At 37.8% G+C, this 72,089-nt stretch overlaps 1 protein-coding gene and 1 long non-coding RNA gene across 4 annotated transcripts; both read left to right on the forward strand.

The window, feature by feature from the left end:
* Positions 1-926: 926 nt before the first annotated feature.
* Positions 927-12,241, forward strand: LOC118764682. Of its 2 annotated transcripts, none has more exons than XR_005000489.1 (3): positions 927-939; positions 5,216-5,220; positions 12,134-12,241. It is a non-coding gene; the product is annotated as an uncharacterized LOC118764682 (long non-coding RNA). The 2 variants fall into 2 exon arrangements; XR_005000490.1 differs by lacking the exon at positions 5,216-5,220 and adding an exon at positions 1,039-1,040 and having other exon boundaries at positions 12,134-12,223.
* Positions 12,242-28,220: 15,979 nt separating this feature from the next.
* Positions 28,221-53,014, forward strand: LOC115215629 (MOB-like protein phocein). 2 transcript variants are annotated; one of them, XM_036505797.1, is made up of 9 exons: positions 28,243-28,381; positions 34,863-34,984; positions 36,124-36,186; positions 38,143-38,243; positions 41,078-41,120; positions 41,491-41,577; positions 45,595-45,674; positions 47,671-47,782; positions 52,880-53,014. In XM_036505797.1, exons 2-9 carry the CDS (start codon positions 34,925-34,927, stop codon positions 53,003-53,005), a joined length of 672 nt encoding a protein of 223 aa, XP_036361690.1. In that variant the 5' UTR covers positions 28,243-28,381; positions 34,863-34,924; the 3' UTR covers positions 53,006-53,014. The 2 variants fall into 2 exon arrangements, with proteins under 2 accessions (XP_029640739.1, XP_036361690.1); XM_029784879.2 differs by lacking the exon at positions 34,863-34,984 and having other exon boundaries at positions 28,221-28,381.
* Positions 53,015-72,089: the final 19,075 nt, after the last annotated feature.

Below are 72,089 nucleotides of genomic sequence, written 5' to 3' on the forward strand. Positions count from 1 at the left end.
GGCACCCATGCCAGTGGCACATAAAAAGCATTCGAGCGTGGTCGATGCCAGTGCTGCCTGAGTGAACCCGTGCTGATGGCATGTAAAAAGCACCCACTACAATCTTGGAGTGGTTGGCGTTAGGAAGAGCATCCAGCTGTAGAAACACTGCCAGATCAGATTGGAGCCTGGTGCAGCCTTCTGAATTGCCAGCCCTCAGTCAAACCGTTCAACCCATGCCAACATGGTAAGGGGACGTTAAACGACGATGATGATAATGATGATCTTTGTAGTATATCTTTTATCTTTTACTTGTTTCAGCCATTGGACTGCAACCATGCTGGGGTAATGCCTTGAAGGATTTTAGTCAAACATATTGACCCTATCAAATTTTTAAAGTCTAGTACTATTTCTGTTGGTTTCTTTTACCAAACTTCTAAGTTATAGAGATGTAAACAAACCAACATTGATCATCAAGCAGTTAGGGGAAGGGGACAAGCACACACACACACAATGGACTTTCACACAGTTTCCATTTATCAAATTTACTCACAAAGCATTGGTTGGTCTGAGGTTATGGTAAAGGCGGCGAGCTGGCTGAAATGTTAGTGCGCCGGGCGAAATGCTTAGCGATATTTCGTCTGCCTTTACGTTCTGAGTTCAAATTCCGCCGAGGTCGACTTTGCCTTTCATTCCTTGGGGGTCGATAAATTAAGTACCAGCTACGCACTGGGGTCGATGTAATCGACTTAATCACTTTACCTGTCCTTGTTTGTCCCCTCTGTGTTTAGCCCCTTGTGGGCAATAAAGAAATATGGTAAATGACACTTACCCAATGTAGCATGCACTGTGTCTGAACCAAAAACCATGTGGTTGCAAAACGAGCGTCTTATCTACGTAGCTACATACAATTTTTATATCAACACCACATTTTAACCAGTTTTGTCTCTGATTCATTAGGTTCTTGTTTATGGAACATGTACATTGTAACAGACTGAGTTCAAACTAGGGAGTTTTATTTCTATAGCAATCATTTTCTAATATGACTGTATGGTTTAGAAGTTCTCTTTGCAAAGATATGATTTTTGGTTCAACCCCACTGCAGCATACTTTGGGCAAATGTCTTCTACTGTAACCTCAGGTCAACCAAAATACCTTGTAACTGAAAGTAAGTGGAAACCACGAGGAAGCCTATCTAAGGGACCATTCTTGTGTTGGGGTGGTGACTTAGTCTGAAACCCCTACTCCATCCATTTTATCATCACCAGCTGACCCTTAAATGTGTTTAGCAGGGTTCACTCTGCTATGAATATCCAAGTCAGCTCTCTAGTCTATTGATAACTTCCTATCCAACCCCCACGCTAATATTGGAGCCCTGAAAATGTTCATGGATACAGCATTTATTCTTCTTAGTAAAAAAAAAACAAAAAAAGAAAACCTAAAACCCTCTATCATACTAACCTGGATGGACTCAAACTAGGAAGTTTATTTCTTAATTAAAGATAATTATGTTCACATTGTCCAGTAAATTACAGGTGCATAGAGGATTAGATTAGGTTAGGATTCACATAAATAAATGAATACTTGTAATTTAACGAGTGATCATCTCAGTGGCTGAAACTGAAGTACTATAAATGCTTAAAGTTCTTTAACCCTTTAGTGCTCAGATTACTCCGTCAAATGTAATGCCTATTTATACACATTGTTTTAAAATAATTATATATTAGCTTATAACTTTGAGGTTTCAACTATGTAATTTCTTATTTTTAGAACGACTTTGTAGGATAATTGTGAGGGGGCTGGACCTAGCTAGTGTAAACATAAAGCAAGTAAAATATTTGGGCCTAGTGACTGGTTGAAATGCTAAAAGATTAAAGAACTTTACAGCACACTGTTAACTGAACCAATTGGATAATAAAGGCAACAAAAGATGAGTGACAAATGAGAAGTGAAATTTGTTGTAGTTTAGACAAGATGACTATATTCACTTCCTACATACAGCTTTATACATCTAAACACAACCACACTCCCACACATACACACACATACACACACATTCACACACACACACACACACACACACTCACATGCATACACAGACACACACACACTCACACATGCACATACACTCAGATATACACACATACCCAAACACATACATATACACACACATAAATGTACACTCTCACTCTCTTACTCCTTTGTTTCTCTATGCCTCTCTTTCTCTCATTCATTCACACACACACACACACACAAAGTTTCTCTGTCTCATGTAAAACCAGCAGTATTGCCCGGCGTTGCTCGGGTTTGTAAGGGAAATAACTGTATAAGCATTTTTAGAGAGTTATAGCCAAAAAATAGCAAGAAAATGGAAAAAAAATTATAGGCAAGAAAATGGAAATTATGGTAAATTTTTTTTAAATCGTTGACTCATCGTAGACATTTTTAGAGAGTTACTTCCCTTATATAATAGCGAAAAAAATGCATTAAAATGGAAAAAAATGATGGTAATTTTTTTTTAAATCGTAGACTCATCGTAGACGTGCGCTAATACCCAGAAGGGCTCGATATGAATCACGACTATAAGATAGCCGGTTTTGGTTAAACTGCACCGCAAAATGTGGGAGTAGTTAGGAATCTAAATCGTAGGAGACAGACAGCACACAACTTCACTTTTATATATAAAGATTATTTGGGAACCACCTGTGGAACTGGATTACAGATTGTTGGATCTGAGAATGTTGACCTGTATTTACATAGGAATTATTAGTTCAAGTACTTTTACAACAACCTTATATTTTTTCCCCATTTTTTCCTAGTTTTAATCACTCAACCATGAAGTAGCCTCAAAAATATTGAAAAGAAAAAAATTGGATTAGCATAATGTACATTGTTATGTAAGAAAATATGAGATCAACATTTTATGAATGGGCCTTTCCTTAGAAAAGAAATGAAAACTGTAATAACTAATGGTGTCATTGTAGGTCAGTTCTGATGGAGCAGGTCTATGATCAAAAGCATTCCATATATGACCAACCTAACTTTTTATATGTTTAGAGCTATTGTCCAATATGCCTTTTATCCATTTACACATTATCTCTTTCTGTCAATCCTCTTCACCTTATACTGTCAAATTAGCACCTGCTCCCCAAATCATATGTATCTGTTGTATGAGGAACAAAGTGCGATTCACCTACCTCTCAGGTTTCCTTACAGTGTTGACTAATCCAGCTGGGTTACATCCAAAAAGCAGTCTACCTGCCTAACCTATCCCCAGAACCTAACAGCAAATTCCCTCTCTAGCTCATATGTCCACATGTGTCTGTCGGCCACGACTGCCCTGAAGCAAAGAGGTCCACTCTGGTTCTACTTCTACCCATGTGGCCTCCTTCACTCATGCTTTTCTGGTAGGGCCCCTCAAGCATTGAGTCACTGACCCTTTTCTCTTGGTTCACCTCATCCCCACAGTATCATTGACTACCCCTCCATCATTTACTACATTCACTCCTTTCCAATCTTTAGTCATCAGCTACTCTCTCCTACCTTCCATCCAACTCATATTTTATCATCAAAATCCACCCTGCCTCTGTCCCACTTTACCATTCAATATATTTGCACCCTTACATCATAACTTACCATTCCTCATTCTTACTTCCTCTATCCATCCTCCTTTTCTGTCCTTCCCTTAGGGCCCAACCTAACACCTTATCATCATCATCTTTATTTCTCTTTCCATCTCCACAGTGATTAATGCCACTCACTCTTGTATAATATGAACAGCCATGTATCTCCTCTACAGCAAGAAACCTCTTTTGGTTCCATCTATCAAACCCTGATAACACTGCCTCCCTCTCTACTGTAGCCTCATTCAAATGATGGAGATCATAATACTGTGAGCTACACGGAAACCTCACTAGTGATAGTGCCATAAAGAAAGTAAAAAAACAAAAATCAAAGAAAAACACTCTGTATACTGTAGGGTGTTTGGCATTAGGAAGGGTATCAAGCTGTAGAAACCAAGTCAAAGAAGACATAGGAGTATGATACAGTCCTTCAACTCATCAGATCTGGTCAAATCATCTAACCAATGTCAGCATGGAAGATAAACATTAAATGATGATGATGACATCAGTACAATATGATTTGAGGGAATTTTCAGCTGATATAGTGTGTAATTTGAGGGAATTTGGTTGCTATTCCTAGCGTGGTGTGATCATGTAGGTGTGCCTTCTTTGATTAATTTAAGTGCTAACTATATATATATATATCATCATCATCATCATCATCGTTTAACGTCCGCTTTCCATGCTGACATGGGTTGGACGATTTGACTGAGGACTGGTGAACCAGATGGCCTGCACCAGGCTCCAATCTGATCTGGCAGAGTTTCTACAGCTGGATGCCCTTCCTAATGCCAACCACTCTAAGAGTGTAGTGGGTGCTTTTATGTGCATATATATACACACACACTATATTAAATCTCTGAGTAAGATATAAACAGTAGCAGTATGGAACTGTAACATATAATTGCCAAGTGTGGCGTCCTATACAGGACAATGCTACTGACGTTTATAGCCCCAGGAAGATATCTCCTCCAGCTGCCTAACGACACACATTCTGTGTCCGATTAGTATTTGTGAAGGGAGTGATGACCTCTCCTTGTAAATACTAGTCGGACACAGAATGTGTGTTGTTAGCCAGCAGGAGGAGATGTCTTCCTGGGGTTATAAACGTCAGTAGCACTGTCCTGTATAGGATGCCACTTGTTTGGCAATTATATATATATATATCCATTTTATATTCTTAATTTCCCGCATGCACATTGTTTTTGATTTTGTCGACAACACAGTATAGTAGGATCAGTTGGGCACTGTCTGTGAAAAAAACAGCACCATGATGCCAGAAATTTGGAAATGACATGTTGTACTGCTTGGCATTTGCACTACAGACTCCAATACGAACATTTCAGAGTGTTTGGGTGTCAATCTGAGGACAGTGCAGAGGATTCAGAAAAAGTTGGATGAGTCTAATGGTAATTACAAAGGTACGGCAGCTCAGAAAACTCCCTCTGATTATTCTGATAAGAAAAGAACTCCTGAATTGGTGAGATCCAGGCCATGATTAATAATAATCCCACCAAGTCAATCAGGTCCATCGCTAATGACATGATAGTGTCTGAGTTTCTTATCAGGCAAGTTGTGCATGGAGACATTCAGTATTCCTCATACAAAATGAGAAAGGGTCAATTTTTATCCCAAGCCATCAAGGACAAGAAGAAAGACTGTGCTACAAAGCTTTTGAACAAACTCAAGCATCCCCTCCAACCAAACATGCTTTGTTTTCTCAAACAAGAAAAATTTCTGCCAGGATCAGATGGTGAACACTCAGAACAAATGTTGATTTGCTGTGTCCCCAAAACATGTGCTGAGAATGATAAAAATCAAACATCCAGTCAACATCCTGTGATCACTGATGATGGTGACGTTAAGCCTCCATTCATCTTCCCACATGGTCTCAGACTCAACACGGAAGCCTTTGTCAAGAGCCTAGAGAGGTAGTGTTGCCCTGGGTCAAGAGGGTGGCTGCTGGAAGACCCTATATCTGGCAACAAGACTCTGCACCATGCTACACACGTAGGAGAACTCAGTCATTGCTGTCAGGCAATTTCTGCGACCACATCACCCTTAACATCTGGCCACTTAACTCCCCAGACTGCAACCCCTTAATTATTATGTATGGGATACAACAAAACTCTTTGTAACACCAAAGATGAACTGTAGAGTGTTTTAATGGAGGTAAGATAACTGAAGGCACGGATTATCGCAATATCCAGAAGAGTTGCAGAAGATTCCGAACTTGTCTAGAGGCTATGGTTGAAGCCAATGGCGATTTTATTGAATAAATTTACTCTTTAGTATTTTAAGATATTTTTATGTAATTTTGGTAAATATATCTGTTAAAATGAGACATCAGTGTTATTTTCATTTTTGTAACTTAGGTGGTTAGGGAGCTTGCTTCCTAGCTACATGGTTCCGGGTTCAGTCCCACTGCGTGGCACTTTGGGCTTGTGTCTTCTACTATAGCCCCAAGTCGACCGAAGCTTTGTGATTGAATTCTGTAGGTGGAAGTTACTGCCGTGTGTGTAGGTGCTCAGTGCCTCTCCGAAAGAGAGAAAGAGAGGGATAACAATCAATAAATTGCAGGCTTCACTTGAAGTTTGGGAATTAATAAATTGTTGTCTAAATTATGCAAAATGAAAATAACACTGACATCACATTTTAACGGATATATTTACCAAAAACTACATAGAAATATCTTAAAATACTAAAGAGTAAATTTATTCAATAAAATTGCCACTGGATTCAACCACAGCTTCCAGACAATTTTGGAATCTACTGCAACTCTTTTGGACAGTCTCCTTGTTTAAGTTGGTGAATGCTGCTGTAATCCTTGCCTTCAGTTCATCTTTGGTGTTACAAGGAGTTTTGTTGGTCTCTCACTCAACAGCACCCCACACATAATAATCAAGGGAGTTGCAGATGTTAGGGGTAATGTGGTCACAGAAATTGTCTGACACCCACGACTGGGTTCTCTTGCTTGTGTGGCATGGTGCAGAGTCCTGTTGTGACAAGAGATTGGATTAAAAGAGTTAGATCCTTTTGATTGAATAATTCAACACATTGTTGCCTTGAAAGGCATGGTATGATTTGTTGTAAAAATACTAGCAGTATCGCCCGGTGTTGCTCGGGTTTGTAAGGGAAATAACTATATAAGCATTTTTAGAGAGTTATAACCAAAAAATAGCAAAAAAATGCATTAAAAATGGAAAAAAAATTATGGTAAATTTTTTTTTAAATCGTTGACTCATCATAGACATTTTTAGAGAGTTACTTCCCTTATATAATAGCGAAAAAAATGCATTAAAATGGAAAAAAATGATGGTAAATTTTTTTTTAAATCGTAGACTCATCGTAGACGCGCGCTAATACCCAGAAGGGCTCGATATGAATCACGACTATAAGATACCCGGTTTTGGTTACACTGCACCGCAAAATGTGGGAGTAGTTAGGAATCTAAATTGTAGGAGACAGACACACAACCTTACTTTTATATATAAAGATTATCAGAGTCAAAACAATGTTTCATCATTTCATTTTTTATGTTTATTAATTTTTTCATTTTTTTGTCTTATTGAGGGTTAAACAGTTTTTTTTAGTTGAAGGAGATAACCAAAAGTACTGATATTTTTCATAAAACATGGGGAAATAACCCAATTTTTTAATGGAGGTAAGATAACCAAAAAGTACCCAAATGCCAAGCAGTACAACATGACATTTCCAAATTTCTGGCAGAGTGAATTGCGTCATGGTACTATTTCTCTCACAGACAGTGCCCAACTGACCCTACTATACTGTGTAGCTAACAAAAAAAAACAAAAAAACAATGCGCATGCACGAAATCAAAAGTATAAAATGGCAACAATTCACCCATCTCACCATGTATATATATATATATATCTTAAGTAGTTTGAGGGTTGTTCTGTACAATGGCTATAATTGTACTTGACCTCATGACCTTGCTGTCAGTTTTCTACTAGCCTTAAACTCACAGCAAAGCTATTGTACTTCCAATTAAAGCGAATTATTTTTCTATTGTCTCTCAGCACAAAAACCAGTTTGTTTTTTGTTTTTGTTTGTTCGGTTTTTTACTTGTGGACCAGTAGGAATAATTGATCAGATTGATCTTGGTATATAATCTTCTTTCATATGACACCTCACTACCCTGAGTGTGTGTTTGTGTGTGTGTGTGTGTGTGTGTGTGTGTGTGTGTGTGTTTGTACACTTGCATGCGTATTTGAATATCCGTTGGGTGGTTGTTCCAGACAAACAAGGTCACTCAGATGGAGAATACCTGTCTGAAAAAGGATTACATAACGGCTGTAAGTATCTGAGGAACAAAAACATACAACGGCGGTGCATCAGCATGGCCACAGCTCTGAGCTGAAACTAGAAAAAAAACAAAAAAAAATACAAACTCACACACACACACACACACACACACGCACACACAAATCTGCAAACATGCATGCGCACACACATCCATAAACATGTACACACACACACATCCTCACACAGTCATATACTCACATATGCATGTATGCACGCATACACACACACACATCCACAAACATGCATGCACACACACATCCATAAACATGCATGCACACACACATCCATAAACATGCATGCACACACACATCCATAAACATGCATGCACACACACATCCATAAACATGTACACACACACACACACCCTCACACAGTCATATACTCACATATGCATGTATGCACGCATACACACACACACATCCACAAACATGCATGCACATACACACACACATCCATAAACATGTAGACACACACACACACACACCCTCACACAGTCATATACTCACATATGCATGTATGCACGCATACACACACACACATCCACAAACATGCATGCACACACACACACACATCCATAAACATGCATGCACACACACACACACACACACTCACACAGAGTCCCATTCTCACATGTTCATGTCGCCTTGGGCATGTGTCTTCTACTATAGCCATGAGCCAACTAAAGCCTTGTGAGTGGATTTGGTAGACGGAAACTGAAAGAAGCCCAACGTATATATGTATATATGTACGTGTGCGTATATGTTTGTGTGTCTGCGTTTGTCCCCCCTCCCCAAACATCGCTTGACAACTGATGCTAGTGTGTTTACATCCCCGTAACTTAGCAGTTCGGCAAGAAGAGACCGATAGAATAAGTACTAGGCTTACAAAGAATAAGTCCTGGGGTCGATGTGCTCAACTAAAGGTGGTGCTACAGCATGGCCACAGTTAAATGACTGAAACAAGTAAGAGAGTAAAAGAGTAAAGAGTATAAAAATAAGGTCCCAGTACTTTGGGTCTTGTTACCTTTATAGATGCAGTGAAAAGTAAAATAAAGAAAAAAACGTCATTGTAACGATTTGCTCGACTAAGGGCAGTGCTCCAGCATGGCCACAGTCAAATGACTGAAACAAGTAAAAGAGAAAGAGTAATAAAAACCATTTCATTCATAAAATCCTGAAAATATTTTGCTTATTGCTACCATTTATAGAAGAACCACACAAAAGATGACTGCCAAATAGAACAAAATAAACACAGAGATTAAAATCTATGCAGTTGAAATATCTTTATATATAAAAGTGAGGTTGTGTGCTGTCTGTCTCCTACGATTTAGATTCCTAACTACTCCCACATTTTGCGATGCAGTTTAACCAAAAGCAGGTATCTTATAGTCGTGATTCATATCGAGCCCTTCTGGGTATTAGAGTGCGTCTACGATGAGTCTACGATTTAAAAAAAAATTTACCATCAATTTTTCCCATTTTTAATGCATTTTTGGCATATATAAGGGAAGTAACTCTCTAAAAATTTATTATTAAATCTCAGAACGTAAAAAGCTACAGTAACACCCCCTTCCTTTGTGGTTAGCCATATTGAGATGTCTATTATACTTTACATCTCTAAAAATGCTTATATAGTTATTTCCCTTACAAACCCCGAGCAACGCCGGGCGATACTGCTAGTTACAAATAAGAAAACATATTTTAATCTTCAAATACTGAAAATATTTCATGTTATTACCATTTGTAAAAATTTCACATGGACACGACAAAAAAAATATTGCAATTAAATTACAATGGTAAAAGATTAAAAAGTGTGCAAATATTCTTTTCTACTCTAGGCACAAGGCCTGAAATTTTGGGGGAGTAGGGCCAGTTGATTAGATCGACTCCAGTATGCAACTGGTACTTAATTTATTAAACCCCTAAAGGATGAAAGGCAAAGTCGACCTCGGTGAAATTTGAACTCAGAACGTGAAGACAGATGAAATACCTATTTCTTTACTACCCACAAGGGGCTAAGCACAGAGAAGACAAACAAGGACAGACAAACAGATTAAGTCGATTATATCGCCCCCAGAGCGTAACTGGTACTAATTTAATCGATCCTGAAAGGATGAAAGGCAACGTCAACCTTGGTGGAATTTGAACTCAGAACATGAAGACAGATGAAATACCACTAAGCATTTCGCCTGGCGTGCTAATGTTTCTTAATTCTTTATTGCCCACAAGGGGCTAAACATAGAGGGGACAAACAAGGACAGACAAATGGATTAAGTCGACCCCAGTGCATAACTGGTACTTAATTTATCGACCCCGAAAGGATGAAAGGCAAAGTTGACCTTGGCAGAATTTGAACTCTGAACATAACGGCGTGCTAATGTTTCTGCCAGCTCGCCGCCTTAAAGTTTGCAAATATTAAACATGCAGGTATAAGAAAAATATTTCACTCTTCAAATCCTGAAAACTGACTGCAGTCATCCATAGCGCCCAAACCAGAAAAATCATCTGGATCATCAATACTATCTGAAGTGTTACTATCTTCAAACAAAATGTCATCTTCTGTCCTACCTTATGCATTACTGATACCACATTTTTAAAAAGATTTCACTACTACTTCAATTTTCAGTGTTCCATGATTTCAGGACTCACTCACACACCTGAGCAATTGTTGGCCTTTTCAAACAACCTGTTGGTGTTAGGTCATGATCCTTGGCTCTTATCCACTGATTCCACTCTTCTTTCATAAATGCCTTAAAAGGCTTGTTGATTGATACGCCCAGTAGTTGTAATTGGCTTGTTAAACCACCAGGGATCACTGCCATTTTTGCTTTCAGTTTCTGCACCCTTTCTTTAATAGCCTTCGTTTTGTGGGTACGAAACTTGTCCCACACAAGAAGGGATGGTTTTTAAGGAGGCCACCAGAACACCTTGACCAGACCTTATCTAGCCATAACTTCACTCCCTCTTCTTCCATCCACCTGTTAGAGTGGATGTGAACAAAAATTCCATGTGGAATTTTGTCTTTTGGTAAAGTTTTCCTCTTGAAAATAAGCAGCGGTGGCAGTTTTGTTCCATCAGCACAACATGATAGTACCACAGTATAATGGGTTTTCTAATGTCCAGATGTCATCATCATCATCATCGTTTAACATCCGCTTTCCATGTTAGTATGGGTTGGACGATTTGACTGAGCACTGGTGAACCAGATGGCTGCACCAGGCTCCAATCTGATCTGGCAGAGTTTCTACAGCTGGATGACCTTCCTAACGCCAACCACTCCGAGAGTGTAATGGGTGCTTTTACATGCCACCAGCACGCGGGCCAGTCAGGCGGTACTGGCAATGGCCATGCTCAAATGGTGTTTTTTACATGCCACCTGCACAGGAGCCAGTCCAGCAGCACATGCAACAACCTCACTTGAATGTTTTTTCATGTGCCACAGGCACAAGTGCCAGTAAACGCTGGTAACGATCACGCTTGAATGTTGCTTTTTATGTGCCACCATAACAGAAGCCAGTTAGCTGCTCTGGCAACGATCATGCTCGGATGTCTTTACACATATGGTTTTGGACCATTTAGCATCCATTGTTCTATTTGATACCACATCAAACGTTAGTGACACCTCATCCATGTTTCTGATCTGACCCAGTTCATAGTCAGTCTCTTTTCTTTCACTGATTATGAACCTGTGAAATTTGATATTTTGTTATAATCTTCAGGCATTTTTGGTGCTATTCATGTTTTCATTTTCATTGCCAGTCTATGCCTCTTCATAAATCTGTAATACCAGCTTGATGTGCCACAAAAATCATCCAGGCCTCGTGCTCCTGCCCTCTCTTTTGATTCATTAATAATCATTTTTATTGATACAGTAAGACACGAATTTCACCCTGTAACTATCCACTCCTTCATCTCTTGCTCCAGTTCTGGCCACTTAGCTGCAGTTTGATGCAGGTTACATTTAAGTCTTGATGCAAGCTTCAACAGGTCCTCATGTTCCTTCCAGTTGCGGATCATTTTTATCAGTTGGTGTTACTCTAAAATGCCTCTCTGCAGCCCTGTTGTCATGCTGTTTGGCATATTCAATCACTTGTAGCTTGTAGCCAATTGTGCAAGAGTATCTTATGCTTGAGGTTGCCATAATAACAGTTATGCTAAAAATTTTAAGTAAAATCTTCTGAAGTTGCAGATCACTCCTAATGTCAGCAGGTCCAGGTTTAAACTGGTTAAGACCATAGCTTTCAGAGATCAAGGAGGAAGCCTATGTTGCTGTTTAAACACAACAGGTTTCATCACAGAGAGTGAGTTAGTGATTATGATAGTATTCATCATCATCGTTTAACGTCCGTTTTCAGCGCTAGCACGGGTTGGATGGTTCGACCGGGGTCTGGGAAGCCAGGAGGCTGCACCAGGCTCCAGTCTGATCTGGCAGTGTTTCTACAGCTGGATACCCTTCCTAACGCCAACCACTCCGCGAGTGTAGTGGGTGCTTTTTACGTGCCACCTGCACAGGTGCCAGGGGGGTCTGACATAGGCCACGATCAGTTGGTGTTTTTAACGTGCCACCGGCACGGAAGTCAGCCAATGGAAGTCAGCCAACGGAAGTTGGCATTGAGTATTGTTATTAATATTTGCTTGTAAACCTTTTTAACATACTGCAGTTTTACTTCTTTCATCACTTAATAATGTTCCATTAAAGTCAGGTTGTTTGAAGAGAGTGACAATACAGGAAATATAGATACACATGTAAAATATCACTCGTCAGTCGCCTCATCTAACATACATTACCCATACAGGAACGAATTTTTGTGATTACTCTTACTCTTTTACTTGTTTCAGTCATTTGACTGTGGCCATGCTGGAGCACCACCTTTAGTCGAGCACATTGACCCCAGGACTTATTCTTTGTAAGCCTAGTACTTATTCTATTGGTCTCATTTGCCGAACTGCTAAGTTACGGGGACATAAACACACCAGCATCGGTTGTCAAGTTATGTTGGGGGGGACAAACACAGACACACAAACACACATATATACATATACATATATACGGCAGGCTTCTTTCAGTTTCCATCTACCAAATCCACTCACAAGGCTTTGGTCGGCCCAAGGTTATAGTAGAAGACACTTGCCCAAGGTGTCATGCAGTGGGATTGAACCCAGAACCATGTGGTTGGTAAGCAAGCTACTTACCACACAGCCACTCCTACGCCTATTGTGTATATTTAAAAAAATTTATGATACTTTTGTTTATTTACTACTTCAAAGTATAAATTATACACTTCACTGAGTGGTCATATATAGGGGTTCAGATTACTGTCTAACATAGATAATTTTCCTCTGGGGTTAGGATATGCCTATGAAAAATGTAACTTTCAACCTCCAAGACGTATGGTAGAATTTTTGAGACTTGTTGGGTTGGCAAAAATGTAATTTCGGTTTTTCAGTGCAAAATAAAAGTCATTTTTTTTTCATACAAAGAATAAACTTTAATCAATTATATATTTTATGTTTCGTTTGATGACCTTTTGCTGTCTTTCTGGCAACTTCATGATTCCGCACTCATAGAAATTGAAATCTGGCAAAAAGGGCAGGTGCAGAAGTGATGCCATGTTGTTTTCGGCGAGTAACTCACAAGTGAAGAGAGCTCAGTGATGGGGGGGGGGGGCATTGTCATGAAGAATCCAATTCTTTGTGCTCCACAGACCTGGTCACTTTTGCCGAATGTCCTCCTTCAAACACTTTGAAACATCACAGTAAAACACTTGATTTATAGCCTGGTCCTGGTGATGGGGTGAATTCTCAATGCACAATACCACATTTCCTGGGGTGATGCTCATGGAAGGTCTTCCAGATTGTTCATTTTCCAGAGACCTTTCTCTGCTTTTGAAGCACCTGTGCCACTCGAGACATTGCACATGACCCTTTGTCTTGTCACCGTAAGCTTGCTGAAGCATGCTCAATGTCTCTGTAGCAGACCTCACAAGTTTAACGCAAAATTTCATGTTGGCTCTTTGTTCCTGTCCATGACAAAATCACAGACTACAGCAGACACATGATTACAAAAACACAAATTTCACAACTTCTGAAGTAAACCCAATGATGTCACTTGGCATACTGCCCCATGAAGATAACTGCTAGCTCTCACTGCACACACAACTGTGTGATGCCATCTAATGGTACACTACAGAACTAGTCTGGGAACTTTTTGATACCATTTTGTATTGTCTCTACTCATTCACCAATCACTTTACAGAATGTTTTGGGTGCATTTATTCAGGGCACCAGCACAAGTGAGGTTGCCTGAAACTGAGCATGACTATAGAGCTCCCATTATGTTATATATCTGGCAACATGCTTAAGTAAGTGAATAGAGGAGAGGGTAATGACAAATGCTGCACTAGAAAAACTGTGAGAGCATGATGGGAGAAACAGAGTTGTTGGGGTGAGAGGAAGGAAGAGAAGAGGAGTAATATAATGTAAGAGATAGTGTTAGAGGGAGTAATAGAAGAGAGTCAGTAGTGACAGTTGTTAAAAAGAAAGAGTAGTTGTGATGACATATTTTGTGATAAAATAGAGGGGAAAAGAGAGAAATAGGAGAGAAAGAGAAAGAGAGAGAGAGAGGTGATGGATAGTTACGGAGATGAGTAATGGTAAGAGAAAGTGATGTGTGCCAATCATGAATTACCTGGGGAGCGAGGAAGTATTGAGTAGCATGGTGATGGTGGGGTGTGTCTGAGGCAAACAGATCTGAAAGAATCCATAATGAAAGGAATGAAGGAGAGTGAGTGAGTGAATGAGAGGGAGAGAGAGAGAGAGAGAGAGAGGGGAAGAGAGGGGGACAGAAGAAGAGTGATAAGGATGGTGGAAGGAGTTGAATATGGAAAGATGCGTTGCTATCCTATGTTATATAGGCAGCATGGTACAGTGAGTAGTTGATTGGGGAGAAGGTGAGTGACAAAGAGGTGTTGTAGAGACAGGTGGTCGTGCAGAGAGTGAAACTGAAGATGGGTGAACGATAGAGGGCCTTCATAGCATGCTACATATGAAGTCTATCTTCTCTGTCATCCTTCTTGTGATCCCTCTACAGCTCTCGTCTGAACAAATATATTTGGAGTATAGAAACTGGTGACTGAGTACTCAATACATTATGTAGAGCGTATTTATTCAAAGCTTATGATTCACTCTTATTTTCACTCTGTCTTTTTTAAAGTGTCTGTGGAATACTTGGCCACTTGTACAATATAATAGAAGAATCCATCAATATATAACAGTAATGATAAAGTAATGAGTGACCTTTGAGGAGAGAGAGAGAGTGATAGCTAGCAGTATGAAAAAGTGATGGTGAGGTGTATAAGATATGAGAAAATCTGAAGGAGTCTTTCATATTAAAGTCATTATGATAGGAGGGAGAGAGGCAGAATGGTAAGGAACATTGTTGCCTCATGCCTTTTTTGGGGGGTTGACACCCACCCCGGCACTCAACATTTCACCCACCACCACCTCAACCACCACTGCGGTTCGGCAAAAGAGACCGATATGATAGGTACTGGGCTTACAAAGAATAAGTCCCAGGGTCGATTTGCTCGACTAAAGGCGGTGCTCTATCATGGCTGCAGTCAAATGACTGAAACAAGTAAAAGAGAGAAAAAGAGTAATACAAGAAAAATCAAACCCAGGACATCTGCAAAGGCAGAATTACGCAACAAATGAAATATGAATAGAAAATAAATAGGAAGGAAATAGAATTTTGGATACAAGAATAGGCGAAGGTAAAGAATACACACACCCAGTGTTAGGGGTTAGGCTTAGGGTTACGCTGAAAACGGGTGGTGTGCGTATTCTTTACCCCCGCCATGATAATAATCCAAAGGTGGAAATATTTAAAGAATTTAAATAGATATTTCTATTGACCAACAAAAGATTGTCACACAGTCAAAGATAAGACTTATTGATAAGAGAGCTACAACAATGAAAAAACAAACACAAAACAAGTGCGAGTACCATTAATGTCAAAGATAAAATGATATATGCAACAACAAATGTAGTGCCCAAAGGAAAATGGATATTCACAGAAAACTTCATATGGGAGTATCAAAACCCAAGCTAATAATGTGGAAAACACGCACGCACGCACACACACATATACATCCCCGACCCCGCACACACACACACACATTCCAGATATCTCTGCTTAATCTTTATATATAAAAGTAAGGTTGTGTGCTGTCTGTCGCCTACGAGTTAGATTCCTAACTACTCCCACATTTTGCGGTGCAGTTTAACCAAAACCGGGTATCTTATAGACGTGATTCATATTGAGCCCTTCTGGGTATTAGCGCGCGTCTACGATGAGTCAACGATTAAAAAAAAAATTACCATCAATTTTTCCCATTTTTAATGCATTTTGGCATATATAAGGGAAGTAACTCTCTAAAAATTTATTATTAAATCTCAGAACGTAAAAAGCTACAGTAACCCCCCCACTTTGTGGTTAGCCATATTGAGATGTCTATTATACTTTACATCTCTAAAAATGCTTATATAGTTATTTCCCTTACAAACCCGAGCAACGCCGGGCGATACTGCTAGTGAAATAATAGAAAGAGACGTAAATGAAAAACTGAAGACAACTGCAAAATAATATGATAACAAAAAGAAGCACCCGAAATAAAAGAACACTCCAAACAAGATACTCTCATTAAATCGTACAAATCTGCAATTATTCCTATGAAGCAACCTGTATGTGTGACTTGTATGTGTGACTCGATACGGGACCATTCAATCTGTGGTAGAAAAATAACGATTACTCTTTTACTTGTTTCAGTCATTTGACTGCGGCCATGCTGGAGCACCGACTTTAATCGAGCAAATCGACCCCAGGACTTATTCTTTGTAAGCCTAGTACTTATTCTATCGGTCTCTTCTTGCCGAACCGCTAAGTTACGGGGACGTAGACACACCAGCATCGGTTGTCAAGCGATGTTGCGGGGACAAACACAGACAAACACATACATATACGACGGGCTTCTTTCAGTTTCCGTCTACCGAATCCACTCACAAGGCTTTGGTCAGCCCGAGGCTATAGTAGAAGACAGTTGCTCAAGATGCCATACAGTGGGACTGAACCCGGAACCATGTGGTTGGTAAGCAAGCTACTTACCACACAGCCACTTTGAATACAACATTCCATTTATATTCTTTGACAAGTATTTAGAATACGACAGAAATTGTTTGGTCTAAAAGAAAGTATTGGTAGTAATTTAGATGTTTGAAGATATTGCTTTCTACTAATTTAGATACTTTAAGCCCGTATCTTGTCCACGGTCACGGTTGTACTATTATGATCATTCTTCAGGTGGCGAGCTGGCACATTCATTAGCGAATTTCTTCCGGCTCTTAACGCTCTGAGTTCAAATTCCGCCGAGGTCGACTTTGTCTTTCATCCTTTCGTGGTCAATAAAATATGTACCAGTTGTGCATCGATGAAATCGACTTAACCCCATTCCTCTAAAGTTACTGGCCTTGTGCCAAAATTCGAAACCACTATCATGAACCATCATAAAAGTTAGTTCCCCTGAAATAGCTACTAAGAGTGATTCCCCTTGTAATATTTCTTGTTACTCTTGTTTCTTTGCGCGTATAAATAGAATTGATTAGTTCTTTTCTGTAATGATTTCATTTACATCTAGAATGCAGTCGGCTACAGTACTTGACTGGTATTTTATTTCATTAAACCTAGAAAAGATAAGTTAAAAGTAAAGGACTATAAATAAATACCGATGTCATTTTGTCAGACGCGCTAAAGATTCTGCCAGATCAGAAAAGGAAAGTATGATTTACAGACGCTATGCAAATATGTCTTTGTATCACTTCCACCCTAAACTGGAGATAGGCGACACAAGGAAATCTTTATATATAAAAGCGAAGTTGTGTGTCTGTCTCCTACGATTTAGATTCCTAACTACTCCCACATTTTGCGGTGCAGTTTAACCAAAACCGGGTATCTTATAGTCGTGATTCATATCGAGCCCTTCTGGGTATTAGCGCGCGTCTACGATGAGTCTACGATTTAAAAAAAAATTACCATCATTTTTTCCATTTTAATGCATTTTTTCGCTATTATATAAGGGAAGTAACTCTCTAAAAATGTCTACGATGAGTCAACGATTTAAAAAAAAAATTACCATCATTTTTTCCCCATTTTTAATGCATTTTTTTGCTATTTTTTGGCTATAACTCTCTAAAAATGCTTATATAGTTATTTCCCTTACAAACCCGAGCAACGCCGGGCGATACTGCTAGTCTGTTATAAGGGTCAAGTGATGAAGAGATTATTTCGGCCTAGCTAAAGGCATCTGGAAAATGTAAAACTGCTGTGAAAGAAAAACTATTGTTCCACCGTGGGAAAAGTTCTGTTGCAGTGTTAATTTTTATTTGGCTATGGTGGATCGAATCCACTTCATGCATGCAAGACCCACAACATGTTTATCGATTGAAATATATGATCTTTTGCACAAAAACTGTTTCTGATATAGACACAAGGCCTGACTTTTTTTAAGTACTTGACTATTGCTTTATTTTATCGCTGAAAGGCAAAGTTGATCTAAAATAGGAATGCAAATTAGCAGAATAAATACTGCAACGCATCTTGTCCAATTTTCTAATGATTCTGCTTAATGAGATTTCAGTCCAAGATCTCCATTTAAATTCTAAATTTTTCATAGAGAACATTTCCGGATAATCATTGCTGAAAGGGTTAATTAAATAAATTGCATAATAGAAGACTAATAAAAATGTTCTAGAGAAAGGATATAGAACTTCTAGTAAGTCCGTAAAAATCGCTCCCCATTACTTGAGAATAGATAAGGTTGAGGTTGGGGGAGGAAAATAAGTTCTCTACTTTACATGGGGAAATTGACGCGAAGAAATATATAATTGATTCATGATTCATTGTTGCAGTTGTTACCCCCAAGTCAGTAGTAGCCAAAGATGATCAAGCATGACTATACGTTTTCTTTCGAGAAATTTAGGACTACACTATCTAATGTGATCAACCTAAGCAGCTGACCTATGCTACTGATTGGGAGAGGAAGCCGGATGTGTCTTCTCTGGGAAGACCCTCTTCCTGTACCCCGCATATCGATAATAAAGAGAATGTGTTTATGTCCTTACTTAATCCAATTTTCCGCAACCTTTTTCCACTTGCGGTATACTTATATTGTTTTCAAAACTCGGCGACACACTTAAACTAAAAATATAACTAAAAGTATAAAGAAAAAAATTATATTCAGATTACACTGCGGCACACCTAGCATCATCTCGTGGCACACCAGCGTGTCGCCGCATACCAGTTGCGGAGCACTGATTTAATCTACAATACGATTTTTTAATATTTGAGTTTATTTAAGTTCTTCTGATTTGCACTGCTTTGTGCATCATTTATCTTTTACTTGCTTCAGTCATCAGGCTGCGGCCATGCTGGGGCACCTCCTTGAAGGGCTTAGTCATACAAATCAACCGCAGTGTTTATTTTTAGTCTTATTTGCCGTAAACAAACGCATACATAAATAGACAAACATAGGGATACGCATAAATACACACGCTTAGCTATACACATACATAAACATACAACGGGCTTCTTTCAGTTTCCGTCCACTCACAAAGTACATATATAATAAGAACAATAATAGACAGGCTGTCAAGCATACATAATGTGTAGGTGTGTTCAAACAAGGGTGTATGCGTGTGAGATAAAATACAGAGCATAGAAATGAGTCTGTCAGGACGCTAGAAGTTCAGACACAAGATGAAGATAAATACCAGTTCGTAGTAAGGCACACAATAGTTGAAGTTCTGTACAAGAAGTTGAGGCGAAAAGGGCAGAGCTGGTTTCTGCACATGTCGTGTAGAGGTTGCGGCTTCTATGCTGTGCCGAGTTACTTGATACAAAAGGTACTCGCAGGTTGAGCTTACTGTTAACCATGGTGAAGTATTCACAAACAGTGAGAAGTTAAACCTGGGCGAAGTTACTGTTAGCGTCGTTAAGATGAAGGCGACGGAGATGGAGGCGTCGTTAAGATTGAAGGCGACGTTAAGATGAAGGTGACGGAGATGGAGGTCCTGCATGCTGCGGTGTTGGCTGTCGCTGGAACTGGCTGTGTGTCGCTCGAACTGGCTGTGTGTCGCTGGAACTAAGCTGGGTGCTCTGTAGTCAGTGGTGAGAACCAAAGACGACATATGGTGAATCGCTAAAGCTTTTATAGCAAATTATAGGCTCAAACGGAGCATTTAGAAGACTGTGCCACGGGACCTTATCAGAAGGTTGCGATTGGTTGGGTTGCATATTGGCGCGTAATACAGCAAGAAACAAACTGCGCCAATACCAACCAGAGTAGTGGACAGAATAGGGCCCAAGCGGCCGAAAGTTATCTGTTATCTGATACGTCTGTATTTATGTTATATATGAGAGAGAGAGAGAGAGAGAGAGAGAGAGAGAGAATTTCATTAAGAGTACGCTACAGTAGAGTACATATTTATTGACTTTTACAAGTAAAAGATTGACAGTGACTTCGAAGTTGCGGCTTGTTCGCTTTTATGAAACTGTCTGATGAATGCGAAGAAGTTGAAACTTATTTAAAATGTATAATTTAATATAAGCGCAGTTGCGGCTGTATTGTTAAGAATGTCATTACATAACCATATGCTTTCGGGTTCATTCTATTCAACACCGTTTAAAAAAATGTTTAATATACTAAACATTGGTGGTAACAATCTTCTATGGTATGTAGAAGGTTAAATGGCGTTAGAATGTTTGAAAATAAGACATTTCGACGCTTCTTCGTGTCCAGGGTCAAGCGAAAGTGAAAGTATTTATTTTGTCATTTACTGGTGATTTCCAGGATTTGAAATGAAAATGCTTCTTTGCTGCAAACTGAAACTGTTAAGTAACGAAAGTAAAATAGTTGACAGTGAAGAGTGTTAACACCCAGCGTAGTGTTACTCATATAGATGTGTTTATCAAATATTAAAGTTCAGATCTTTCCTGTTGGGCTCACACTTTTTGAAATTTGGTATATTAATGTAATTTTTCACGCCATAATTAGCTAATTTTTCACGCCATAATTAGCTAATCTTTCACGCCGTAATTAGCTAATTTTCACGTCATAATTACAAAACTTAGCTTACAGAACTACAACAATACACCAAATTTGAAATCATTTTGCGTCGAAATCAATTTGAAATCAATTTGAATCAAAAAGTGTGAGGTAAACAGAAAAGATCCCTCTAATTTACAGGGTGCATCGTAAGTAATTCCTGATTGAATTTTAGTCATAATTTTTAGAAAAAGGCTTGAAAATATATGACTTCTTCAGGATTTAATTAAATATAGTCACGTAACATATTAAGATACGTTTCATTCAATATGACAGCCTTTAGCTTTCACAATCGCCCGGAGACTGCCGAGAACAGTCACATGAATGCCGGACAACTTCTTCACTTAAGCGATCCCATGACGTGACTAAGGCTTACATCAAAGTGGTCATATTTTTGTAAGAAACTTTCGAAACGTCACTTTCTTGAATGGACCAAATAGCGAAGTCCATAGGGTTGACGTCTGGTCTGGAGGGGTGAGGGCACACATTCTTGTCCCAGAGTCCGTTGGAATGGTTCTTGCACCGCTGCTGTGTCACAGTGGACGTATAAAAAGGAGCGCCGTCTTTCGTGAAAACGCAACTATGGCAAAACATTATCTTCAACATTTTCACGTAAATTGCCGAATTGACCTTCGTCCCTTCTTTAATGAACACCAAAAGAGATTTTCCACCATCGGATGACACTGCCACTCAAACCATCACTTCCGCGGGTTTCATTCAGCGAAACACCTTACGGGCGCCTTCGAGAAGGGTATCCGATCTCGTGGCCAAAATCCTGTCATTCTGGGTGTTCGCTACTGTCTCCACAGCGAATATCTTTTCACTCGACCAGATGAGGACATTGTTATCGGTGCTCTGAATCTCATCCGCCATTTTCTTGCACTTGTCCTGTCGCTTTGTTTATTTTTGTAATTTTCACCCCCAAAAGCCCCGTTTTTGGATACGGAGGTTCCGGAAAATTGCCAAAAATCGGCATAGTAAAATCCAACCCTTTCCCCAAAACTTCTTCAATTTTGACTTTTTTCCCCAACACTAACCCTAACCGTAAAACTCTAACCCTAAAACCGTAACCGTAAATACAGAAATGTTTTGAAATTTTTGTTCGAATCATGATGTCCGTATTTTTCAGCATATTTAGAAAAAAAATTTTACTAACATTTTTGGAAATTTTTTTCAGAATCATAATCTCTATATTTTCCCCGCATATTTTGAAAAAAAATTTGTGAAAAAAGTTAAAAATGAAGGAAATGGAGGTGGGGTGGGTGGTAATGTAGTAATGTCGATTTTTGCCAATTGTTTGCAGAGGGTTTGTGTTGAATAAAAACAAGAAGACAATTTTTAAAAATGGTGGGGTTTATTTTGGAGGGTGGGGAGGGGCTTGCCGATTGAGTTAATCAAAGAACTGAATCTTCATTGTCGAACGACGGAGGTCTTACAATTTTCTTATGTGTTTGATTGTGTGTATGTATGTATGTGAGTGTTTGTGTGTGTGTGGAGTGTTAGCGTATATATGTATGTATGTATGTAAGGGCGGAGGAACTCTTGAGTCAACGGCCATCCAATAAATGTCTTAGGGCTGTATCATGCGCGGGGACATAGAAATAATCGGACTGAATACCCGATCGCGCGGTTAAACCATTGGGAGTGAAGGACTCCTAGCCTTTGTTAGGGCATCCTTCTAGGAGAATGTAACTCAGGTAACTAGGATAGCTCCGACATAAAACCTGCGGCTCAGTGGTTACCGATGATGTTGACTTGTTCTTCTTTTCGGATTATGGCTGCTGTTGCTTAGTGAGTGGGATTGACTCAGTGCACAGCCTTTCCTCACTTAAAAAAAAATCTTCTTGCACAGGCATTGCACGATAACAACATTGATTAAGCTTCGTGCAATGGCCATACTCGATAACGAGGGGGCAGCCACCATGTATGTATGTATGTATGTATGTATGTATGTATGTATGTATGTATGTATGTATGTATGTATGTATGTATGTATGTATGTATGTATGTATGTATGTATGTGCGTGTGTTAGCGTATGTATGTATGTATGCATGTATGTATGTATTATATGCCTGTGTGCGTGTGTGTGTATATGTATGTATGTGTGTATGTATTTATGTGTGTGTGTGTGTGCGTGTGTATGTATGTATGTATGGATGGATGGATGGATGGATGCATGAATGCATGCATGTGTGAAGGCATGAGACTTAGTGGCTACGGCATTCGACTTATGATCGTAAGGTTGTGAGTTCGGTTCTCGGTGGCGCTTTCTGTCCTAGAGCAAGACACTTTATTTCTCATTACTCCAGTCCACTCAGCTGGCAAAAATGAGCTGAACCTGTAATTCAAAGGGCCAACCATGTTACACTGAATCTCCCTTAGAACTACGTTAAGGGCATGTGTGTCTGTGGAGTGCTCAGCCACTAGCACGTAAATTTCACGAACAGGCAGTTCCGTGGATCGTATCAACTGGAGCACTCCTCGTCGTAACCGACGGAGAGCCAGGTCATATATATATATATATATATATATATATATATATATATATATATATATATATATATATATATATATATATATATATATATATATATATATATATATATATCACAGGAGTGGCTGTGTGGTAAGCAGCTTGCTTACCAACCACATGGTTCCGGGTTCATACCTACTGCGTGGCACCTTGGGCAAGTGTCTTCTACTATACCCTCGGGCCCACCAAAGCCTTGTGAGTGGATTTGGTAGATGGAAACTGAACGAAGCCCGTCGTATATGTATGTATGTATGTATGTATGTATGTATGTATGTATGTATGTATGTATGTATGTATGTTTGGACCCCAAACATCGCCGCTTGACAACCGATCGTGGTGTGTTTACGTCCCCGTAACGTACCGGTTCGGCAAGAAGAGACCGATAGAATAAGTACTAGGCTTCCAAAGAATAACTCCTGGGTTCGATTTGCTCGACTAAAGGCGGTGCTCCAGCATGGCCGCAGTCAAATGACTGAAACAAGTAAAAGAGTATATAGGAATGTGTCAGTGTGTGTGTGTGAGTGTGTGTGTGTGTGTGTGAGAGAGAGAGAGAGAGAGAGAGAGAGAGAGAGAGAGAGAGAGATAGTGTGTCCGTCTTCTCCCCTCTTTTTTTTTGTATGAAGCTATCAATGCCTTGTCTACTGCTATCACCGAGCCGAATCACCATGTTCTATTTTTCTGCTTCTTACTTAGCATTGCATACTTTGCAGCTTCTAGTTTTCCTCTTTCGTTTATCCCTCTTTCATTATCTTTCATTCCTCTCTAACTCTCCTGCTATCTACACTTCTTTCACCTACCTTACTTCCTTTTGGTTTTCTCTGTTATGTCCTCTGCCTATCCCTCTTTGTTTCCGATACTCTGACCTTATTGACTTCTCATATCATGCACTCTCTCATACAGTAACCACTTCTTACTTCTCCTCGCCTGCTTTCGAGGCCTTATTTTCCTTCATTTCATTTAATTTAAGCAAGAAATCAAATTTTGTAGGGGCAGTTTAAATTACAGCCGAGACTACATATAGTTTTCTCTTTTATTAGCAATTCACTTCCCATAAATAAGACGTAATTACAAGTTTAAAAGAAAGTTTAAAAAAAATATGATTCTAAATATAAAGAAGATGGTTGTAATTTTGCAAATGTGGATATTCTGTGTTAGACTGAGTGAAAGAAGTTGCCGAAATGTAGACCGAGCAATAATAATGAGAAGTTAAAGTAATCAAGGGAATAGAGAATGATTAAGAAATGGAAAGAAACGGTCCTTGCTAAGAACAATTGTCACAAATTTCAGGTGTATATTGATGTCCGAATCCACCTTGAACCTTCAAAGCTAAAAAGAAGAGGTCTTCTGGAGATTAATATACACTTCACTTCAATGAATCTGAATACAATAATTTTGCTTCGATAATACGTGGACAACCATAGCAAAAGAAGCATAATTCTGAACTGCAAAGACGACACTGTCAAATATATAATGAGACCTTTGGTTCGATTATGGTCAATAGAAATTTTGCGGTGTCATAACGTGTTTGATATTAAAATCATATATCAATGACAGTGTAGTGATGTGCAGAGAAAACGTTCACTGTCGTTACAAAAGTGAACCTAAACTCACCACTGACAAAAGGGTAGTCTTTTCTTTTATTTTGCTCAGGGTTCAGCAACGAGAAGCATGAATGTGCAGAACAGGGAAGTTATTATTCGTCAGTATATTGCTTGGCTGAACAGGGAAATTATTCCTTGTCTATATTGCTTGCCAACATCAGACAAGGTAAAGGCATGATATTACAATTGCTCCTTCGTGTACTGCCACCACACATTTCCCTGAAAGCCGTACAACACCTTCTACTTTCAATCTTTTTTTGAACTCATGTACAATTGACGAATGCTTTCTCATTACCAATAATTTGGGAAGCAGACAAATGATAGTCTAGGATGATTGCAGAATGGCATAGAAAAGAGCTCGGAAACACTAGACAACACATTTTTTGGTGTATAACAAAAAATTTGAGATGATGTTGCCTGATGACTTCCGTCAGACCTTGTCAGTAATCCCAAAAGGAACAAAAGCCAAATAAATACGTGCTTGCCTTAAATCGTCATCGCTTTGGATAAAAGTTAAAATCTTCAAACCATCTAAAAGCATAAATGTCCACCATTTTTGAGATTTGGTTAGTTTGTAAAAAGTTTGCGAGTGAAGATTTCCTTCCCATAAAAAGTGCACCATTAACGTAGCTCCTTATAAACACAATGGTTTAGACAGTAGACGAATTTATATAGAAGGTATTCTCTAACCTGCAACCTTATTACCTAACACATAAATGACTACATTAGAATTATACTCGCTTCTGTAGAGATTTGAACCCGAACCGCAAGATATCCACTTAAGGGTCACAAGTAAGCCACCACAGTCAGCGTGAAGCAGTGGCGTGATATGGTTCCTCGAATGATCTAAAAGTCATCTCCTTTCACACTATGAAAACCATATGGCACCTAACTCAGCCAGACAACCTCGTCAGACGGCTATAACCAAATGGCCGCGAGCATTCGCCCACACCAGCTTGGACACTTACAGAAGATAGACCGCTAAGACCAGACCACTTCGGGTTCTCGGACAGGCCACCGAGCAAGAGAGCCTTCTACAAGACACAGCGCAGTTCTCTCCTCCTAACTGGCAGTTATATTATCAGCATGATTCTCTCTTAGATAGTCAATGCAGTGAATCATATTCAGCAATCAATGTGTTAAAAGTTAAAAGTTCGTGAGTGGCTTCACTTATACACGCATTCAGCTACATCATACGACGATGGTCTTCAAAAATACAACACACACCAGCAAGCAACTCCATAACAATGATAACAAAGCAACCTCGCAACGCGTCCAAGAAGGTTACTGTCAACAGTTTTAACGACCAGCCGTTGCAGGGACGCCAGGGGAAAAAAAAGTCACACCTACAAGTCATACCTTACAACTTTTCCCCTGAAAATGCCTGCTGTGGATCAGGAAGGAATAATTCACTATTTTGTAGAATTTAAAATTCCTTAGAACTTTCACAGTCTCGTTTGACATCACTACCGGGTACTTAGTTATCTTTAGATGTGTTCTTTAGCCAATATTCAGAACAGGTCTCTGCCTGCAGATAAGAAAAGAGAACTTCCATTTTCTCACCAATCTCAAAGATCACGGGGGAAAAAAAAAGGCCAAAAATAAATGTTCGCTGTCTTTCCCTCTTTGAATAAGGCCCCTTCCTCTTCAGTTATCTCAAAACTACCTTGTTAACATTGTTTTCGAATGAACCTACAAAGTCAACGTAAAAGGGAATAAAATGTGATATTTTATGGTAAGAATTGGAACGAAATACCATCAGGCGGCGAGCTGGCAGAAACGTTAGCACACCGGGCGAAATGCTTAGCGGTATTTCGTCTGCCGTTACGTTGTGAGTTCAAATTCCGCCGAGGTCGACTTTGCCTTTCATCCTTTCGGGGTCGACAAATTAAGTACCAGTTACGCACTGGGGTCAATGTAATCGACTTAATACCTATGTCTGTCCTTGTTTGTCCCCTCTGTGTTTAGCCCCTTGTGGGTAATAAAGAAATAGGTATTTCGTCTGCTGCTACGTTCTGAGTTCAAATTCCGCCGAGGTCGACTTTGCCTTTCATCCTTTCGGGGTCGATAAATTAAGTACCAGTTACGCACTGTGGTCGGTGTAATCGACTTAATACCTATGTCTGTCCTTGTTTGTCCCCTCTATGTTTAGCCCCTTGTGGGTAATAAAGGAATAGGTATTTAGTTACAACCTTTTGCGCTCAAATTCCACAGAGGTAAACTTCACTCTTCATCGTTCAGAGCTTAATAAAATAAAGTAGTCATCAAGTACGGGATCGGGACAAATAAACTGTGACAAATTATTTTTTTATTACTAAATCGAAGGATCTGTACCAAAATTAGAAATCAATTTTCTTACTAATAAAAGACAAGTCAACTTTGCCTTTCACCCTTCAGAAGTAGGTAAATAAAGTACCAGTTTGTACTGAAGTTGATTTATATTCCAATAAGACGTCCTACATGTCAGTGTAATTAATCTTTATATATAAAAGTGAAGTTGTGTGTCTGTCTCCTACGATTTAGATTCCTAACTACTCCCACATTTTGCGATGCAGTGTAACCAAAAGCAGGTATCTTATAGTCGTGATTCATATCGAGCCCTTCTGGGTATTAGCGCGCGTCTACGATGAGTCTACGGTTAAAAAAAAAATTTACCATAAATTTTTCCCATTTTTTAATGTATTTTTTTGCTATTATATAAGGGAAGTAACTCTCTAAAAATGTATTATTAAATCTCAGAACGTAAAAAGCTACAGTAACACCCCCCCCCCTTTGTGGTTAACCATATTGAGATGGCTATTATACTTTACAACTCTAAAAATGCTTATATAGTTATTTCCCTTACAAATCCGAGCAACGCCGGGCGATACTGCTAGTTCTTAATAGTAGAAGATTAATAGAATCTGGTCTCAAAAAAAAAAAAGAAAAAGAAAAACAGATAGAGAAAAGAACCGAAAAGCATGAAAACACTATATCCCAGAGTTAACTCCCCCTCGTTGATGTTGTATGAGGTCGCTGCTATCGTTTACTTAGTCACGACTCAAGTAAGACGACAGCAGCGACATCTTTATATTCAACAACTGAAATAAAAATCTTTCAATCATGAAAATGGCTGATACTCCGGCAGTTGTTCGTCGCAATCGACCTGGCACAAAATTTGAGGTATTTAACAACAAAACAAACACTAACAATCCTAACATCCGTCTTTCTCTCTTATCATTCTGTCGATTCTTCTTATTTTGATGACCCCTTCTTTTTATGTAAGGGAACAGGTTTACGCCTTTTTTTTTGCTCCCTCTCGACTTCTTTTACAGAAGCGATCGCTCGGTCGGTCTGCTAGAAATAGCTACCAAATTCATTCCATTCTTTCAAATCATATCCTGGTGCTTTAAAGAAGAAGAAAATTGAGTAATGTAGTCGTATATATGCTACTCCTAGAACGAAAACGAAATGGTCAATCACCAGTGGAACGCATTTGACCATCAGATCTGTCAAGAGTTGACCTGTGTCTTAACAACAACAACGTTAGAATTTTTTTAATGTCTGTCTTTGACAACTGTTTTTGCCTGTTCAAGCAAGATCCAGCTAGATCTTCGCATTTGTTTTTATTCGCTTCCTTTATAAAGCAAAATTTTTCTTTTTCTTTATATATATATTAATAAATAAAACATATGCATATATATATACATATATGTACGTACCAACCTCTACATGTATATATACACGCATATATGAGTACAGGACACCAAAAAAACGTCGAACACAATGAGAAACGAAAACATAGACACTACCCAAGGAACTGGACATATATATATATATATATATATATATATATATATATATATGTATATATATATATACAGATTGAAATCATAGCTTACTTAACTAAGAACAGAAACGGAACACTTCCAGGTATTTATTTAGATACGATCTTTTCGGCTTAAACCCCACAGAGGTCAGCTTTAGTTTTTATCGTTCCGTAAACTCTGCCCCTCCCACAAATTTGGGGGCAGTTAGGGAGTTAGTTAAAACTGAATAATGTACAGAAGGCATGAAACGAAGTTTAGTACCTCCCTTCCTATCACGAAGACATCTTAGATGTGAATGGAATTATAACAGAAAAATGTCTGTATATTGGTTATTTATTTTTGATCTATCACCCGGAAAGGATTGCAGGAAGAATCTATCCTTGTACGACACCGTGCCTCGGAATTTCCAATTTTATCAGTTCGCTTGTTAAAATTTCTTAAAAAAACAACAAAAAAACCGTTTCAACTACCACGGAATTATTTTTGTTTACTTTTGTCCCCAGTAATTGCTTTAGTATCAGTCTCTATATACGAGAGTGGGCTGAAAAGTTCATAGGTCGACTATGAAGCAGCGATGCTAGCGCTGCGAAATCTTGTCTGCATTAATTTCAACTATTCTGTTTCTTTACAGGTAAACTGACATCTGACTGTTTAAAGAAGACTTCAAAAGTAACTAGTAGCGAACCTCTCTTGAAAACGGACACATATACGCACACAGATACACAACCACACACGCACATGAATGACAAGCTTCCACACAGTTTCAGTCTACCAAATTGTATAACATTGGTTGACCCGATAATGTACAGAGGGACTAAACTCAGAACCACGTGTTGTTAAACGAGATTCTTAACGATGCATCCATATCTGCATCTACGAGGAGTGGGGCTGAAAAAGTTCACAGGCTGACTATGGAGGAGTGATGCTAGAGCTGTGGAATCTTGCATGCATTAATTTCAGATTTTTTTAATTTGTAATTGCATTGCTCCTTTTCAAGTAAACTGACTTCTGACTGTTCAAAGAAGACTTCAAGTGTAACTTGTAATGACTTCTCTTGAAATGGACAAAATTTAGCATCATGGCATTATCAAATACCTGCCAAAGGGTTTAGTTCCCAAAGACATTTGTGCTGATAAGGTTGCTATATTAGGGGGATGACACTTCAGTTTTATCAACAGTGCAAAGTGGGCAACTGAATTTAAGAGGGGAAGGGAAGTCTTGAAGATGACCCAAAGTCTGACGTCCTTCAACTGCTACCACTGAGGAAAACCTTGATATGTTTACCTATGGTAATCGGCTATAAATCAAATAGCCAGTGTTATTAGTCTATCCCACAAGAGAGTTGAAAATATTCTGCACGATGAACTTGGCATGATGAAGGTTTCTGCTCAGTGGGTACCATTTCTTCTCACACCTGATCAAAAGTGTACCTGACTGATTGCATCATGAGAAAATCTGACTTTGTTTCAGGCAGATCCAGCTGGTTCTCTTGAATGTTTCCTAACTAGGATGAATGTTGAGTTCATCACTTTGAGCCAGAGACAATCCATGCTGTCAAAACCCCTCCTCACCTGCTCCAAAGAAGGCCAAGATCATTTCATTTGCAGAGAAGGTGATGGGCCTCAGTTTTTGGGATGCAAAAGGTATTGCGTTTGTTGATTTATTTTCAGAAAGGCTACATCATCACAAGAGAGTAGTATGCCAACTTGCTGAGACAATTATGAAAGGCTATCAAGACCAAATGTTCAGGAAAATTGATGAAAGGGGTCATGTTTCATCAGGACAATGCTCCAGTATGCAAGTCCTTATGTTCAATGACTGTGGCTTTGAACTGGTTGATCACCTTCCCCATTCTCCTGATTTGGCTCCATCTGACTATCATCTCTTCCCCAGCATGAAAAAAAAAATTGCTGGGAGTTAGTATTGCACTTATGAAGATGTCATATCTGCTGCTGATGACCTTTTTGGTCATCTGGATGAAGCTTCATCAGTGGGATCCAAGCACTGCAATACCAATGGAAGAAGTTTGTGGACTGCAAGGGCATTATGTTGGAAAGTAAATCTCATTGTTTGGAATTTTCTTAATGTACTTGACTGAAAGTATCCAGAAATATTTTTGGAAATAGTATTGCACTATATTTCTAATTTTATTAATAATTAATGTCTAGTTGAGAAAACTATACTGGAAAGACCTTATGTTCAAAAGAGTGAAGTTGATTTTATTAATCCTGAAAAAAAAAATGAAAGGTAAAGTTGGTCTTGGCAGGAATTGAACTCAAAACATAAAGGAATGTAGTTAAATGCTGCAAGGTATTAAGTCCAATTCTCTCCTATGAGAAACATTTCCAACATTGGCACACACTATAAATTTGTAGGGAAGGGGTATAACCTTTGTGACAAGTTTTTCTTTAGGTTTCTTTTCTATGCACATGGTGGTATTTTTTAACCATCATAACCAAAGTTTGTATATAATCTGCTTCATAGTGATGCTGTTGATTATCCTTAAGTTAGAACTGTGTACTTTGGTGCTCCACCTGAACATTAATCATTGATACTTTCAGCCAATCTAGTCAAGCTAGTGTACCTACTTTCACTCTATTTCCTTTATTGTTGTATCTGATGTCTGACACATAGTAGAATGCAGGTATTTATATATGTAAGAATTAAGTTAATTACTGCTACAATCAGGTTTCTCTGTCATGCTAGTGTAGACTATCCTTAAGTCAACCATAACCACCTTGTTTATATATATGTGACCGTGTGTGTACTGTTGGCGATTTTTTTTTCCTCTGTCTTCCCTTCTCTGGGTCTTTCCTTCTCCTATGTTTCCGACGAAGAGCTCCGCTCGAAACGTTAAACCCTCCTTCTTTCCTGAGTGTCCAATAATACTATATTTGTTCCACGTCCTCGCGTTGTGTTTTTTTGTGCTTTCTTGTTTGGATTAACTTTATATATATAGAGAGAGAGAGAGCGAGAGAGAGAATAATGTTGTCCAATGTGCCCTATTTTTAAAATGGCAAAGTGTAATTTGAGGAAGATTCGGTTGTTATTTCCTGCATGTCGATTGACTGCATAGATTCTTCATTAGTTTATGCTTCATAATGAAATATTTAATGGTGTATTTTGAATTAATAAAAAGCTCCTTGTTACCTTCCCCACTAACCCCAGTAAACATTGGACATTGTAGCATGCAGATGTTTAACTGGAGGTCAATTCTGATTCAGCAGGTTTATAATCAAAAACATTCCAACTGTGGTTGTTTCATTTTTAGGGCTCTTTTACTTGTTTCAGTCATTTGACTGCGGCCATGCTGGAGCACCGCCTTTAGTCGAGCAAATCGACCCCGGGACTTATTCATTGTAAGCCTTGTACTTATTCTATCGGTCTCTTCTTGCCGAACCGCTAAGTGACGGGGACGTAAGCACACCAGCATCGGTTGTCAAGCGATGTTGGGGGGACAAACACGTACATATACATATATATACATATATACGACAGGCTTCTTTCAGTTTTCGTCTACCAAATCCACTCACAAGGCATTGGTCGGCCCGGGGCTATAGCAGAAGACACTTGCCCAAGATGCCGTGCAGTGGGACTGAACCTGGAACCATGTGGCTGGTTAGCAAGCTACTTACCACACAGCCACTCCTGCGCCTATGTATGATTAAATTATCTAATAAGTATTTTCCTTATTTAAGATGGTAGGATGTTATTTGAAAAAGAATTGGCTGCTATTTCTGCCAGATCATGTAACCATGTAGAAAATCCATCAATAGCCGAACCTGCAGAAATTGAAATTAAAAAGCATATAAATCCCTTCTGTCATCATCATCTATCCATCTTCCTTGCTGGCTTGTGTTAAATGATTTGACAGGATTTGATGAATGGAAACACTCTTGTGCTCCATTGTCTGTTTTGGCATGATTCTACAGTTGAATGCCCTTCCTAATGCCATCTGTTTTACAGAGTGTACTGGGTGCTTTTTTTGTGACACTAATATTAGATTGCTTTGCAGCTTGCAAGAGTATTGGTCTAAAGTGCCCCCTCTCCATAACTGAAGGAGACTAGAAGAGATAGGATGCAACATTTCTAGGTGGGGTTGATGATAGGGAATAAAGTCAGGTGATAGGAATAGATTTATAGTTGTGAGAGAATAACAGAATACATACTATTGGGGAGGGTGTAATACAGGGTACTGGGGAATGGGAAAAGATTACTGTCATGGGTTATTGAAAATGAGAGGGACAGTAGAAAGGTTATAAGGTAGTTCGTGTAGAGGAGAAGATCCAGGGCTATTCTACGTTATAAAGGTGGATATTGACAAGATGTGAGGAAAAGGGGATAAAGAAAGGAAAATAGGTGAGGGAGGTAAGGAATCTTGAGAGAGTCATTAAAGGTAAGAGAGGTGTGTGGGTAGCTTAGAGAGGGAGAAATGAGAAGGTAGAGATGCTGTGGTTAGAGGACAGTGAGAGAAGAAAAAATGAGGCTGAGTATAGTATTGGGTAAGTAGAGTGAGAATAATGGAAAAGGCTGGAAGGAGCCATAGAAATGTGTGGGTGGGAGAGCAGTGTGAATGCAGAGAAAGCATCTCAGGTGGGTAGTTTGTCATAAAAGGTCAATGAGAGATTGGAAGGCTGGAGAGCACCCTAGAGGTGTGAAGGCAATTAGTGTGATAAAGGCAAGAGTAGATGTTGGATGTCAATAGAGGTAATTCAAGAGAGAGTGTACTGGTTGGAAGTACAGCAGGACAAGTATAATGATGAAGTTAAAGTGTATTGGGTAGGTGAGGGTGAGGTGGATCTAAGAGAAGGATGAAGGGTCAGAGTGAAGTGAACTGGATAATGAAGATGCAGTCAGGAGGAGGGTGGGAAGATACAAAGTGAAGGCATAAGGTGGGCTTGGCAAAGAATAAATATATGATATCATGGCAGCTAAGACACTAGTCTCGTGTCTAGGTATGTTTGGTCATGGGTGGACTGGTCTCCTGTGGCACTACATATATCCAGTTAGTATGGCCTTCTGTCATCTCCTTTGTGAGATGCAGCATTTTCTGGTCAACCTTCACTACCCTGTCCAAAGTCTTTCTCAGTCTCTCTCTTCCACAAGTTCCACTAACTTTGAGCAGTTGGAACTTTTGTATACAACAGTTAACTTCTGTATGCATCACATCCTCATACTAGTACAGCCTCCACTCATGCATGCCATACATAATTTCTCTTATACCCAGTTTTTCTCTTATCTCATTTTTACTCTAGTGTTCATGCATATTAACATTACACATCCATTGGAGCATGATTCCTTTCTTTTCTTCACAAGTTTTCTGCATTCAAAGCCCATATCCTGTTACTATGTGGCATCTCAGTTCTAACAAGTATTATACAATCTGTCCTTCACTCTTTGGAAAAAGACTTATGTTGTTCCTTGAACTTTTCCAAATCCATTCTTACTCTTGTTACTATATTTTCAGAACAACTACCTCCCTTATTAATTGTCTCTTTGGTAACAAGCTATCAAATACTTTTAGTGAGCCATTTAGGTATTGAAGAAAATTTATTTTTCAGTTTGCTCATAGTACATATTGCTACAAAGCTTACATTCTCTTTTAGCTTGTCTGTGATTCCGCTACATCTCTTGTGCATCCATAGTTTACATTGGATACAACATATGGATTTTGTACCTATACCATTTTGCATATCGAGCAAGGCCTTTCCCTGACAATACCAGGATCCTGTTTTTCCTACTTACTGACATCTTAGCCTTTAAGTTTACCTTGAGGCCTCTCAATTCCAGGTTTACTTTTCATGCCTGGAATTTCTTTTTTAATTCTACTATAGATTCAGCATGTAGGGGCTCCCAGACAACCAGTCCTAAACTCTGTGATGGTCAAAAGACTTTGATGAATAGGAAAAGAGCTTTGATGGACACCTACCTTCACTCTAAATTCATCACTGAAATCGTTGAGTTTTACTTTACTTTTGCATCTTTTTATGTATCTTGTACAACCCTCACAAGCCATTTATCAACTTCCTTAGTGATCACCATATTACTGAATGTAGTACCCTGCTAAAGCCTTCTCCAAGTCAACAAATGCCAAGTATTCCTCCTGCAGTTGCCTCACTATTGCGTCTATGATACTTCTAGTGAGCATGAAGCTAAACTGCATCTCATCTAAGCTTACTCTGTTACAAATCAATTGTTCTATGATTCTCTTCATGACATTCCAATAGTTTAATTCTTCTATAACTTTTCTCTTAGGGCTCTCCTTTACCTTTGTAGCAGTTTACAATGATGTATTTATATCAGTTGTCAGATATGACACTTTCCTTGATACTTGATTAACTATCTCAATAGTTATTATGAATCCCACCTCACCAGATATTTTGAACAACTGCCCTGAAGACCCAGCAATTTTTTCCCACTTTGTATCCTTAGTTTCTTTTATCTACCACATTTCCATCAACTTGAATTTCTTATTTCTTTATTACCCACAAGGGGCTAAACATAGAGGGGACAAACAAGGACAGACAAGGGGATAAAGTCGATTACATCACCCCAGTGCGTAACTGGTACTTAATTTATCGACCCCGAAAGGATGAAAGGTAAAGTCGACCTCGGCGGAATTTGAACTCAGAACGTAACGGCAGACGAAATACCGGAAAGCACTTCGTCTGGCGTGCTAACATTTCTGCCAGCTCGCTGCCTTTGAATTTCTGCTCCCTCTGTATGATCAACATGAGGTAGAGCCACTTTCTTATCCTAAAGTAGTCCACCACCAACAACAACAACCACTACAAGTCTTAATGTATCTAGGATTAAATTATTTAACATGTATTTCGTGTTTTTAAAGATGGTAGTGGATGATATGAAGGGGATTTGGTTGCTGTTTACTGCAGATTAAGCTACTATATCAAGTCTCTCTTTTTGGCTTGATTTCTATTGAGTTGCATAATAAAGGGTTAAATGAGAGTGGAAAAGTATCCCCTCTTAGGTTGTTTCTATTTGATTAATCATCATTAAGTGTCTAAAGATTATTAAAATAAGTATACTCTCGTGTGTTCCTAAGCAATTAATATATTTTTTTTCTTATTTACCTAGAAATGGTGCCATTGGCCTGATGAATCCTTTGATGAGATGGAAAGTACTCTTGCAGTTCAACAGGTAATGTACTGATATATGTGTTAGTGTCTCTTATGCAAGACCTCTATTGGTGAAACTTTCTGAGTGATTTGTTTACTAAACTGCAAGTGGAGCCATCTTCAAGCAGTCACACAGCCTGCTAGAACTAGCAACCACATTGCCTTAAATTACACCCTTCCATTCTTAAAAAAAGAGAAAGACACATTAAGATAATATAATCTTAGATATACAAACTGACAAAATGATCACTAGAACTCAGAACAGTATCTCTCATGTAATAGATAACTGAAAACCAAGGCTTCTGGTGTGTGCTGTATTGCAAACCCTTTAAATATATGCCAACATGGAAAAATTGCATAAAAGTAATGTAGGGTGATGGAGATGTTTGCTGATAGTGCTGATTCAATCATTTACAGACAGCATCCACTGATGCTTCTACATTAAAGAAGATAAAAACTATTTTTACTAGCTACAAAAAATTATATAAATTCTGTAAACTGTACATCTTTATCAATAAACAAAGAAAAGTGTATGTATTCTTGTAGATATCAGTTTTTTCTTCCTTGCACAAAAATGACAAGTCAATAGATTAATATTTTAAGAGTTAAAATACAAGATTATTAAATCCTTAATTAACTAATTGAAGTCACTTCTCTTTTACTTTTGTTCTGGCAACTCATTGACAAATAGTTTATTTTTTTGTTATAATCTGTATACTAATAAAAGTGAAGTTCAATCTTGTTTGCTTGCAATGTTACACAGCCAAACTGGCACATAATGGGAAAATACTATGAATTAAGTTGCCCCTGAAATGTTAATACGAATGTAATAAGACAAGTTTTACATAAACTGGAGCAGTAGTTATTGAGATATTTGGGGTTTGGGGGTATAAATACCCAAAATTAGACACATGACTTCACAACTGAAAAAATACGGTTTGTTTTTTTAAAGAAAATGTTTCTATTTTCGCTTGTTAGGTGGTAGCAGGGCATGCAAGAAGTAACAGCCAAATCTTTCCTTTTCTAGGGATGGGAGCCGTTTATGCATGATTTCAATGTCACATTTATTGAAAGTATGCAAAATAACCTGGAAAAGTTTTTAAAAAAACCACAAAGCAAAACTCCATTGGTGGGAAACTCAGACTAGTTAACCTTAAAACTTGCTAATGCTTATTCATTGCTGCAATTCAGTAGTTAATTTTAGAAACAGAAATATTGACTCCAATTCAAAGTCATCTTAGTATCAAAACGATAATTATGAAAGGTTTAAAACTTGTATCTGAAACATAAACTGCAAGAAAATGAAATATGAACATGAAACTGTGCAAAAATGGATAACATCCATTGGAGCTCTATTTACTCTTGTTCGTTTGATTTAAATTGACAAAATATGTTCAGTAAATCTATCACTAGGATTAAAAAAAAACAACTTTTAATCATTTAGAAAATAATTGATCTTGATGATCTTAGACATGATAAACACCATAAAAAACCACTACGCCATATGCCCATGGGCATATGGCGTAGTCGTTAAGAGTGTGGGCTACTAACCCCAAGATTCCGAGTTCAATTCCAGGCAGTAACCTGAATAATAATAATAATAATAACTACAGCATCAAAGAATAACTTAGGAATGAGAACCCAGGATCGAAATTTCCCAAAGACACCTGATGAAGGCTGGAGAGTATATTAACTAAAACATGTTAACAACAAAGATGAGGACAAATATCTGTCAAATGTAAATAATGTAAATAATGATAAACACCAATTTGAGAGAAAAAATTGACACAAATTTACTGCTGGATAATAGATACTGGGTTCAGATACCATCAGTGAGTGTGTTATTTTTTGCTTTAAACTACTGCTTATATCTAATGTCATTCACATTCTTTCCTTAGTAGTTATTTCTTTACTGATTTCTTGAAACTGGTTTATTTTTCATGTTTTGCTTCTAAACTCCTGTTGTTTTTCTCTACAGTTTATCCAACAATCTATACGTAAAGATGTAACAAACATAGATGCCATCCTCACTCCCCCTGAAGGTCAAGAAGAAGGTGTGTGGAAATATGAGCATCTAAGGTAAAAAACATTATTGAATTATATGAAGTAATTCTGTAGATAATTTTTTTTTGTTAGAGAAAATTTGAATGTTTCTTTTCCTCATGTGTTGTGACATTTTAAAACACTTGTAGTATCTGATGTGTTGATATGTTTATACAGAAATGAGCAAGTAGTGAAACTAAAGAAAATCTTTCTTCCTTTGTTGTGGTTTTAGTAAAGGTGGGTTTCTTGTTACCATAAAAAAAATTCATTAATGATTACTTCAAATAATCTGCATTGTTGACCAGATTTAACAGGTTTTAATGTTTAAATTTCCCTTCGGTTTCCATTATGGAATGTATTATCTTCCTGTTGATGATATTGGGAAAAATTCTAGTTTTTACATCTTATGAATCCTTCACTAACATCACATTGTTTGAAGGACACTAAGCCTAAAACAACACAGTTTAACACAACTGTTTGGTCTTTGGATGCTTTGAGATACATTCAATCTGTTGCAGTATTCAGATCAGACCCTGGTTCCTTCTCTGCTTATGTTTTCCCTGCAGATGTCTTAACAGGCATCGACTATATCAGACTGGTAAGTCCATGAAGGTCTGGCACAAGATATAAATTTGGAAGAGGTACAGTTGATTGAATCAATTCTGATATATTACTGGTTCTTTGTCGTTTTGAAATATTTTATCTATAAAATATGTTCTGGATTCTTAATTGGAATATTGGCTGAGAAATTCAATTGGCCTCCTCTTGTTGATTAGTTAAAGAGAGTGTTGCATGATCTGTCAACAAATATTTAAAGGGAGTGCAAATAATGTGGAATATTGGTTAGCTGAGAGTGCAGCACAGGTTTTATTCTTGATTGAGTGATTTTGTTTCACTTCACTCCTTACTCACTGTTACTAATCTGGAAAGGACATGATTAAATTCCTTCTGATACACCAAACAAAGGGAAAATGTTTACTGGTACACTGTAATCCAGTAAGGGTTACAGAACAACAAATGAGATCTAAGAGATGGTATACACATGTGTATGGTATGGTCATCAATCTTTACTTTGCTCTGTGATGTTCTAAAAGATAGGCATTGTGTCAAAATAGGCTTCTACAGGAGGGTGTTTTTTTTTTTTTTTTTGAGAGATGTATCTGGGATGTGTTGTTTTTTGTTTTAGACCTTTTGATATCAAGCTACCTAAAGACTGCTTTGGTTTTATGATACAAATTTTCTGTTTAAAAGTGATTTAAATTAAAATCTTCCACTGAAATTTCTTGTTAATTTCAATATTTGAAACACCATGTTAATAATACAAAGATGGTGAGGAAGTGCCAGGGCATACTCACAAGGGAAGGGGGTCAGTATATAAATGGGATGGTAGAATAGAGCAAGAGAGATAGATGGTAGCGAAATGCCTGGGAATACCCTTAAGGTATGGGTACCAGAATATAAATGGCAGAGTATTGCCAAAGGTGCAGGAGTAGGGAGTAGAGACTTCACATGGATGCAAAGAGTGTGAGGGTGGGGATTGCAATGACTGGTGAAATCTGGGTATATAGAGGGGGTGGGGGACTACAGAGCAATGAGGACAGGATTGGGGGATGGGATTAGCATAGTGCATAAAAAGAGAAAATGTGAGGAACAGAAGGGATGTGGTTTGGTTTGTTGGGGTAGAGTGTGAAAAGTTTTATTGTTATATGTGGGTGGAGCACACAGTGTTTCTAGAACTCAGTTTTGGTGAAGTAGGCAGTCCGTTGTCATCTCCTCCAGGAGGCCCAGTAATAGCTCTCAGAACTTCTCCATCTTATTCTTATTTTAGAAATGTTACTTTCAGAACATCCTCTACCATTGCTAATTTGGTCACCTAGGTAACGGAAACGACCTACAACATCAAAAGAGCCTCCTGAGCATTTGAGAGAGTCTAATTCCCATGTATCCTTAGTGGATATTGTTCCTGCTTGTCTGTTAATCTACCTGTGATTCCACTACACCTCTTATGTGTCCATGGCTTACACTGGGTTCAGCGAATGGAATTACTTCCAACTCTTTTCCTACATCTTGAGCAGAGCCACTTCAACTTAATAATATTTAGGAAACATGAGATGTAGAGTTGTGATAATGTGAATGGCAAAAACAGGACAGAGTAAGAGTAAATGCCAGACATGACCTAATTTTGTTTCTCTGTTCTGATTTCAAATCTGGTTGAGCTTGACTTTTTGCCTTGTACTAGGTTCTGTATAGTAATTACTAGCCATTTTTGTTAGGTCAGAGTTGACCTAGTAATACACAACAACAACAGCTAGGGGTTAATTCAATTGACTTTGTGCCAATATCTCTGGCTCATTACTAATATGAAAAATCAGTATTTAGATAACATATACAAGAAGTATATTTGGAATGATAGAAGGAAAGGATGAATAATGTATGGATGTTTTTGAAACTGACATGTAAATGAAGATTATTATTATTATTATTATAATAAGATATTAACTGTTGGTCTTATTTTTCCTAGTCATATTGTTAGATTATAGTCAATCTTTAATTTAGAACCATGCCTTCCATGAGCTAATCTGTTGGGTAAATATTCTAAAAGTAAGATACTATCAACTGTGATGAGCAGTCTCTTGCCGAATATTCAGTTCTTTGTATTATTGATTGATGGGCCATTTGGTGTCTTAAGAGTTCTGAATTCAAATATGACTGAGGTTGACCATAGTTGCATTTGATTACGTTTATATGTATCTTTGTATGTATTTGTCTGTATGAGCTGAGTGTATGTATGTATAGAATATAAAATGTGTGTGTTTTGTAACTTTATGGTTGAAGCTTCGTATAAGTGTAATATTTCATTTACATTGTAGGCAGTTCTGTATGGAGCTCAATGGACTTGCTGTTAAACTGCAGGTAATTAAACATTTTATGATTTTAAATATCACTTTGAGCATTATTAATATCAGTCAGTTACCCAACTATTTTGTTTATTTCGTGGTTACCCATGGTACTATAAAAACCACAACTTCTGTAGACAGGAGATGTGGGTTTGTCTCTCATGGCAGTCTTTGACTCTTTTCATCCAAACGGGTTTTTCGACCCAATATGTACCTTCTATTATTTATAGCTTTATATGTACTGTAAGAACCAATGTTTCAAAAAAGAATTATTTCACGTTCTCTCAAAAGTTTGTAAATTCTTATGGCATCAACAACATATTTATCTATTTATGTATTTACACACTACTTATTGAGTCAATACATAATTTGAAAACTTGTTTCAGAATGAATGTAATCCAGATAGCTGTACCCAGATGACTGCCACAGAACAATGGATATTCCTGTGTGCTGCACATAAGACCCCAAAAGAGGTATTATTCAAATTTCTTATATCAAAAAATTGTAATTGAAAATAATTCTTCAATGTTGCTAGTTCTTAACAGGTTGAGATAGTTGATACCTTCCATGAATATATATATATATATATATATATATATATATATATATATATATTTATAAATATTATAATAATTATATACATAATTATAACAACGTATTGGTATTATGCTTCTCCACATGGTGAAAATAGATGCCAAATGATGCCAACATCACCTTAAAAAACACGGGCTGTAGTTGAGCAAAAAAAGAGAATGAATTAAACTTTTGGTTAAATGTGTACAAGATCTTGTTTCAAGCTTAAGGTAAAAAATTATACCTACTGCTATCTTTGGCACCGTTATTCCATAGTATAAATTTACAAGTATTTACATATATGTATATGAGTAACAACTTCATACAACAATATATATATATACATTTAGGGCAGTGAGCTGGTAGAATCGTTAGCACAACGGGTGAAATGCTTAGTGGTATTTTGGCTGCCATTACGTTCTGAGTTCAAATTACTCTGAGGTTGACTTTGCCTTTCATTCTTTCGGGGTCATTTAAATAATTACCAGTTATGCACTGGGGTTCATGTAATCGACTTAATCCCTTTATCTGTCCTTGTTTGTCCCCTCTATGTTTAGCCCCCTTGTAGGCAATAAATAAGTATATATATACATTTACAAAAATATACAATTAAGTAGAATTTCCATCCTTCTCTTCAACCACGTGTTATATATCAAATGCAACTTTGATCAGGAGTGAAATTTTTTTCTGTATTAATTATATAATAAAGGATAAAATCATTAATAATTTTATCAGGAAGCCAGCACAAAATTAAAAGCCTGAAAATTATATACATAATTATAACAAGGGATCAACATTATGCCTCTCATGTTATAATGCCTCACCTTGTTATAATTATGTATATAATTATTATAATATTTGTAAAATTTACCTATAAGGTTTTTATTTTCGTGCTGGCCTCCTGATAAAATCATTAATGATGTTATCTGTTTTTATATAATTAATATACATACACACACACACACACACACATATATATATATATATATATATATATATATATATATATATATATATATATATATATATATATATATATCATCATCATCGTCGTTTAACTTCCGCTTTCCATGCTAGCATGGATTGGACGATTTTAACTGAGGGCTGGTGAACCAGATGGCTGCATCAGGCTCCAATCTTGATCTGGCAGAGTTTCTACAGATGGATGCCCTTCCTATATATATATATATATCGCCAGTCCTCAGTCAACCCTCCAACCCATGTCAGCATGGAAAGCGGATGTTAAATGATGATGATGATATATATATATATATATATATATATATATATATATATATATATATATATATATAATTGGCACAGACGTGGCTGTGGTAGGTGTGTGCATGGTTGTGTGATCAAGAAGTTTGTTTCCAAATCACATGGCTTCAAGTTCAGTCTCACTGTGTGCTCCTGGGCTGACCACAGCTTATGAGTGGATTTGATTGACAAAAACTCTACATATATATATTTGTTTGTGTGTGTGCGTGTACCCTTGTCTTGACATCATGTGAGGGTTGTAAATGAGCATCACCATCATACATTTGAGAAGTATAAATAACTTTAAACTTCTCCAGTATGAAATATTTTTTATTTATTTTTGATGTTTAGTGATTGATATGTGTTCTCTGTGAGTGTGTATTTTTTTTTCCAATATATTCTGTCTGGCCCAAGCAAGCATTGAAAAGTGGATGTTAAAAGTGGTGATGATGATTTTTTTATATATATGCGTGCTCTCTCTCTCTCTCTCTCTCTCTCTCTCTCTCTCTATATATATATATATATATATATATATATATATATACACACACCATATTTTAACATGTATAAGGAACCCCCAATTTTTTGGGTTTAAAATTTGGTAAAAAGGTTTTGTAAGGGTTTATGATACTATCCATGTATAAGAAATTGCCATATTTTTTAACCTAATTTTTGACAAAAATGGGTTCCTTATACACATTAAAATATAGTATATATCATTTAGCACTCATTTTTAATCATGGCATGGCTTGTATGGCTTAACAGGAGCTAGCAAGCCATAGGACTGACCCAAGCTCTATGACTGGATATGCTTCCTAATGCCATCCACTTTACAGACTAAACTGTGTACTTTTTATGTGGCACCAGCACCAGTGAGGTTACCAAGTAGCTTGCATGGCAAGACTCCTCAAATGAGGTGGAAGTATTATTGAGGGAAGTGGCTGTGTGCCAGGTGATAAAAGGTTAGAGTATGATAGAGGGATAGAAACAGGTGTCTTGCAGTAGAGGAGTGTTGGAGATGGTGGGGCAGGGAATGCAGTGAGTGAACTAGGATGGGAGGAGGAGGTTAGAAGATGAATTGCAAGAGAAAGGGACATGTCAGGGACAACTTGTGTGCAGGTAAACTCATGAGAATGCAAAAGGAGAGTGGTAGATAGAGGGGAGCGGAATGAAGTGAGTGGTGAAATTGGGTGGAGAGAGGGAGCGGCATTAGAGGGGAATGAGTTTTGAGTGAGAGGGCATAGATATGAATGACATGCCTTTAGGACCTCATTTTTATTTAGCTCCTGTTTCACTACACGGTAGCAATTCTGTTTTTATACAAGCATTATGCTTTTCACTCTGAGGGAGAAGCCCTTTGTTACCAACAAAAGTAACAGCTCCTTGGACTTCCTCCAGTTATTTGCTTCTAGTAACTACACTTTCAGAGAGGAGGATGCTCTGAGAGTGTAGTTACTGGAGTAAGTCCAAGGTGCTATTACTTTTGTTGGTAACAAAGGGCTTCTCCCTCAGAGTGAAAGGTATAATGCTTGTATAGAAACAGAATTGCTACCTTGTGAAACATGAGCTAAATAAAAATGAGGTCCTAAAGGCATGTCATTCACTCACAACTCACCCCACCATCCAACTTTGCTCCTTCTCTGTATATGACATTTTAGATAATGAGAAAACTAATTTTGAAATTCTTTTTTGAGTATAAAGTGTCTTGTTCTAGACTATACATACGCCAAGAAACCTAGAATGATGATTCTCAAGATTTTCAATCCAGTAGACAAACTGCTTTTGAACGCTTTAATATTCAAAACACAAGCGTAATGGGTTCTTATAAGAATTAAAGAAGTTAATAACAATGGTTGTGTGTTAACAAGATTAGACACGACTAATTTGATCAAGTTCCTTTGTCTATGTGATGGTTAGATTTGGTTAATTTCAATAGTAAAAAGCTTAACTCTTAAAGAAAGTAAAATATTACATAGTAGTTTTCACATTGATAAAAATATTTGGTATAAAAAAATTTCTTAATTTTCTCACTATTATTTACTGTTTTTTCTTTTTGCCTTAAGAAAAGAATGGTTAAAGGTGTGTAAAATTAGACATCCAGTCCTATTATAAAGACATACATGGTATAATTTCTTTCCCAAACTGATATTGCAAACATTTGTAAGTTATCTCCCTTGACATCTCAGCCAATTTCAGTCGAATTATTTTAAATGGTCAAAACAATGAAATTATACAATCGCTGCTCATGGTATTAACCAGAATTTTGATTAAATGGAAAGAATATTTATCATATCTGGCAGTCAATTAGACAATATTTTTCTTCATAAGCGGATTTAATCCTTGTTCTCCGACTTCATCCACAATGACGCTTTGTGTTGCTTGTACCAATTTGTTCTCTCTCTTACTCCATCATCATCTTCATCTCTTCCATTTTCGCTGTATTTTTTAAAACTTCTCGAATATTTAAAGCCAGCAAGAACATTCTCTTCACAACTAACTGTTTACCTGCAACAACATAGTTTTTCCATTGACAACAACTTGTGACGGTAGTGAAAAGAAAATATTCTTTCAAAAAGTTCTTAGTTTCTTTACACACACACACACATATATATATATTTACATACTGTAATAAATATAGCATTTTTATTTATTTCCAGTGTCCTGCTATTGACTACACAAGACATACATTAGATGGAGCTGCTTGTCTATTAAATAGCACTAAGTATTTTCCAAGCCGGTAAGTCTCTAATCTTAATTATGTTTTTAGTAATCCTAAATAATGAACAATAATTGCTATGCTTTTGTTATTCAAAAGAAAAGTGTTTGATTGTAGATTTGAATGTTATCCATCATTGCATTTAAATATTTGTATATAGTAGACTGGAGAGAGATGAAGGCAGTATGCTCTGTTGGATGTGCAACACCAATGAGTATGTACAATAAAGTGCAAATGTAATGAGCAAAAAATTGGGCATAAGAGGACTCAAATGTAGCATGCAAGAGAGAAGACTACATTGGTTTGGATATGTGATACATATGAATGAGGACAGCTGCATAAAAAAGTGCTGATCACTGAAAGTGGATGGTACCCACAGAAGAGAGAGACCCAGGAATACATAGGATGAAGTGATAAGGACTGATCTCAGGATGTTGGACCTCATGGAGGAAATGACAATGGACCGAGATGTGATATGAGGTTCTTGAGAAGATCCACCCACGTCAGCGAAACTGACTTCTAGATGCACCCTATGTTCCACCCACACATAACAAGAAAGCTTTTCACACACTCTACCCCAACAAACCAAACTATATCTCTTCTCTTCCTCACATCTCTTTCATGCCCTATGCTTACCTTTCACTCTCCGATCCTGTCCTCACATCCTTCTTCACTGTATCATTACCTCTCAGTAGCTACCCCCTCTATATACCCAAGTTTTCATCACTCACTGCATTCCCCTCCCTCACTCTTTACTTATGCTTCTTTGGTAATGTCTTGCCACTTATATTATTACCTCTGTGCCTCAAGGGTATGCCTTGGCACTTTCCACCATCTATTTTTCTCTTTTACTCGACCATCCCATTTATATTCTGATCCCTGTTCCTTTTGAATGTGCCCAGCACTTTGCCATCATCTCTCTTGAGCTCTTGCTGTCTTCCACTCTCTCTCTCCTTCTGCTCTTCTCTTAGGCTGGGTAACCATGTATCTCCATTACAGCAGCACACCTGTATCTGTCTTTATTCCTGATCATTCTCTCTCTCTCTCTGGCCAGGTTAACCATATACCTCCTCTATAGCAAGACACCAGTTTCTGTCTCTCTGTCTTACTATGACCTTTCATCATCCGACACAAGATCACCTCCTCCAATACCCACTCTCCGCTCAAAGGATCTTTGTCTTGCAAATTACTTGGTGACCCTGCCAGTGCTGATGCCATGTAAAAAGCATCCCGTACACTTTGTAAAGTGGTTGGTATTTGGAAGGGCATCCAGCTGTAAAAACCTTACCAAAACTGACTTCACCTGTGCTTGGGCCATGTAAAAAGCACTCAGTCTACTCTACTGGGTGGTTGGTGTTAGGAAGAGCATCCAACTATAAAATCCCTGTCACTACACAAATCACAGGAGTCCTGGGTGCTGGCTCCTGCCAATGGCCGACCTCCTTGTCAAACCCTTCCAAACCTTGCAATGTCCACTGAATGCGGTATGTTAACAATTATTTGATGATATTCCATTAAGTTTAAATAAGAAATCTTTGTATCAAGTCATTTGAGTTTAGCCAGCTCCTGCCTGGCCGGCTCCTGTCAAACCGTCCAACCCATGCCAGCATGGAAGGCGGACATTAAACAATGATGATGATGATATTCCATTAATTTAAATAAGAAATCTTTGTATGCATGTCATGTTGAGTTTTCTAACACCATTGCTAAAGCGGATTTATTCCAGTATTCCAAAGAGTAAACTGAAGTAAAATGATGCACCAGTGTTTCAAGCTAATGAAATAGTTGTTGGCCATACAATATGCCAAATGTTTACTGCTATGAGCTATACTTTACCTTAATACTCATTTATTTCTAGATTAAATGAATTACTAAGAATCGCATATATTGACAACAGGTAGCATATATAGGCATACATAGGTATAGGTGTGGAAATTGTAATTGTCTTCACTGGCATGCTGAAATATCTTTAATATCTTGCTGCATTTTTAAAATTCTATTTATTATTTATTTGCAGGGTCAGTATAAAAGAGTCATCCGTAGCCAAGCTCGGGTCTGTTTGTAGAAGGGTCTATCGAATATTTTCTCACGCTTATTTTCATCACAGAATGCTGTTTGACAAATTTGAGGTAATTTCCCGATCTTTTTTTTGAAAATATATTTACTATTTGTGTTTAAAAAAAATTGTTCTTGTAAGCAGTGGCATAATGTTGGCAGATTTATGCATTTGCATATTGTTGAAATAATCCTTTTTACTGGTAGATGAATAGTCATCCTACTTTTGATTGTAAATGTGGATTAAAAGGGCTACTGTTACGTTATTACCTCCGCCTTCACTAAGGCGGAGTTATTGTTTTCAGTCGTGTTTGTTTGTTTGTTTGTCTGTAGCATGATATCCCAAGAACCACCAGATGGATTCGAATGAAACTTTCAGGGATGTTTGGCCTTGTGACTAGCATGAACAGATTACATTTTGGGATTGATCCGGTACCAGATAAGGATTCTGGATTATTTTTCCTGTTTTTTTTTACTTAATTTTTGAGAGCGGTCGGGTTCACTTTTAGTATTCTCGTTTGTGAGAGCAGTCGAGTTTATTTCAGATATTCTTGTTTTAAAAATCGTCTCTGGCTAATTGTTGAGAGGACGTTGGTGTTACCTTGGTGGAGGTTTGCGCTCTCTGAGTTCTCTTGTCTTTTTTTTTATTCTATTTAGTTTCTGTGAAGTCAGATTCACTGGTGACCTACTCTCTTCTGTCACTCACTAGTAGGCTCTTTACATTCTGAGTTCAAATCATGCTAAAGTCAGCTGGGTCTTTCATCCATCTGGGGTTGATAAAATACAGTACTAGTTAGGTATTGAGGTCAATGGTATCAACTAAACCCCTAGCTTATAATCAAGGGTCCTTTAGGAATATTCATCTGTTCAATTTTCAAGCATCTTTCTTAGGATCCTTGTAGTTTCTAGGTAAAACAATTTTCTCTGTTGGAATTTTAATCCCAATCTTTTCCAGTTATAATTACATTTTCTTCATGCTTATACCAAAAGTGCCCACTACCCTGGTACAATTTCAACTTATTTATGCTTCACATCCTTGCAACTTCGTTTTTCAGATTTTGGAATTTGTCAATTTTTTCTTGTTCGTTCTCACACTCTCTGTTGTCCCTTGGAAATGCTCTTTTGTGCAGTGTCTTTCTTTTTGATAACTCTAACAAGTCATGGTCTTCTTGTCTTAAAATCTTGATCATACTGAATGATGAAATACCACAACTTTCTCATTTTCTTTCACTACATTAGGTTAATGTTCATACCATCTATCAGCTCTCTACAAATTATATCCTCCACATAGTTCCCATTGAACAATATGAAATATTATGTTTGATCTTTTCACCTTTTATACCACACAGTTTGCTTAAGTGGGATTCAACAATTTTATCATCTTCATATTTCACATAGTTTCTTCTAAGCGCTTTTTCTTGTGTTACTCAGATTAATGCTTCTTTTCAAATGTTTAGGTTTGATTTGCACAGCCATTTTCATATCAGAGATATCAGTAATGGTGAAGATAATCCACGCTTGTAACTTATTTCTCCATCTCTGGACAAATCCTCCATGCATTGTTTTTCCCTCTTCATCACATCTGCTTTTCCTCTCTTCTGATTCCCTTATGTTCATCCTTATCAATGCTGTCTCTGCTGTGTCACTCCAACGATGGTTCTGAACAATTACATTCTTTTTGCTTCTTTTACTTTCCTTGCAACTTACCAAATCTCTTCTTACACTTTTCCTAAGCAGGCAAAGCCATTGAATATCACTTTTCAGAGCAATGCTCCCTGAGATGTCTTCAATTTCTTAGTCTTTACTTTCCAACTTCTGGAGTTTTTCCATATTCTTTTGACAACCCCCTGCTTCCATTTTATTACAGATACAACACATATTTATTGCTAATATGTTTTGTTCATATAATTTCATTCTTCTCTGGTATTCTTTACCAGATAGTTCCTTCATTGCAATCTCTTTGATATTGTTCATCATCATCATCATCATCGTTTAACGTCCGCTTTCCATGCTAGCATGGGTTGGACGGTTCAACTGGGGTCTGGGAAGCCCGAAGGCTTCACCAGACCAGTCAGATCTGGCAGTGTTTCTACAGCTGGATGCCCTTCCTAACGCCAACCACTCCAGGAGTGTAGTGGGTGCTTTTTATGTGCCACCGACACAGGTGCCAGACGAGGCTGGCGAATGGCCACGCTCGGATGGTGTTTTTTTGTGCCACCGACACAGGTGCCAGACAAGGCTGGCGAACGGCCACGCTCGGATGGTGTTTTTTACGTGCCACCGGCACGGAGGCCAGGCGAGGCTGGCACGGCCACGATCGGATCCATTCTCTTCCATATCCTTCACCACCATCTGCTAACAATATCTTCCTCCTTTTATTATAAGTATACCATACTTCTTTGTCCTAATTTCCATTCCTGTGTTGTTGCTAAATATATGAATTGTTGGAACTTAATCTATCTGTTTTCACTTACCTTGAACAGTTAAGCTCATTTATTCATCCTCATTCATAGCCATCACCTGTCTCTTGTTTTCTCAACATCTTCACTGTCATGCACAATACAAACAATAGGGTAACATACTGTCACTTTGAACTATTTGAACATAGTTTTTTGGAGAGCAATATTCATTAACGGTAGCGTGCTGGACATTTGCATCATTGAGTTACGTCCCCTTAATGCCTGAGTTATTTCTCAGCTATGTGGGTTTTGGGTTCGATCTCATTGGGCAGAACCTCTGTTCCACTTTAGCCTGAATTAGACCAATGCTTTTTTGAGTGAAATTTAGAAGATAGGAACTGTGAGGAAACTATTGTCTCTAACTCTCTCTCTCTCTGTATATACAGTGTGTTCAGGGTAAATTTGACAGTTTGCATAAAAGGAAATGCTCGCTGTGTCCCTTTTTGCTCACCACAGCTTTGTAGTTTCTGTTAAAGCTGTCCATGTCATGGCTTTACAGCTTTTATAGTATTCACTGAGTATTGAGCAGCAGTGATGATGTCATCATTTTGATAGCCTCGCCTGGCCTCTGTGGCGGTGGCACGTAAAAAACACCATCCGAGCGTGGCCGTTTGCCAGCCTCGTCTGGCACCTATGTCGGTGGCACATAAAAAGCACCAACCCGACTGTGGCCGTTCGCCAGCCTCGTCTGGCACCTGTGTCGGTGGCACATAAAAAGCACCCACTACACTCATGGAGTGGTTGGCGTTAGGAAGGGCATCCAGCTGTAGAAACACTGCCAGATCTGACTGGCCTGGTGCAGCCTTCGGGCTTCCCAGACCCCAGTTGACACGTCCAACCCATGCTAGCATGGAAAGCGGACGTTAAACGATGATGATGATGATGATGATGAATGTGAATCATCATAACACAAGTAACTAATTTCCAATATGCAGAAGGCTCCCAACCCTCCATGTCAGCTAACTTTGTCTCAGCTACAACTTCAATTTTTATGCTCTCTAATGCTGTTGACTGTTCACCAATACATCAAGCTGTTCCTCAAAAAAGGAGGCAAAAATTCGTCAGATTTAGCCTGAACATCTTGTGTGTGTTTGTGGTTGGGTGTGTGCCTATCACTACTATAATATGGCGGCAGGCTGGCAGAAACGTTAGCACACCGGGCGAAATGTGTAGCCGTATTTCGTCTGGCATTACGTTCTGAGTTCAAATTCCGCCTAGGTCGACTTTACCTTTCGGGTCGATAAATTAAGTACCAGTTACGCACTGGGGTCGATATAACCGACTTAATCCGTTTGTTTGTCCTTGTTTAGCCCCTTGTGGGTAGTAAACAAATAACTACTATAATATGGTGAAAGATGTAAATGTGAATGAAAATAAACAGTAAACAGGTGCTTACAAACAAAAAAGGACTTGTGGTACCTGTCTGCCTTAATTACACAGATACTCCCTGTCAGTCTTATCATTTTAAATGTAGCGAATCATAGATAGGCACATCGAAAAGCTGTAACCAGCAGTATTATTCAGGTTATCCTTCAGCATTAGATATTTACAAACTTACCCCAGTACTGGCATTGATTATATTTCCTTTCCTTCTCATTCTTCCTCTTCAAATTCTGTCCTACTACTAAATTAAAAAAATTATTAATTACAGTCCACTCTGCTGTTGGTTGGTGTTGAGAAAGGCATCTAGCTGTAAAAATCCTGCCAAAACAGTCACAGAAGTCTTGTGCAGGCTTCTGTCTGATGATGATGATGATTGCTATTTAAAAAAAAATTTTTTTCTCTTCTTCTTAGAGAGACTTCTTTTTCTTCCTTTATGCAATGAGACTAATCTATTGTAGAAAAACGTTTACCCCAAAAACATTTGTTACCAAATTAATCTGATGCCGAAGGACAGTCTGATAGTACCAATTCAAGCTGTTCCTCAAAAAAGAGGCAAAAATTCGTCAGATTTAGCCTGAACATCTTGTGTGTTTTTGTTGTGTGGGTTGTGCCTATCACTACTATAATATGGCGGCAGGCTGGCAGATAACGTTAAGCACCCGGGCGAAATGTGTAGCCGTATTTCGTCTGGCATTACGTTCTGAGTTTCAAATTCCGCTAGGTCGACTTTAACCCTTTCGGGATCGATAATTAAGTACCAGTTACGCACTGGGTCGATATAACCGACTTAATCCGTTTGTTTGTCCTTGTTTAGCCCTTGTGGTAGTAACAAATAACTACTATAATATGGTGAAAGATGTAAATGTGAATGAAAATAACAGTAAACAGGTGCTTACAAACAAAAAAGGACTTGTGGTACCTGTCTGCCTTAATTACACAGATACTCCCTGTCAGTCTTATCATTTTAAATGTAGCGAATCATAGATAGGCACATCGAAAAGCTGTAACCAGCAGTATTATTCAGGTTATCCTTCAGCATTAGATATTTACAAACTTAACCCAAGTACTGGCATTGATTATATTTCCTTTCCTTCTCATTCTTCCTCTTCAAATTTCTGTCCTACTACTAAATTAAAAAAATTATTAATTACAGTCCACTCTGCTGGTTGGTTGGTGTTGAGAAAGGCATCTAGCTGTAAAAATCCTGCCAAAACAGTCACAGAAGTCTTGTGCAGGCTTCTGTCTGATGTTAAACGTTGATGATGATGATGATTGCTATTTAAAAAAAAATTTTTTTCTCTTCTTTAAAGTTCTTTTTCTTCCTTTCAGAATGAGACTAATCTTTGTAGACGGTTTACCACATTTGTTACCAAATATAATCTGATGCCGAAGGACAGTCTGATAGTACCAATTCTGGAAGACCAGGCTTCTCTGAATGGGGAGAGCGAAGCTTGATTTGAAAAATAAAAGTGACTACTGTTAAAAAAAACCCCCAAAAACCAAAAACTTAAAATTACTGTACTGTTTCTGCTTGGCTAAGTAAAAACTGTTTTTACTTAAATAATAGTAGCCAGGGTTTGACAACCAGTTTCTCTACTGATGACAACTGTGAACACCTTAATAAACCAATTACACAAATGTAGCAAAGTGTATTGGGAGTTGTTGCAAGTAGGAAGAAACTACGAAGAGCTTCAACACTAGAAGTGTTAACTGGTCTTTTTCTGACCATTTTATTTTCTATTATAATCTTATTTATGTTTAAATTGACATACTAGATTCTTAACATATAAAAAAAGATCAGCAATTAAACAGAATCTGTTAAAAATCGACAAACTTAAAAAAAAATAGAAATATATACAGGTTACGTTATTGCTGATTGAAATAAAATATATGTATATATTATTTACAAGATATGTGTATATATGTGTGTCTGTATATATATATATATATATATATAAACATGTATATTATAATAGATATACATATATATATTATGTATAGTGTATATGTGTATATATATATATATTTATATATAATTTACATGTGTAAATATGCACACATTTAATTACATAAAAGTGTATGTACACATTTATATACATATAAATATATATATATATATATATACATACACACACACACACGTGTATATGTATGTATATATATATGTGTGTATATACACGTGTGTGTATATGTGTATATATATATATATATATATAGTGTGTATATTATATACATATTTACATGGTTATTTTCTGTATAGTGTGTGTATGTATATATTTATATATATATATATATTATATATATATATATATAAATTATACATGTACATATTTATGTGTATGTATATATATAGTGTTTGACTATAAATGACCAACACTTGCTTTTCGTACAACTAGATCGTTTGGTACTTCCAGTACTAAAAATTGATGGTGACTTCCAATGTTAACTTCACTCCCTACAGTGATGTCTTTGTGTTCCATCCCCTCTTTTATTTTTGCAAACCCCAATTTTAAATTTATTTTTATTTATTAAACTATTTATATTAACCTGATTTTGACGTTGAAAACTGATAATAATGTGTAGGTTTCTTTTTATTCATACGATGCATAACAACCAAGATCTGAAGAGGATTTGATCCTCCCTCATTCACTCTGTTACATTTCACCTTCATAGAAGAAAAATCCTGTACTATTATTTTTTCGTTTTGTATTTCTAACCAACCCTCCGAAAAAGAAAAATCAAAAGTAAACTCTTAAACGAAAATAAGTGAATAAATAAAAAGAAAATATATATCTAAAAGCATTATTTTGTTTAACAAATTTTTGCCAGATGTATGCATTTTCTGAATCTATCATATCCCAGACACCAGTCACCCATCTGTAGTAACAGAACTACACACACATCTATGTATACTTCATTACCAAAATGCAATGTTAGGTAACAGCTTGGCAGTTAGTTCCTGCAATGATGGCAGCTGCAGTTGTTTTGCATTGATTCATAGAATCCTCACATTGGTTATTTGTAATGTATATATAGGAGCATGCCATGTAATTTCTAAGAAGCTTATGTATTTTGAGGGTTGGGGTTGGCATGACTACCTATATGTATCATCATCATTGTCTTTATGTCCACCTCATGTTAGCATAAGCTTGATGGGACATTTTGGGCAGTATTTTACACACATACACACACACACACACACATATACGTAATTAAAACAGCATGGTTATAATTGTGGTCAGGAGGTTTGCTTCCTAATCATGTGGTACTGAATTTAATCTCACTGCACTGCACCTGGGCAAGTGTTTTCTACTTCATTCACAGGTCAACAAAAACTTTGGGAGTGGGTTTGGTTGACAGAAACTGAAAGAAGCCCATTGTGTGTGTATTGCTCATTTCCTGTCTTCCGTGGAAACCATGTGTGGCTGTGGGAAAAAATTAATTTGCTTGGAAATAGATGAGGGTTGGTGACAGGAAGCTCATACAGCTGTAGAAAGTTCACCTCAACAAATTCTGTGTGACCCTAACAAGCATGGAAAGTGGATGTTAAAGCAGTCATGATCTCTCTCTCACACACACACAGTATTAACAGTATATTTTTCAATTTAAAAGTATAAATGATATAAGTAAATTTAGTAAAAACACAGGATGAAGTAAATATGAAAACATTTTTATTTCATTTGAAACTATCATTGAAACATAAATAATCCTTTCTATTATAGGCACAAGGCCTGAAGTTTTGGGGGAGAGGACTAGTCAATTACATTGACCCCAGAATTTCACTGGTACTTAATTTATCGATCCCTAAAGGATGAAAGGCAAAGTCAACCTTAGCGGAACTTGAACTCAGAACACAGCAACAGGTGAAATACTGCTAAGCATTTTGTCCAGTGTGCTAACGATTCTGCCAGCTCGCCGCCTTAATTATTGAACATAATAATATATTATCCTGCATTCTTGATATTCCTTAATTCTTAAAATAATTTGCAAAATAGGTAGAGTGGTTGAAACTGGGATGTTGAGAAGCAAATCACTTATGGGAATATAGTCATTCTTTATAATGTGCAGAAATTGGAGTGTTCAGCAATCATCTGTAATTTTGAATATTCTACTTGCATTATATGCATAGATTAATAAATTTTATTAAGAGCTGTGATGAGTCCAAATTTATGTATCAGGTCTGTACTCATCATAACCTTTGAAATTCTGAACATTGTTATGGCAGCACTTCAGGATAGTCTTCTATTCTTTTACTTGTTTCAGTCATTTCACTGTGACCATGCTAGAGCACTGCCTTAAAAATACCAAGATTTTTTTGTTTACCAGCAGAAACAGAAATATAGAAATTATGGGGTTAGGAAGGGCATCCAGCTGTAGAAACCATGCCAAAATAGACAACTGGAGTTGGTGTGACTCTCGGCCTCAGCAGCGGCTGTCGAACTGTCCAACACATGCCAGCATGGACAACAAATGTTAAATGATGATCGGGTCAATCATTTATTGAGCATCCTACCGGTTTGGTACAGCCTGTAATTCAAAATATATTCATGGGTGTAGGAGTGGCTGTGTGGTAAGTAGCTTGCTTATGAACCACATAGTTCCGGGTTTAGTCCCACTGCGTGGCACCTTGGGCAAGTGTGTGTATATGGGCTGACTAAAGCCTTGTGAGTGGATTTGGTAGATGGAAACTGAAAGAAGCCTGTCGTATGTGTGTATGCCTGTGTGTCTGTTTGTTTCCTCCCCCCAACCATCGCTTGACAACTGATGTTCATGTGTTATCGTCCCTGTAACTTCGCAGTTCGAGAAAAGAGACCGATAGAATAAGCCTTGTGAGTGGATTTGGTAAACGGAAACTGAAAGAAGCCCATCGTATGTATGTATGTATACATACATACATATATATATATATATATATATACATATGTGTGTGTCTGTCCCCTCAATGTCGCTTGACAACAGATACTGGTGTGTTTATGTCACCGTAACTTAGCGGTTCGGCAAAAGAGTCTGATAGAATAAGAACTAGGCTTACAAAGAATAAGTCCTGGGATCGATTTGTTCGACTAAAGGTGGTGCTCAAGTGAAAGAGTAAAAGAGTAAAAGAATGTTTACTTTTCCGAAACCTCCTTATTTTAACCGTTTAATGCACCACCTTTCCTCGATTGAAACATTAAAAACCTAATGTGTGAAATGAGGTGTAATAAAAGAAAATACAGTTGTTTAAAATCTCATCTTTCTTGCTTTTGATGAGGCACCTCACTTCAACCGGCGCCGGGTGCACATGCCCCCTTGTCCCCCCACCCATAGTTATTCTGCAGCTGTTGTGTTGTCTATATTGCCAAGTGTTGTAGCAGACGCGAAACCAACGGAATATGCCATAGGGTAAAAACCTCCTTCAGTCATGAATGATCATGGGATTGCACCTAGAAAGTTACCCCCTGATGCACAAGTCTGAGCTAGGTTGTTTTATGGAAGACCAGCAGTCGCCCATGCATACCAGCCTTCCCTTTCCACGCCACTGATTTTATCCAAGAGAAAGGTCAAAGGTCGATACAGCTTGGCACCGGTTGCAACTTATTTCTACATTTGAGTGAACTGGAGCAACGTGTTGCTCAAGAATACATTGCACGGCCCAGTCTGGGAATCGAACTCACTACCCCATGATTGTGAGCCCGACGCTCTAGCCATTGAACCATGCGCCTTCAGGTTATATGCCATAACTGAGGATATACTACTCGACTACACACAGGCGCGCACATATATATATATATATATATATATATATATATATATATATATACTCAAAATAAGCAAAGAGGATATCCAAGGTAGAGTAGTACAATTGTTTCATACTACTTCATTTTATTAAATACTGTAAGTATTACATCAGTTTTAAAATGTCGAGCAATCTTCAGCCACATATAGAATTTTCCAATTGAACGGACAATGCACATTCTTATCCCTATTTCATTTGCCAACATTATAAAGAGGCTAGATATATAGCCAGAGAAGTTAATATCATTCTTAAGAAATGAAATTAACCTCTCTGGTTCATTCTTAAGAATGAAATTAACCCCTCAGGAAAATTCTATATGTGGCTGAAGATTGCATGACATTTTAAAACTGATGTAATACTTAGTGTTTAATGAAATGAAGTAGCATGAAACAATTGTACTACTCTACCTTGGATATCCTTTTTGCTTATTTTGATTATAATCACCCCATTTGATTTATATGGATAATACCATACAAAATTCTGGTGCCTTTAACTTAAGTACCATATTTATCTGAATCTAAATTTTGCTGAACTTATATACGTTCGTTCATACACACACACATTTATTACTTCATCATCTCCTGAGTACGACCACAAAGTTGCTCACTATTTTCTATCTCTCTAATTCTCTGTCTCCATATCTTTTTCATTTTCTATCGCAATGTCATTCCCACGCAGAGATTCTCTTAAATGACGAAAACAGAGCCAATTAAAATAAAATTAGCCATAACGAGAAACGTACTAAAACATTTTGGCTGTCGTGTATGACATAAACGAATAAGTAAATAAATCGAAAGTGGAAGCGCGTGGCTTAGTGGTTATGGTGTCAGCACCATGATCGTAAGATTGTGGTTTCGATTCCTGAACCAGGCGACGCGTTGTGTTCTTGAGCAAAACACTTCATTTCACATTGCTCCAGTCCACTCAGCCGACAAAAATGAGTAACGCTGTGATGGACTGGCGCCCCGTCCAGCTGGGGAACACATACACCATTGAAACCGGGAAACTGGGCCCATGAGCCTGGTTAGGCTTTAAAAGGGCGCATTTGTGGAGGTGCAGTGGCCCAGTGGTTAGGGCAGCGGACTCGCGGTCGGAGGATTGCGGTTTCGATTCCCAGACCGGGCGTTGTGTGTGTTTATTGAGCGAAAACACCTAAAAGCTCCACGAGGCTCCGGCAGGGGGTGGTGGCGACCCCTGTTGTACTCTTTCGCCCCAACTTTCTCTCACTCTTTCTTCTTGTTTCTTGGGTAATGCTGCGATGGACTGGTGTCCCGTCCAGCTGGGGGGAACACATACGCCACAGAAACCGGGTCCAGGAACCTGGCTAGGCTTGAAAAGGGCGCATAAATGAAAATAAATAAATCGAAATGGATATTTTGTGTGCCCCATACACTTTTAATGAGATATTGAAGATGAAAAGCTTCAAAATGAATAAAAGGAATATATATTTAACTCTTACCAAGACAGACAGACATCTTGCTTAAATTTTTGTCTTCTGAAAACTTTCAAATAATCGTATTTTGTTTACCTCTCGAAATGAGTTTTTTTTTTTAAAGATTAAGGGTTGTCTTATTTTCACTAACGTTAGCTGAATAAGTTATGCAAACCAGTTTTTCTTAAACTTGATCTTCGTCGGATCAAATAAATATTTTCGCGACCCTCCATTTGTAATCGGACAATTGGAACTATTACTGTATAGACGTATATAGGCAGTAGTCTGGCAGGAACTGATCATAAAACAAGTAAATACAAAAACTATCTCATGTCTTTCAAATACTCCTGCTTCAGAATTTTCGTAAAAATAACACGGTGTGTCTAATTTATTCTGATTCTATTTAATTTTCAGTAGTGAGCACACTGAAACTATATCGTTGGTGTCAAATGCGTTAATCTTTTTAACATCGACTTTTTTCGACGAATACTGATTCTTCTTTCGAACGACCGTGATTTTCTTGTATTTTTTGTTACCCTTACTGCGTTTTATCTTTCTTTAGGTTGAGAATACTCTTTCCTCTCTAATGAGTCTTCCTCCTTATTTTCCCGGTAATTTGTCATAACCCTAATGCTTCCAATATATCCTCACTGTTACAAATTGGTTGGGAGATAGGAGAGCTTTTGGACCGAGGACAACAGATTTTCCGAACACTTTTAAGGGTTGGCACCGGTGCATTTGACGTTGCTGATGTTCAACACTCTCCCTCTATACCTGCAATTCCCTGTCACCGCTGACCAAAACAAAACCAAGCGAAAGAGTTCTCTGGGTCCTGGTTCCAGCACTGAGAGTGGTAAGTTGAATTCAAAATGGAGACCTAATTTACACACTCCTCTCATTCTTTAAAGCTTTTGATAAAAAGTTTTGACTCGAAATATCAGAACTCATTAAATAAAATCGTGTGGAGATCTGTCAACGTTTACTTCACCGCTACAATGATAAAGGCGAAATTTTCTTGTTTTAGAGAGAATAATAATTGGAAATGAGACCTGGGTTCACCACTTTCTGCCAGAATCCAAAAGGCAGAGTATGGAGTGGAAACATCCGGAATTGCTAGCGAAAAAGAAATTTAAAACTTAACCGTCTGTAGAGAAAGTGACGCTAACCATTTTTTGGGACACAAAATGGTCTATACTGGTACATTACCTGGAAAAGAGGTCTACAGTCACCAGTATAGGCTTCAGTGAAATTCTGGGCAACAAACTGAAACCAGCAATTCGTACCAAACGCCGAGGTCTATTGCCGAAGGAGCGTTACTGTTGCACGGTAATGCACGCCAACATCCAGCCGCCCACACCGTTGAAAATTTGGGTTTTCAGTAGGTGGAATATCTTGCATACAGTTCAGAGCTTGATCCTTCCGACTATCACCTCTTTGGATCGCTCAAACATCTTTTACGAGGTCGATGATTTGCTACAGACAAAGAAGTGCTGGAAGCGGCGCATAAATGTCTGCTCAACCAGCCGAAAACTTTCTCCGGTGGAAATGTATCGTAAAGTAAAGAGAGTATATCGATAAATGATGTAATTGTTCAATCTCTGCTTTTCTTTTGATAAATTACAGAAACAAGAGTGCGTATAATTTTTTTTATTTATCCTCGTATATTGTAATTCTACATAATGTACACTACTTTAGTCATTCAATCTTAAATTTAATAACAGACTTGAACTTCTCTGTTAATCGTAGAAAGAGAAAATATTTTAATAGACACAACCTGAAAATATGCTAGAGCCCCTTATGAACACGAAAGATATATCATATAATCCGCCAAAAAAAACTGAAGCCTCATGATCATACTGAAATGCAAATAATTGCACACCAGAGAAATCCTGAAACTTTAGGACCATATAAAACCCAACCTAGAAGTGTCTTATAAACGGTACTATATATAACAGGAAGGGAGCTTTAGGAAATATTCAATAATTATACGTTTAATAGGACAGATTAAAAATAAAAAGAACACAAGCAAGTTAGCCTGGTACATTTGATAATTAAAAGAAAAGCCTTAGATTATAATATTAAATGGCAAATCATAGAAAGTTCTAAAGCCTATCAGAAAGCAAACAAAATATACTATCTGTGCACAGTTAAGAAAATGTAAAATTTTAAAACATCCAAAAACATCTCCATGTGATTAGAAATATGCGAGAAATGCAGACATTTGGAGCATCACTTTTTACGGGACTTCATGTAACAGGTGCAGTTTAACCGGGTTAAAACCGCACGAATACATTAACTATTTCATATTAGGATTCTTTATTTTTCTCTTCCATCTTGCCTCTTTCTCAAGTATTTATTTCTACTTAATTTTTTTTTCTCCCAAACAGCCACCTACATCTTCCTCCACGCTGTTTGTTCATTCACGTTCAGTGTTGATGTATTGATCCCGGCTTCATTCTACGTAACAGTTTTCTTCGATTTATAACAAAGTAAAGAACTTTTTTCCTACTGTGTTTCAGAAATTAGCTTCAAAGTTCACACCTGAAACTCAGCAAAGAAGTAATAACTCACCACGACATGAACTTATGTCCGAGTAAGACATATCTAATACAGGCAGATATTTACTGCAACATGTATGAGATAATCATATTTAGTTTTTAGCCATTTCATTTTACATACATATACATGCATATGCACACAGACACACACACGTGTGTAGACACATTGTTTGTTTAGATTACTTTTCTTTTTTCATTTGACTCTCATCTGCCAGTCATTTAGATCAGTTGTAGATACGACATGTCAGTTATATTTTTGACTACATACGATACTTTGTGTATATTCATCTGATATTTTGTAGATTATAATTTGTTAAAAAACAGTCTCTTTTTCTTTCTCCTCTCTATCATAGCTTCAGTTAAACATGAAGTATCTTAGAAATTTACTCACACAGAGACACATACGAGGTGGTATCGAAAATTTTCAGGACTTGTTATGTTTAATATAAAAAAAGCAACTTATTTACCAAAGTTTTAACATCATCTCCTTCGAAATAGTTTCTTCGTGCAGCAATGCACCGGTTTCAGCGTTCCTGCCATTTTTGGAATCCGGCCTGGAAGTCGTTTTCTGTTAGCGAGTTAAGGACCTTCTGTGATTCATTCTGGATCTCAGCAACAGTGTTAAAACGGCGACCTTTGAGCTGCATTTTCATCTTGGGGGGAAAATATGGAAGTCCGCAGGTGCTAAATCTGGCGAATATGGCAGAAGTGACACCATGTTGTTTTTGGTGAGAAACTCACGGGTGGATTGTTGCCGTGAAGAATCCAATTCTTTACGATTTGCAGATCCGGTCACTTTCGCCAAATGTCCTCCCTCAAACGTTTCAAAACGTCGCAGTAGAACTCTCGATTGACGGTTTGGCCATGGGGAACGAATTCTCTATGTGCAGTACCACATTTCCAGGAGTGACGCTCGTGGCAGATCTTTCAGATCGCTCGTCGCCTTCCAAGGATGTTCTTCCGCTTTTGAAGCGCCTCGTCGCCGTAAGCTTGCCGAAGCATGCTCAATGTCTCTGTAGCAGACTTCCTAAGTTTAACGCAAAATTTCACGTCAGCCCTTTGTTCTTATCCGTAACAAAATCGCAGACTTCCTCATACGCTTGATCACAAAAACACAAATTTCACAACTTGCGAAGTAAACAGCCCGTTATCATTCGTCACATTACCTTATGAAAACCACTGCTAGCTCTTACTGCGCAGGCAACCGTGTGTTGCCATCTGTTGGTGCGCTACAGAACTATCCCGGTAACCTTTCGATACCACCTTGTATGTGACCTCAAAAACGCGCACTTTTACTTTTACCTGTTTTGGTTTCCCATCGAGTTTGATGATGATCATCGTCATTTGTGAATACTTTACTGACAAGATCTCAATTCTTGGTCTACATCATCATTCATTGACAGGAATGTAAATGCCTTGCTGGAAAGGCCAGGTGTAAGTCTGTGAGTATACATCTTTCATCACTTTTCTTACTAGTATCGAATGCATTTCTGCTCCGTATTTGCATCCACTCTAACAGAGACAGCCAAATTTAATGGCAAACAGCAACATTTTCCACTTTTGAAAAGTTAATGTCGATCCTATTCAAAGTGGTATTCACTTGGTCTTTAAACCATTCTTTTAGTCCTCCAGTTTGGCGTAACTAACCGTGTGATTGAAGAAACTTGTGGCGAGTTCCCTTTCAGGTTTCATATTTGCATGAATACGTTTTAAAAAATCATGTTTAAGAGCAATTCCCTGTTAGCCTGATATATATATATAATAATAATAATAATAATAATAATAATAATAATAATAATAATAATAATATGAGGGAATATTATTCCAAACTTACAGGGAAAAATTCAATTTAGAAATACTAAATCAAATTTCACAAAATATGATATATATATATATATATATATATATATATATATATATATATATATATATATATATATATATATATATATATATATATATATATATTAGAAAAAAACCCCACCTTTTATCAATTCAATAGTGAAAAATTAAATTATACCATTTAGAAAAATTACATATTATAGAAAGATTAAACATAAGATAAAACATATAACAATGATTAAGCAATATGCAAAAAATAGTACATTTTTGCATATTGCTTAATCATTGTTATATGTTTTATTTTATATTTAATCTTTCTATAATATGTAATTTTTCTAAATGGCATAATTTAATTTTTCACTATTGAATTGATAAAAGGTGTTTCTTTTTTCTAATTTATATATATATGTCTTGAGAGTACTATTACATAGGTCTGCGAAATGGAAATTTTTGAAAATTGTTTTCATAATTGCATGTTACTTTATTTAGCAAAATAAATAGGCACAAATGCAATTGAAAGGTGAAAAAAATAGGTTTCTTAGAAGGGTTTCAATCATATTTTGGATTCAGAACCTCAAAATCTCTTCTTTTTCACTTCGAAACTACGTCTGTAGCTCTTTCATTTGCGAGCGTTTGATGGACATTCACAGTACAACATCCAGCATTACTCGACCATCGTAATGATTTTCCATCTTCTCCGATGTCTTTTATCCATCTCCTTTGTGTCTTGGAACCTTTCTCCTTGCTCCTCACTCACCTCCACCAGGTTTTCCGGAAAAAAATCCAAATGGTTATATAGGAAAACAAAAAACTTTAATGCTTCTTTTACATCCAAAGCCTTGGAACTTTTCCACCATTCTGCTATGTTCCTGAAATTACCCATGAAGTTCTTCATCACATCTTTAAAACTAATCCGTGCATCTTTTTCAGAATCACTAAGAGAGTTTTCAAAGTTTTCGTCCTTGACAAGTTTCCTTATCTGGTCCTCCAAATACTCTCTCTTCAAACTTGGCGTCTGACAGAACATAAAACTTGTTACGCAAATACTTAAATCCTAGAGTGGCATTCGGTCGGTTGCGACGACGAGGGTTCCAGTTGATCCGATCAACGAAACAGCCTGCTCATGAAATTAACGGGCAAGTGACTGAGCACTCTACAGACACGTGTACACTTAATGTCGTTCCCGGGGAAATTCAGCGTGACACAGAGTGTGACAAGGCTGGCTCTTTGAAGTACAGGTACAACAGAAACAGGAAGAAAGAGTGAGAGAAAGTTGTGGTGAAAGAGTATAGTAGGGTTCGCCATCGGAGCCTCGTGGAGCTTTAGGTGTTTTCACTCAATTAACACTCATAACTCCCGGTCTGGGAATCGAAACCGCGATCGTACGACCGCGAGTCGGCTGCTCTAACAACTGGGCCACTGCGCCTCCACAGTTTAGACTACATACTGCATAATACCATAGAATATTTGTTACACTATATTTTCGTGTGGAAACACATGTAAGAGTCATGAATTATATTTTTTCTCTAACGCCATTATTATGGAGTCCTCGTGATAACAATGCTTTCTGAATCAGGCACAAGTCCAGTAATTTGGGGATGACGGGATTAACTGGTACTTTTATTTCATCGACCGGAGAGGGATGAAAGACCAAGTTGACCTTGGCAGTATTTAAGCTCCCAACGTAAAGATCTATAAAAAATATTGCAAAGCGTTATTCCGACACGCCAACGATTCTGCCAGCTTACCGCGTTAAGTCCTTATAATAATAGGTTCAAATTTTGGCATGCGGCCAGCAAGTTCGGGGGAGGAGATAGGCAATTACATCGATTCGACTGCTCAACTGGTACTTATTTTATCGATTCCGAAAGGATGAAAGACAAATCGACCTCGGCGGAATTTGAACTCAGAATGTAATGAGCAACGAAATACCACTAAATATTTCGCCCAGCGACAAAACAATTCAGTCAGCTCGCTGCCTTAAATCCTTATAATAATCCTTTCTACAATAGGCATAAGGCCTGAAATTTTGGGGGAGGAGACTTGACGATTACATCAACCCCAGTGCTTAACTGGTACTTATTTCATCGATCTCGAAAGGATGAAAGGTAAAGTCGACCTCAGCGGAATTTGAACTCAGAACGTAGAGATAGACGAAATGCTGCTCATCATTTTGCCCGGCCTGCCAACCTTTCTTATTTCTTTATTGCCCACAATGAGCTAAACATAGAGGGGACAAACAAGAATAGACAATGGGATTAAGTCGATTACATCGACCCCAGTGCGTAACTGGTACTTAATTTAGGATGAGGTAGATATTGAATGAGAAATATCAATGGGAAAGAACATTAAAGTGTAAGTGAATCCAGTATGCATAATTTTTTAAATGTCCATAGAATAGGACCGTCAACGAAGGACAATTAACAAGCCGCAAATTTTGAACTCTTCTGACTCTCTCTCTCTCTTTTACTCTTTTACTTGTTTCAGTCATTTGACTGCGGCCATGCTGGAGCACCGCCTTTAGTCGAGCAAATCGACCCCGGGACTTATTCTTTGTAAGCCCAGCACTTATTCTTTCGGTCTCTTTTGCCGAACCGCTAAGTGACAGGGACGTAAACACACCAGCATCGGTTGTCAAGCAATGCTAGGGGGACAAACACAGACACACAAACACATACATGTATATATACATATACGACAGGCTTCTTTCAGTTTCCGTCTACCAAATCCACTCACAAGGCATTGGTCGGCCCGGGGCTATAGCAGAAGACACTTGCCCAAGATGCCACGCAGTGGGACTGAACCCGCACCCATGTGGTTGGTTAGCAAGCTACTTACCACACAGCCACTCCTGTGCCTCTTAAGAATAAGGATCTTTTGCCAGCTATCAATCCCCCATGGCACAGGCGCATGCTAAGAGTAGGTCATTCACTAAAGAAGAAATAAGGCGGCGAGCTGGCAGAATAGTTAGCACGCCGGGCGAAATGCGTAGCCGTATTTCGTCTGCCGCTAAGTTCTGAGTTCAAATTCCGCCGAGGACGACTTTACCTTTCATCCTTTCTGGGTCGATAAATTAAGTACCAGTTACGCAGTGGGGTCGATGTAAATCGACTTAATCCCATTGCCTGTTCTTGTTTGTCCTCTCTGTGTTTAGCCCCTTGTGGGCAATAAAGAAACAATTCACTAAAGAAGAAATAAGACTGCCCTGCCATTGTACGGGTTCTGACAACCACTAGCCTGAATTAATTACGGCTACCGCTCATGTCCTAAGCTATCGATTTTTCATCCGAGTCTGTGAAGAAAGTCCATAACTCAAAATCCAAATTTTTCCGAAACAACAATGCCACACTATAGAAAAACTACATCCGTACACGCATACATACACACATTTATACATACATACAGGCATGCATGATGGCCGTCCACTCGTGACCGAGGAAGACCATTGCCGACCTTCAGGAACATTGTGCGCTCTAGGACTAACTTATATTTTGCATTTGCGGCTCCGCTGGTGGCTAATGAGCCCTGCTCTTGACAAGCATACACGACTGCAGACTTTCCCCATTCACTATACGAGCCGTGCGCTTTCGCACAGTTCGCCTAAGTTCTTCATGCTGGATACGTGCTCTCTCAAAAGTGTCGATCCCCTCCTTAACCTGCTTCCTCCATCTGTAGCGATGACAGGCATTGTTCTCCTAGTCATACATACATACATACATACATACATACATACATACATACATACATACATACATGCATACATACATACATACATACATACATACATTCATACATACATGCATACATACATACATACATGCATACATACATACATACATACATACATGCATACATACATACATACATACATACATGCATACATACATACACATGTAAGCATACACGCGTTCACGCACACACACACACACACACACACACACACAATCTTTTATTCATTTACTTCTTTCAATCAACAAACTGTGGCCACGCTGGGGCACCACCTTGAAAATTTTGCGTCGAACTTAATTTTGTTAATTTTGGTAATTATCCTATCTGTCTAATTTTTTTTTCGAACCGGTAAGTTACGGGGACGTAAACACACGAACACCAGTTGTCAAGCGGAGGTGGGGGACAGACACACACGCACAGATGCATCCATACCTCCATACCCCTCCTTAACCTGCTTCCTCCATCTGTGGCGATGACAGGCATTGTTCTCCCACTCAGTGTCCTGCATATCACAGGCCTTTAACGAGGACTTTACACAGTCCTTAAATCGCAGCCTTGGTTTCTGCCGGAGTCTCCTTCCATTCACAAGTTCTCCATAAAGCATCTGCTTAGGAATCCTTCTATCCTCCATTCTAATAAGGTGTCCAGGCATGCATACAATCATACATTCACACATACCCGTACGTCTTTGTCTGAATAAATAGAAATGCAACTAGCACAAATGCACACATTGTTAGTGAGTTTCAGGTCCTTCCAAAAGTAGATATGTTTGTTTTGGTATGTCTGGTTAGTCTTTAGTATAGGTTCCCCTTTCATTTTCTGGCTCGATCTTCCTCTCCCCCTTCCTCTTTTAATTGATATACGAATAAACACATTACGATATCAATTTGCGTTCAGTAAACGAAGGCGAAGTTTTCAGCTATCAGTGATACTCTCGATAAACATATTTTTCCTTAGATATTACTCTTTTTATCATCTATCTATCTATCTATCTATCTATCTATCTATCTATCTATCTATCTATCTATCTATCTATCTATCTATCTATCTATCTATCTATCTATCTATCTGTTCCTTTTCCCTTTTTTCTTTTTCTCTTTTCCTTTTTTTTTGTTCTTTTTTCCCTTTTACGATCCCTTTTGATCGAAAACCTACGCCACCCTTTTTTTTTCTTTTTGATTCTTTTGTTTTTTGTTTTTTGTTGTTTTTTTTTCATCCCCCAAAAGAAAAGCTCTACCTTGTAACTTGTCCCATCTGTGTGCAGCCCTGTGTGGCCAATAAAGAAACTTATCTATCTATCTATCTATCTATCTATCTATCTATCTATCTATCTATCTATCTATCTCTCTCTCTCTCTCTCTCTCTCTCTCTCTCTATCTATCTATCTATCTCTCTCTCTATCTATCTATCTATCTATCTATCTATCTATCTATCTATCTATCTATCTATCTATCTATCTATCTACCTATCTATATATCTTTCTACCTTCCTACCTCTCTCTCTCTCTCTCTCTCTCTCTCTCTCTCTCTCTCTCTCTCCCTCTCCTCTGAATATAATGGGACTGTGAATGCACCACTGATCTCCACAGCATAAGAAAGAGATCAGAGGGTACACAGACGATCGTGACTTGATAATACCTCTGGAATGCTTTTGTGGGTAGTCGGAATGTCGGACTTTAAAGAAGCTCGGTGAATAATTCATAGAAAGCAAATTCGCTAGCGGTCAATTAAATGCCATTAATGCACAATTTTATTCTAAATTAAATATTTTCATAAATTAAAGTTTTGATAATGTGTTATTAAATTGTCAGAAAAATATTTTTTTGCTAATTACAGGCTGCGTCTTCATCATTTGTAGAATCATATGAGCAGGGAAATACAAGTATATTGCACGTATTGTGAGGGATTATTTCGCACGAAATACGTTGTTTAAATAACTAAAAAGTATACGAAAATAATTAAATTAGCAATACAAAACAAAACGAAACGAACTTAAAATAAACTAACGCTATTTCAAAACTATTGCTTCTGTTACTTTAAATTTAGAGACTTATATATTCTATCTAGTCTTACCGAAAATGTAACAAAATGCTATTTCATAATTAACTAGCAGTATCGCCCGGCGTTGCTTGGGTTTGTAAGGGAAATAACTATATAAGCATTCTTAGAGAGTTACTTCCCTTATATAATAACAAAAAATGCATCAAAAATGGGAAAAAATGATGGTAAATTTTTTTAAAAGTCGTTGACTCATCGTAGACATTTTTAGAGAGTTACTTCCCTTATATAATAGCGAAAAAATGCATTAAAAATGGGAAAAAATGATGGTAATTTTTTTTTTAAATCGTAGACGCGCGCTAATACCCAGAAGGGCTCGATATGAATCACGACTATAAGATACCCGCTTTTGGTTAAACTGCACCGCAAAATGTGGGAGTAGTTAGGAATCTAAATCGGAGGAGACAGACACACAACTTCACTTTTATATATAAAGATATCACTCGACCCTATCATTCTAAGAAACTTAATCCCTAATATTGATAAATGTATATTCTCTTTATCTTCAGATGCTGCTGCATTCATTAGCACTTTCCATTATTATGAGAAAGAAAAGTGGCGAGCTGGCAGAAACGTTAACACGCCGGGCGAAATGCTTAGTATTTCGTCTGCCGCTATGTTCTGAGGTCAAATTCCGCCGAGATCGACTTTGCCTTTCATCCTTTCGGGGTCGATTAAATAAGTACCAGTAACGCACTGGGGTCGATATAATCGACTTAATCCATTTGTCTGTCCTTGTTTGTCCTCTCTGTGTTTAGCCCCTTGTGGGCAGTAAAGAAATAGGTAGTAAATATGCTTTCATCCCTGTTAGACTACTTTTGCTCCTCTAAGGAGTCTAAGTCTGTAGATATTCTATCATTCCAAGGGGCCTTTTCATTGTGTGTTTTTTCTTCCGCCCAAATTTTATTCCAAAATACCTGCACTTCTTCTTTTTATGGGACAGACTCTACTGTAACTGGTATCTTCCCTATCTTAAATTTTTGGGGTTACTTTTGATCATGTTGTTGTCCTTGAAGAATCTAACGCGCTTTTCATACCTTGCTATGCGGGCAGCTTTAGCACATACATATCTTTTGCTTGATGGTTTCTATGGTGGTATCAATGTCAAATATGGTTTTCATATTATATTTTTTCTTTAATTTATTATTATTATTATTATAATTATAATTATTATAATTATAATAATAATAATAATAATAATAATAATAATAATAATAATAATTATTATTATTATTATTATTATTATTATTATTATTATTACTATCCTCGTAGATCATTATCTTCAAATTAGCTCCATGATGTCTAACGTTCATATGATTAACAAAAACTTAAACAAATAAAGAATAAAAGTAAAAAAAAAAAACAATCGCATATCTATAGTCGTGTCTGAATATGGCCACAACGCGGTTGTTGGTATCAGTAAAAGAGTACGAGTATGAGAAAGAAAATCCCCGGTTATTGATTAAACACTTAATCAGTAATATTCATATCGGTTAAGCTGTTAATGTGCAATCTGTTTATCGATTAAGCATTCAGTGGGCGAAAATGGCGGGACGGCAAATGCGCTTAATAAGAGAAATTATAGTCAATTAGAACTTCACAAACGGAACCAGAATTATGTTATCGAGGTTATTTTTATGTAGAACTAGCAGTATCGCCCGGCGTTGCTCGGGTTTGTAAGGGAAATAACTATATAAGCATTTTTAGAGATGTAAAGTATAACAGCCATCTCAATATGGCTAGCCACAAAGGGGTGGGGTGTTACTCTGGCTTTTTACGTTCTGGGATTTTAAATTTTTTTAGAGAGTTACTTCCCTTATATATGCCAAAAATGCATTAAAAATGGGGAAAATTGATGGTAAATTTTTTTTTAAATCGTAGACTCATCGTAGACGCGCGTTAATACCCAGAAGGGCTCGATATGAATCACGACTATAAGATACCCGGTTTTGGTTAAACTGCACCGCAAAATGTGGGAGTAGTTAGGAATCTAAATCGTAGGTGACAGACAGCACACAACCTCTCTTTTATATATAAAGATAACTCGGTTGCCTGCTAAAATAAGAAAAAAGAGTAAAGTCAGCCCCAACATACTTTATTTTGAAGTTTCTTCATAATCCAGGTTTTAGCTTCAAAGAGAAGAATGCTCTCTATATATGCCCCAAAGAATGCTTTGTGACTTTGTACGAGTTGATTGCCAGATGTCATGAAGTTTGTTAGGAGTACCCCAGGTTTGTCAATTGTGTGTCAAGAAGTTATTCTCATCATCAATAGCATAAGACCTTAGGTACCTGGGGTCACTAAGCTTTCATCTTCCTCGATTGTCATGAACTCAATTTCTTTTTAGTATCGAGAAACAGACCGACCCTAGCGACAGAATGTTTAAGGATTATTAACAAGTCTTGGGCATCTTACAGGATCAATATAACCTTGATGGTTATTACAACACTTTCTCAAGAGGGTTCAAAACATCTCATGATGTTAGCACAAGATTAAATAAATTTATGAAAGTATTCTACCCAGCTCAACTATTGTTGATCAACGCATAATAGACTCCTTTAGCCCCCACTATGAAGCATAAGGGTGTGCGAAAAGCCTGGCTGAAGGCCCAACTTTCTGAGTTCTTTTGCAGGCCTTAGAAAAAGTGAAGGATCACTGCAGTAAGTGTGTGAATCTGAGAGGGAAACATGTTGAATAAAATCATTATTAACTGATCCTCCTGTAATTTCAATTACTCAAAGGCAGGAACTTTTCAGCACCCCATCGTATGAACACCTCCAACTTATTGTTTTAATCACTAGGCATTTATGTAAAACGATAAACGTCGCCCTTTTCAAGCCTAGCCCGGCTCGTGGGCCCGGTTTCCCGGTTTCTGTGGCGTATGTGTTTCCCCCCAGCTGGACAGGAAGCCAGTCCATCGCAGCGTTACTCAAGAAACAGGAAGAGAGAGTGAGAGAAAGTTGTGGCGAAACAGTACTGCAGTGGTCGCCACCACCCCCTGCTGGAACCTCGTGGAGCTTTTAGGTGTTTTCGCTCAATGAACGCACACAACGCCCGCTCTGGGAATCGAAACCGCGATCCTCCGACCGCGAGTCCGCTGCCCTAACCATTGTGCCATTGCGCCTCCACAGGCATTTATATATTG

This window comes from Octopus sinensis, linkage group LG9, assembly GCF_006345805.1.
Source record: "Octopus sinensis linkage group LG9, ASM634580v1, whole genome shotgun sequence".
Classification (NCBI taxonomy): domain Eukaryota; kingdom Metazoa; phylum Mollusca; class Cephalopoda; order Octopoda; family Octopodidae; genus Octopus; species Octopus sinensis.

What these genes read in the sequence shown, in the direction of transcription:
- LOC115215629 (XM_029784879.2), top strand. Translation starts at nt 28,322, where the DNA reads ATGAAAATGGCTGATACTCCGGCAGTTGTTCGTCGCAATCGACCTGGC. An exon ending in GACCTGGCACAAAATTTGAG is followed by an intron (nt 28,382 to 36,123) that starts GTATTTAACAAC and finishes TTATTTACCTAG; the next exon opens with AAATGGTGCCATTGGCCTGA. An exon ending in GACTTGCTGTTAAACTGCAG is followed by an intron (nt 41,121 to 41,490) that starts GTAATTAAACAT and finishes AACTTGTTTCAG; the next exon opens with AATGAATGTAATCCAGATAG.